We start from the raw sequence: 60,948 nt of genomic DNA on the forward strand, positions 1-60,948 counted from the left end.
ACCGGCGCTTCATTTCGAACTTCTCGAAGATCGCTTTGCCTTTAACAGCTCTAACGCACAAAGGTAAACCGTATATTTGGGGCTCGAAGCAAGAAGAAGCCTTTCTAACGCTCAAGCGTTTGTTGTGTGAAGCTCCTGTTCTTGCGCTACCTGAGGGTAATGATGATTTTGTCGTGTACTGCGATGCCTCCAACCAAGGTCTCGGTTGTGTTCTTATGCAACGAGGCAAGGTTATCGCTTACGCATCAAGGCAACTTAAGGTTCACGAAAAGAATTATACAACTCACGACCTCGAACTTGGTGCAGTTGTTTTTGCCTTGAAGATCTGGAGACACTACCTTTATGGTACTAAGTGTATCCTCTACACTGACCATAAAAGCCTTCAGCATATCTTTGATCAGAAGGAACTTAACATGAGGCAACGCCGATGGAACGAACTCATCAGCGATTACGATTGTGAGATCCGGTATCATCCTGGTAAGGCTAATGTGGTAGCCGATGCGCTCAGCCGAAAACCCTGCCAACTTAACTGTATCTTGCCGCGCACCCAGCTTCACTTCGCGCCGATTCAAAGCAACCTTGAATCGCGTATTCGTGACGCGCAGCGCGCATCCATCAGTAATGGTAACCTTCGCGCCGAGTTAGCGTGTGGCGCGGAAACGCATTTTGTGCCTAATCTGAGTGGAATTCTCTGCTATCTTAATCGCATCTGGATTCCCTGTGATGAGAATCTTCGCGCTGATATCCTGAGTGAAGCGCACAAATCTCGGTATTCCGTTCATCCTGGCGCTGATAAGATGTACAAGGATTTGCGCATTACTTATTGGTGGCCCGGTATGAAAAAGGATATTGCTATGTTCGTAGCTAAATGCCTGACTTGTTCTAAAGTAAAAGCTGAACACCAACGCCCATCTGGTTTGCTCGAACAACCAGAAATTCCTACGTGGAAATGGGAAAGTATAGCGATGGACTTTATTACCAAGTTACCTTTGACAGCTAGCAAACATGATAGCATTTGGGTAATAGTGGATCGTTTGACTAAGTCTGCTCACTTTCTGCCCATTCGTGAAAACTACCGTGTTGAGCAACTCGCGCAGCTTTATGTCAAGGAGATTGTCTGCCGCCATGGTACTCCTTTGAGCATCATATCCGATCGCGATGGCCGTTTTATATCTCGCTTTTGGAAATCTCTCCAATATGCGCTAGGAACTCGCTTGGACATGAGTACGGCATATCATCCTCAGACTGACGGTCAGTCTGAGCGAACTATTCAAACTCTTGAGGATACGCTCCGATCTTGTGTTCTTGATTTTGGAGGTAATTGGGATTCGCACCTGCCTTTGATTGAGTTCTCTTATAATAACAGCTATCATTCCAGTATTGGTATGGCTCCATTTGAAGCACTTTACGGTCGTAAGTGCCGCTCCCCGATCTGTTGGAGCGAAGTGGGTGAAACTCAAATCACAGGACCCGAACTTGTTCAAGAGACAACCGATAAAATCGCCAAGATCCGTGATCATCTGCTGACTGCCAGAAGCCGACAGAAGAGTTACGCAGATCGTAGGCGGAAGCCTCTCGAATTTCAAGTTGGTGATCTTGTTCTCCTCAAAGTGTCGCCCTGGAAGGGTGTTGTCCGCTTTGGGAAGAAAGGTAAGCTTGCTCCTCGTTATGTTGGTCCATTCAAGATTCTCGCGCGTGTAGGAAAAGTTGCCTACAGACTTGACCTGCCGCCCGCGCTCAGTAATGTGCATCCAACGTTCCATGTATCCAATCTCAAGAAGTGTTTAGCTGACGAGAACCTTCACATTCCACTTGAAGAAGTTCAAGTTGATGAAACTATGCATTTCGTTGAGAAGCCTGTTGAGATTATGGATCGCGAGGTTAAGCAAACCAAGCGCAGTCGTATCCCTATCGTGAAAGTTCTCTGGGAGTCCAAGCGCGGAGCCGAGTTTACATAGGAAAGAGAAGATCAAATGAAGATCAAGTACCCGCACCTGTTCTCTGCGCAACCTACTTCGAGATAAATTTCGGGACGAAATTTCTTAAAGTAGGGGAGACTGTGACATCTGCCCCGATCCGACCCGACCCAGGTACCCGTTTCTCTGACCCGATCTCTTTCTTTTATGATTTAATATTTATTTATACTTATACTTTATTTTTAATAATAATAATATATTTTCCTTCCCGCCTCTTTCTCTCTCTTTCTTTCCGCCGTCCCGTCCCTCTCCTTCTCTCTTTCCGCCTTCTTTTCCCTCTTGTCGCTGTCCCGCCCTTACGCCTTGTTTCCCTCTTTTTCTTCTAACTCTTTGCTTGTCCTTTGTTCCTTCCCGCCTAAGGTTGTCTGCGCAGCTCCACGCGCCAGACCCCTTACAAGGAATCCTGCGTGAAGACCACCTGTTACAGCGATACGCGAGATGAACTCTTCTCGCAGCGCGCTAAGAATTGTAATTCTTCTCGCAGCGCGCTAAGAACGGTAGTTCTTCCCGCGACGCGCTAAGGATTTGTAGTTCTTCCCGCGACGCGCTAAGAAATGTGATTCTTCCCGCGGCGCGCTTAGAAATGTAGTTCTTTCCGCGACGCGTTAAGGTTGGTTCTGTCTGCCTTCGCGCTCGCGCTCTCTTGACCTTCTGTGTCTGCCTTCGCGCTCGAGCTTTCTCGCGCTAAACCCTTTGAGTTTTCTTCTGTTTAATCTAGCCGTTTGCTTTTGTGTTGTCTTATCTTTTGTGCTGTTGACCTAATATGCTTTATGTCTGAAAAGCCACTTTTGGCGCAGCATGCGCACCAACCCCATTGGTTGGCAGAAAAAGTGACTGACATTATCTTTGGAGATCTGCTTTTTCCATGCTTTGACCAGTACCTTTATCTGATCCGCCCATGCCTTTTTACTGTTCCCTGTCAGCCTTTTTCTCTTTTTCCCTGCTGCCATATCTTTTGATATCTTTTGCTTTTGGAATCTTTTGCTTTTTGAGATCTTTTCCCCTTTTTGCTAGGGATTGTGTCTCCTAGGGTTTCCCTATAAATAATAGTATTATTTTTCCTAACACTACACACACAAGCACTTAATCTCTCCTGTTCTCCTTGCTCTCTCTGCCGCCTCCCTCTCTGCCTCCGTCTTCCTCCCTGTTCTGTCCTGCTTTTCCGGTAATATATATATTATATATAATAACTTACTTATTAATTATGCTAACTTATAATCAAGACTTAAAACAATAATCTTTAATTATAGGTTAACTTGTGCTTGTTTAAAGTTGGTTCTTGCTTTATCTTTCACCGCATCGTTTATCAAGTGAGTAATCTCGTACCTAATCCCTTTTTATTTTTAACGTTTTGGGATGTTCATGTGTTCGTACAAACTTAGAGTCAAACTTGTTTATGAACTTTAGTCGCGCAGTATCCCATGTGTTGAGGACGTTTACTTGGCTGTTTATTTGTATGTGTGTATCATTAACCGCTTTGTTCGGCCTATTCCGCAGTTTTCATGGATCCATTAGATGAACACGGGAGACCTATCGTTTACGGTTTTCTTTGTTTACACTTGCACAGATGTTTTCTCGTTTTTGTGCTCAATTGGGAGCACGGATTGAACTATGAGCTATGATCTATTTAGGCTTGATCACAATCTGATTGCACCCTTGTTAAACACCAGACATACACGTGTTGCGCGCAGATTTATTGTTATCTATGTATTGTATTAAACTTGATTTCTCACCAACACGCAAGTGTTTGACGTTTATTTTAACACATGTTCAGGTTTGCAGTAGCTGTTTTGGAGCTTGTGGACACGTAGGAAGTTTTTCTTTATTTTGGACCTAGATTAAAATGTATCAAGACAAGTTTTTGCTGTTCGAATATTATGATTTATAATATATTGATTTATGATGATTTATGTTATCTTGTTTACTTTGCGCGTGCGCGAATGAATGTATTTATTAAATATTGACACCCAATAGTGTCACGAGTAATGAAACAATATGTGGCGCCCCGATGTATAATCCGCCTTTGGTCGGGGTGTTACAGCCAGAAGAGCACACTGGCACTCGCCAGCAGTACTCTTGTCATCCTTATCGGAAGTGGACGACGGATTCTCGACGAACACGTCAGACGCCTCGGCAAAAGAAGACATTCTAGAAGGATGAAAGGCAACGATTTCAGAGAATATTCGCCGGAAATCGCTTAGAAGGAGAAGATAGAAGTGAAAGTGTGGATTACAAAGGACCCTCTCCCCCTTTATATACTCATCGCAATAAATGCGATGAATTTAATGCAGAAGAGAGAGAAATCGCAGGTGCAATGAAACTATGACACGTGGCAAAAAGCAAGCTGGCAACAGCTGTTGAAAGGACGTGTGCCATTAATTTCGCGGCCACGCGCCCGAAAAATCGCGCCCACGCGCCTGTAAAAGCGCCTGGAAAAACCATATACTGTCACATTGCCATAACTTCCTGCACGTCCTGACACTGTCAGAAGAAACCGTCGGACGACGTTTCAACAGTTTGGACTGTTCTTATCCTTTCACCAACTCTTCGAATTTCAAAAAGATTCAAAAGTAAGCGGGAAAATACCCCTTACCTTGGCAACCAAGTAACTATAAGACAGGTGCGAGTACGGTGTTAAGGCTAAACCCTTCACATACTTAGCACCTGCAGGGAATTGAAGCCAAGAATACCTCGGCAACCAAGTAACCATAAGACGGGTGCGAGTACAGTGTCAAGGCAAAACCCTTCACATACTTAGCACCCGCAGGGAATTGAAGCCAGAAATACCTTGGAAGTAAAGTAACTATAAGATGAGTGCGGGTACAGTGTCAAGGCGAAACCCTTCACATACCTAGCACTCCGCAGGGAATTGAAACCAAGAAGGATCTTCTGGGCAGTGCTTGCGGAAACGGGAATAACATCCCCGCATAGCGGGAACGTCGAGAACTAGATTGCTTGAACCTCCAAGATGGAATTGGTTATTTAAACATAATTGATCACTATGTTCAAAACTACCAAAACCTCATGGAGAATCTACACAAGTGGAACTCAACGCTCCTGACTTGCGAGGAGGTTACAGACCTACCCGCATCACACCCAAAGATCAAGCAGAAAAGTCGGGAATTTCTGCACGTGACATTAGGACTTCCGCGGGAAGAATCCCCATGGAAAACCTTAAAACTAAAACCTTTTCAAAACCCCTTGTTTAAGTCCAAAAGTTCACCTCACTTATTAACAATTCATGAGAAGAACATTGGACTGGGGGGACTTGAAGAGGTAGGTCCCAGCAGAGCCCAGTTGGACCCGCAAGACTCACCTTGAAAAGGGACGTCTGCGCAGTTGAACCCGCAAGACTCCTTAACGGACGTCTGCGTGGTTGAACCCGCAAGACTTAAGGGACGTCTGCGCAGAGACCAACTGGATCCGCAGGACCCACCATGCTCAGAGACGTGACGTCCTTACGCGCAGTACGCAAGCTGGTCCCGCAGGAAAAGCCTCCCAATGGTGAAGTACTCCGCCTGTTCCCGCAGCTGCGGATACAAGCCATCAGGGAAGGCTACCCGCGCAGCAAGGCTACACGCACAAGGCACTTAACTCTCATAATAATTCAGTAATGTCACCTGAAGAAGGAATGAGCAAAGCCGGGAATCCTCCCGCCCAAATGAGCCAGTCCGTACGATACGGGAGGATCTTTTGTACTGTACCTGACGAGGTATGGACAAAAGATCTGACCAAAGATACGACAGCTCACTGACAACAGTATGACGAGCAGCACGCTCTTGTACTGTATGTCACTATTAGCCGCTGCCTACTCACCAACCTGTCGGAGGACGTGCATAGCCTGCAGTTGGTGGAAACAGGAATAGTACACAGCCGGCCTGGTCAATATCAGCCGCTGCCTACCCACCAACTACCAGCATGGCATGTGCGTAGCCCACAGTTGGCAGAACAGGAACACTATTCAGCCGGCTGTACCTTCTTGGAAACCTACCTTCGGCTATAAATACTCCAACACCTTGGAATGGTATATCATCTTATCTTGTATCTTATCTCATATCTTGATATATTACCTGATATCTGCTCTAGTCATTCTCTTAATATACACCTATATTTAAGAGCAATCTAGTCTGATTCTCACGCCGGAGGGTGGTCACAAGAAGGTACCCCCCCCTTCTCAGTGACGAGCTCACGGTGTCTGTTTTGCAGGTTATCAGAAGAACCATCTTTGCCGGATCTAACCCCTCGTGGGAAACATCTATTTAACCCCCAGATTATCCGTAATCTGCCCGGGGTCGATTAGTGTTTCTTCAGGTATGATAAAGGTTTTTGTAATTAAGTTGGTTTGAAGTTCGATGTCGCGTGTTGAGTTGGTTGTTTAAAGTAAGGACGAGTGTGTTGCACTGGTGATGCTCTAATTAGCCGAAAGTTTGATATGGTTTCTTGAAATTAATTATGTGGATATATAACCAAAGATGTAGTATTGCAAAATGGTGTGGAATTAATTATATTAACAAAATTTTTATTTGTTCGCTATGACAAAATGAAGCCATGGTACTTTATCATATAGTTTAACTTCATCTTGGTAGTCTCGGTTGATTCATTTGACATTAAATAGTTTATCATATGAGGAATTGTGTAGAAAATTTGTGTGAATATAAAAATTAGGTCAACTTGCAAGTGTGTTTAATGAAAGTATACAGTATGCATATTGATGTGCTAAAAGTAGTTATTAATTTATTAACTAAATAAACGCTAATTTAGACATTAAGTAATAATTCTAGACTCTTAAGTTAACTAAAACTACTAACCGACAAGTGAACCGATCGACTCTAGTACAGCTAAGTAAGTCAGGATATCGAACCCACGAGACTCTTTTAATTACGTAAACTAGCTAAATTAGACTCAACTGCATACACGACTATTTATTTATATTATTGGAGGGTTTTACTAAAAACTAATATTAAATTAATCACTAATAAGACTTAAAAACGACTTAAACCTATATTTAATTCAAATGATGACAAGCAACCACCTAGGCTAGAATCCCCTAAGTTTCAGTTATCAATTAACCGGGAGACTATTTAGTTATGGAACTGGGATCGTGAAACAGACGCTTAAGAGAAAACCCGAACAGGACCCCTGACCCTTCTCAAGAGACACCTACGGGTTTCTAATAAGTTTTAACGCACACCAATATTAAAAATCAAGTTTCCTTACGGTCACCTAATTATTTATAAACTAGTTCCTTTATACGAAATCCTACCTTACAGCGCGGAAATCAAAGGCAGTCTAATATATTCAATTGACTCGATAGACAAAGTTAACTAATCAAACATAGACGGACTCCTTACGAAGAACTAAATCTAGTAATCCTGATCAACAAAGACCTACCAATAACCTAGCACCTTACAGTTATTTAGGTTAGTAGCACACTTAGGTTTATTTAATTAAATAATATTATTCCTATGATCTTATTCGAAATCAATCATAAAATAGTCAAAAACACAAAGTAGATGACCTAATAGCAACCTATCATAATGACAAACAATAATCAAGGCAACTATGGAATAATAACAATTAATCAAACAACCTAAATATCCATATGCATCAATTTAATATGATTAAATCTTTTACTAAATCATAAAAACCATAACGATAAATAAATCCCAAATCAAAACGAAGCGTCAAAATAGGTTAATCATAAGCCTAGGCAGTCTATAATGTTTAGCCTAACATCATAAAATCAAACAGAACGATAATAAAGGAAATCATGGCGAAAATAAATAAGAACGAAAGATTAAAGGCGATAAAACTCGTGGTCTTCGTTCTTGAATTATAAGCACGCCACCGTATGATTCCTTGCCTTCAAACCCTCCAAAAGATCACCTCTTGAGCTCCCAAATTCGTCCAAGTTGGTTAGGGTATTCAGGTTATGATTAGGGTTAAGTTTATGGGTGTTTATATAGACTTTTAAGGCCCATAAACTTAAAATTAGTAGAAGATTCTGGAAATCTAAGCCCATAGGCTTAATATTTGTAGAAGATTCTAGAAAACTGGGCCAAAAGAGTTAATATTTGTAGAATATTCTAGAAAACTGAGCCCAAAGTACCGCGTTACGGGCATTCTCTCATTTTGCTTGTTTTTCGCCCTCTTTAACCACGAAAGTCCCGAGACCTACATTATTCAAATACATTAGTAATATACAAATTCTAATAAAAACCGAACGAAAACTAATAAAATATTATATAAAATGTACAAGGGATTTATATATATTTAGCCTTATATCACATATATATCATGGAAAGTTCACACAAGTTTTATTAACCCAGGAATTTCTATTCGGTACATCGTTATTATACCTGCTCACTAATATGTTTAGTGGCGTATTCAGATTTTTGTCGGTGGAGCAAAAAACCAGCAAGTAACTAAAAAAGATTGAGCGGGAATCAGTGGCAAAGCTTGACACCGGGGGGCTGGACATAAAATGTATTAAAAAACTTCATAAACGGGTAAATTTGTACTACATATAAAAATATTCGGTAAAAACAGATAAATTTACATTGATTCGTAAAAAAGCAAGGGGAGCCGGGGCCGCCTCTGGCCCTAATTAAGAATACTTCTCCATTGGTGGGAATCCACTCCATAATCTTATCACTAGACCTACAAACATAACTAATACAAACTTACTATTCGTTGATTCTGGGCACTACACCAACAAACGACTAAAAAGTCTCGGTGAAACTTCAAAATGTTGTCCTCAAACATATATACCATCCTTCGGTAATTACCAACGGATAATGTTACTCGGTAATTATCATCAAAATAAGAGTATTTGTTTCAAATAGCATGTATATTTATTTAAACAACCTCTCTCCTTTTTTTCGTGAAAATTAAGTGTTACTTTTTCAGACACATTTTCTGAAAGTTTGTTTATAAGTTTAAATGTTTAGTGTATGAATTTGTTAAAGATGAGTAAATAATACTAAACTATTAGAGATAAGGATTAGGAAGATTTTATGGGTATGATTAAGCTAGAAAGATAACATGTGATATTAAGAGAATAAGAGTGGTCTATGATCCATCTTATGATTCTTTGATTATTAATATAAAGTGGTCTAGTTGGTGCCACCTTTATGCACGCTTTTGGTCAAACCAATTAACTTTTCACTCTTTTCTTGCTTTCCATTATGTAGAAACCGACTAATATTATTATTTTGAATTTTCAAAAACTTGTGTTTGTAGGCGTAAAATAATACAACTATATATTTGGAAAAACCGATCAATGTATATATAGTGTAATGGTTATATATATTCAAGTTGCAGTTGGCTTTTTGGTCCAATAGTATGAGGGAGATGACTTAAGCGAGATCTTAAGGTCTCAAGTTCGAAACCTGATTCAAGGAGGTTTTCCTTTTGGGTGAGTCATACTAATTGGAACCCCAAAATCAGTATGAACGGTTGGCATCTCATCTTAGGATGACTCGCTCGGGTCTTGGAAGTGGTTTCAAACGCTTTTATTTTTATTTATTTATTTATATATTTTAATTGAAGTTCTAATAGTACAATAATTCTTTTAAGTTCAAACCGTGCTTTATAATTAAAAAGTTAATATAAAACACACACATACGAGTGAATTATTTTTATATCAAAATACTATATGGAGGTTACGAACCTAGCTATAATTGCACATGAAAATATACATGCAAAATTAATCATACGTTGGAGGTGTTTTGACACAAAGTGTCACATATGATTTTAGAAGTAATGTTTGTTAGTATGATTTTTCTGTCTTCAACCAAACAGCCAATAAATCATGAGTTGTTTCCAAATTAAGTTAATTATATCACCCACTACAATGCATCCAAACAAGACCTTAATTAAACGAAAAATGATATTCGGTGCAGTCAGCACCAAAATAACAAGTAGTTGTGTGGTCACTGCCTCCAACAAGCATCCCACGTGTAATGGGTTATGGTCCACTATAAAGATATATATAGGACACACTTAATTTAATTCTTTTATCACCAAGTTATATATCTTTAGAAATTTAATGTACTCTCCAAAATATAAGGGGTGTTAAGATGCCATATATACCGAGATATTATGATGATAAACAAAGTATGACAATGAAACATAATCAAAGTTTGTCTTTTAAGTTTGAAATATGAAACATCTCAACTTAAAGTCGTGTGTCGTCGATCCCATCTATTATCAGTGTCATCGATCACATCTTGTACCGTCGAAGCGTGTACTTTTCTTAAAAAAAAAATTAGATCAAACACAACAAAATTGTTTAAAATATCTAACTATTACATGTCTTTGATTCGGTTACGAGCCTAAAAAAAACACTAGTGTTAGCTATTTAGTCGATCAATAAATAACTACAAGTTTGTTTGATTAGGATATTCAACAAATCACTTTTTCCTGTCAAACAATAAATTAATTGAACCTATTCAACATTGTTGTTATGACAAGAATATCTTAATAAACTTAAGTATTTGATAGTAGTTTGAGGATAATAACACACAATCTCATAATTGACATTGTGATCAAGTGAACTTATATATAACAATGTAATGACTATTTAGTCAACTAAGCAATAAAGTAGTGATTGAATTGATTGATTATACAAAGCATGGATGACTTTAGTTTAGTCAAGCTATAAATAAATGAAGTTATCCAACAACGTTGTCATGATAGAGATATCTCAACAACATCAATAATTTAGGTATCCATATTAGTTCACGAGTGATATATAATATCACCAACAAATATCAACTCAATAACTAAGTGAGTAACCTCAAAGGACTCAAATTTGTCCTCTTCTTTTAGTCAACACCTTAATGAGTAATATTGACTCATATAGTCGCATTTCTATTGCATACTCACAATATAATTTTATTTATATATCTTAATTATTAAGTATAAAACAAATGCATCCTATAGTTAATATTTTATAATGTTTTAATGTTGTACAACTCTCCATGTATTATAGCAACAAATTAGAAGAATATGTATTGTAGAAAAACCGATGTATTTAATTGTTCGGTAGCAAGCTTCATTTATCGGTCTTGTGGAAGTCTAGGGAGATCGATCTTAAGGAGCACTACAAGAAAAATAATTTTTACCTTTATTTCTTCGACTTTCATATCATTTTTGTTGAACAATGATCGAACCATATCAACAACATGACGTTTGTGTGCATACTCATTGCAACCTTTTGTTAAATGAGTGTTAGGCCGCATGATGTTGTCTCCATTGAAGGGAGGATGTAATGAAAGTATATAATAATATCGTTAGTTTTGGTAATGTCTTTTTAATATTATTTACATAGATTGAAAAACAAAAATATAAAAAATAAAAATTTACCCGGATAACAATTTTAACCAACTCAACTTTAAAATGCACTTTAAATTAAAGATTCTATATAAAATATGTGACTTTATTTCATTGACCAACTAAACACATTTTTTTCTTTCTCTCACAATAGTTCATCCAAATTTCACATATGCATGATTCTACATACAAAACACTATCTAAAGCCTAGAGTAGATGCAAAGGATAGTGAAATAAAAGCAAGAGCTTTTGTGTCTCCAATGGGTAAAATGTGTTTGTAGAATGAAGTTGTTAGTTAGTTTATCGAATTAAAAAAGCTCACCATGCTTTAGTGCGTGCTATAGCTATGGCGACGTTCCCTATGTTGTCCCTTCACAAAGAGGGTGTAACTAGACAAAAATACTAGACCTTTTAGCTAGGTCAAACCTAAAAATATCAATCATGAAATTAAATTTCATTAAAAATTATGTTAGCATCGATAAGGAATACCTTTAGTAAAAATATTAAACCATTTATATATTACCTAGGTCAAATCTCAAAAGATCAATCATGAAATTAAATTTTATTAAAGAGTAGTGTTTAAAACTTTACATCGATATAGAAGTAATCAGGCTACAAGCTGGGTTATTAGTCATTTTGGAATAAAAAAACAAAGTCATTTAAAATTAACTTCATAGATCGCGGGGCCATAAATTAAGGCCCTCAGGACACAACTAAGTAGCTTTGCGCTACGAAGCCAAAAGTATCAAAAGTGAAGGGTGTAAACCAATGGCGGATGTAGCATATAACTAGGGGTAGCCTCTGCTACCCCTCAACTTTTCGCCGGCAGTACAAATTTTATATGTTTTGGTTGGTTTTCGTATTTCGCTACCCCTGAAAAAATATAACGTTACCCCTGTTTGTTTAAAGCCCAACCAAATTAAAAACCGAAACCAATTAAAACCCAACCAAATTTAAGCACAAACTAAATAAAACTAATTATTTGTTTTTCCTTTATGCTTAAACGTTTGGTTTAGGTCGGATATCAACATTCAACAAAACAAAGTTTCATTCAATCGTGGCTTCCACCCCACACTGGCCCAACCCTCTGCATGCTGCAGCCGAGTAGCCAACTGCTGGTGCTCCTTTAGTCCCTTACTCCCTCGTCCATAGTTTGAATTATACTTGTTTAATTTAGGTATTCTTCTATTCTACTTAAAATTGTAACTGTTTATTTATTTATAAAAATTGTTAATTTAGAATTATTTTGAGCAATTAAATGATTTTCTTTAACATTAAACTTCTTTTAATAATTGTTGTTATAGGATTTGAACACAACACCTCCTCTCCAAACCCAGGTGTTTTAAAGGCTTTACGTTTACCAATGGAGCACCACCCTATTGGTAGCAATTGAATGACTGATTATGGTTTGTTGGATATTCGGATAATATAAATTGGAAATTGTAATTGATTAGGGATTTACGGTTTATGCGTGTTTTGAAATTGATTATAGATTTATAGTTTAAATTTTATCCCTTTTAAAATTAGGGAACTTGAAAGATGAAGCAACAAAGTTTTATTAGCAATCGTTTTAAACGAAAATTACAAGAAAATGATGATCGGTCCAAAGCAAGTTAAAAAAAAATATTGTATGAAATATCGTAAAAAAAAAAACCGGTTATTGTATGAAATATGGTAAAAAAAAATTATTTTACATTGTATGAAATACGGTAAAAAAAAAATTTTTTGAACGTTACCCCTGAGATTATGGTCTAGATCCGACACTGGTGTAAACACGTGTTGTTCCATGACAAGACATGTTTTCTCGCGTTTGATCACCTTGCATGAAGCAACTTTTAATGCAGGCTGACCCAACTCAAGTCCACAAGAGGAGAAACACCTGTTAGATCTACATGTGTGGTTCGCTGCTATACATCCATTGACTAAAAATGTCAGTTGGTTAGAGCTAGCATTCCATCTAATGAGTCGGTAAAGAAATTCACAGGTGTTTATTTCTTCACAGAAATCACGATGTACCTGAATATGTCAAAGAGCATATATCTAACCAAATCGTATCGGTAATTGAATCTCAGAAGTTCTCAAAAATGTACTGCATGCTCCTCATGGAAGTCTAAACACACTTGTGAAAAACAGAGCATGTCTCATCAACCGGAAATTTAGAAATCACGAGGAGCACACAAATATTAGCTCGTGAAAATATTAATACGTTTTTATTATATTTGTGAAACCGTTACATAAATAGAGCAGTTTGCAGTCGGTTAATTTCTATTTAAAATAAAAACTGAGGAAAAGAAAAAAATAGTGTATTCTTCAAGACCCAACTAGGTATGAGATCGGTACTGTACCCGTACTCGTGCTCATACTTGTACCAGAAAGTACCCGTACAAAAAATCAGTAATTCTGGGTACCCGTACTTGTACCAATTTTATGATACCGATACTTTGGGTACGGTAATCGCTTTGATACCACTTTGTTCTTTTTTAGAAAAAAAAACTCCACTAAACGTAATATCGGTGCTGGTACGGTACCGACAATCAATTATCTATATTACCAAAACCGTAATACCATAACAAAACCATAATATAAAGTCTATTGATAATCCGCTATAACTACGAATGAGATTTTTCTATCGATCTATGTGAAGATTGGAAGATATAAGGCAATTAGGTTTTGAAAAGTCCATTTGAAACCTTGAACCGTCTGATGATAAAAAGCACGTGTAGTTAAGTCATGACTGTTGGAAACCTAATAAAAACCTTACATATTCTAAACGGGTACCGCCAATAATACTCGTACTTGTATCCAAACGTACCGGTACATAAAATCAGTAATCTGGTACGGTACCGACAATCAATTATCTATATATAATACCAAAACCGTAATACCATAACAAAACCATAATATAAGGTCTATTGATAATCCACTAGAACTACGAATGAGATTTTTTATCGATCTATGTGAAGATTGGAAGATATAAGGCAATTAGGTTTTGAAAAGTTCATTTGAAACCTTGAACCTTGAACCGCCTGATGATAAAAAGAACGTGTAGTTAAGTCATGACTGTTGGAAACCTAATAAAAACCCTATATATTCTAAATGGGTACCGCCAATAATACCCGTACTTGTATCTGAACGTACCGGTACATAAAATCAGTAAATCTGGATATCCGTACCCGTACCCGTACCGACCAGACAGATACGGGTACAGGTTGGGTACGAGTATGGATATCGAACGGGTACGGGTATAAATATTCGGGAGAAAAGTCTCATCCGAGGATCCAACCCAACGTGTGGTTAGCTTAAGCTTAAAACTTGTCGGCCACGCCTAAATAGTTAGTGGATCACTTGATGGGTAAAAGCTAGCAACTCTCAACGTGTGATCAGCCCCACCACGACCCAACCCAACGTGTGGTCAACTCCACAGTGACCCAACCCAACATTTGGTCCAATTTCTAACTATTTAAACACACCACTTCCAAATGATTGGTTTGAAGTTCAAACGTGGTCTCTATTAAAATCTGATGAATAACTTTTAGGTAACCTTATTTACTTTTTTTTTAAACGGCCAACTAACTAACGCCAGGTACTCCGTATGCGGCCCCAATGTCTAAAGGTAGCCCAAGCCGGCCACGAGTCCGGACGGACGGAGACCCTAGCGGTCCACCAATTGAGGGATTCCCCAGATAAAACCCGACCCACACGTCCGCCAAACGGCACGACAACGATGAGCCGGTAAAAACGGGTGAGATCAGGACTCGAACTCTGGCAAGCCAGGGTCATCCCTCATATCTTCCATATAAATTAGTGATAGTAAGGTTTGAACCTCCTATGACCTTACCTCTCACTAGTAAAGTGAGTGCTCTACCATTGAGCCACATCCAATTTACTTTTAACCGTCCGTCACTTGAGAATAGATATATTAAATACAATCATAATATAGTTAAAACTTAAAACAAATGACTAGTAGTATTTAAAATAGTTTACCCAAAAAAGAATTGTCTCATCAGGGTTACGCCACGGGGTCCTTCCACTTTCTCTCATTCTCCGATTAATTCCCATTTTCATCGTTTTTGGGGGACGGTGTTCCCGGACACAAATTCCCGCAACTCTTCCCCAATTGCTTCACATTCTTCTTCGGTTTTCTTCATAATCCATTGAACTGCCTGCGCATTTGAATTTCAAAGTTGATAGCTTGGATTGAATTTCATGAGTCTATTTCGAATTTGAATCCAAGATAAGAATTAAAGTTCGAATAATTCGATTCGAGTATTAGAATATCAGAAGCAAACACCCCTAGATAAATAATACATATAATTTATGAAAATACTCTTAGGTATACATATATTACAATTTGCTTTTATGTTCTTTTTTATGAGTTTACTTATAATTGGTGGAACATTAAATCAAGCTTCTAATTTATTATTAAAGAATACATTATAATTGGTGGTATTAAAAAGGCAAAAGAGAACATTAAAGTTCAAGTTTAGTCTTGGACTTAACCAGATTGGGCTCTCTCTTTTTGGTTAGGCTTGTTGATACCAAGTTATATCAAGGCATTTGGGCTAATTCAATAATCCTTTTGGGCTCTAGTCCACTAATATAAGCAATCACCAATCAGGTCTCACTAGCCGAGTGGAACCGAGTGAGGGCTTGCTTGTTGCTTGGCTCGTTTACAAACGAACAGAACGGTTGAAATTCGAACCAGTGAAAATCGAAATGAGCCAAAATCGAATCGCGCCTTTTTCGATCGAACATCGAACGATTTTCGAGCATTACTTATTTCTTTTTCACTCTAGAAGTTTCAATAAGAAACAAATTTGAAGGCTGTAAATAATATATTTTGTAAACAAAGTATTAGTTTATAGACACACGTGTAACAGGTTGTAATTTTTTAAGAGAAAGAAGTTTGAAGTGAGATATAATGAATATGTGAATAAACTTTTAGTATTCTAAAAAAACATAAATTGAACTAATGAAATTATAATGTTGATGGAATACGAAAAATTTAAAATGGTTTAAAAAAATTGTATACTTGTATTTTATGTGTGATGTCTATATATTTATATATTTGTTCATATATAATTATATAAAAATAAATTAAAAATATTCGAGCCGAACCGAGCAGATCTTTGCTCGTTGCTTGGCTCGTTTACAAACCGAACCGAGCAGAGCAGAGCGCCTCGTTTACAATCGAGCAATAAAACGATCCGAACATTTTCCAAGCAATTTCCAAGCAAGCAACGAGTGAATTCAAGTGGTGAGCAGTTTGGACGGCCCTATTCAGGACACACGATTTTATCGGGAGTTGATTATAAGCTGTTCTTAAAATAATTAATTTGATTTTTATTTAAAAACTTTTATCAATTAACATATCTAAATATTCTAAGTACACTATTATGCAAAATATTCTGATGCTAGCATGGTAGATGCATATGAGAACTATGCCAATGGTATATTATCACAACCACCCCTAAAGCCCGTAAGATCTTATGCCCGAGAAAGCGGTCACAACCATTAACTGGCAGGGCGTGATTGGTTTTGACTTATGTCTCGACTCATTTTTAGACAAATCATTATCCGGACCGGTTTGTGGGTCACAGTATCACCCAGAACCATCCCGGAATGTTCTTGCTATGAATCCAACATCCCGATACTTCTTGTATGTGATTGTTCTTCCGTTCCGACATACCGTTCTGTTGCTGTTGCTGTTGCAGTTAGTGTGTTCGAACACGTAACTGGCCTAGCGGATTTAATTTAAAAGCATATATAGTTTTCTTTATATATTTTGAATTCTTTGAGCCCTAGGTAGTGGGGTGGTCATACGCATGGCTACATTGGTCTCCCACTATTTTATATGTTTTAATATATTATTATTAATTTATCATTCAAACGAATGAACCACACCACCACTCGTGAAATGAATAGGTTTATACTTTATAATGACGTCACCCGTACGTAACCATGACGTGTATTTATTTTTTTTCAGTGTCTTAAAAGTCGCTATTCAAGCGGTGGGGGTGGGGTGGGGACTATCGATTAATCGGAATTAGTCGGACCGGATTTTAATGTATAATTTATAGTTTTATTTGTACACACATTTTTAAATGTAATTATCAGTTTTATACATACCCAAACACATTTTGGCCGGAATCTTGCTAGAAACCGCTAATTTTTGCTGAAATCTCGCCGAAAACTGTAAATTTTGGCCAGAACCTTATCAGAAAAAGCCGATTAAGTCCCATCAATCTTGATTTTGGCCGGATATGACCATTGACCGATTAGCCCAAAATTAATCAGTGAAGTGAGGACAAATGATTAATCGGCGCCTAGTCGGGATTTTTGCAACACTGTTTTTTTTCATTTAATCGACCAATTAATTCCAAATATTCCATGCAAATTTTATAAATCCGGATAAGTAATAGGTTGTTTAAGGTAATCGTGCGTATTTAACAAATATCACATACAACATAGAACATATATAGATTCATAAATTAGGGAAACAAACAAAGACTTCAACATATAAGAATCATGCAAACACAACCGATATTCTTTAAGGTTTAGGTTCATAAGTTAGTGAAGCTGCATTTATTTGTTCTTTGCCTCTTAATGCTCACAAAAGAAGAATCATCCACATCATCTGTTTTCTCCATTAGCGCCCTAAGTGTTTCTTCAATGATGTTTAGTGAATGGTTCGCCATTTGTTTATTATCAATATTCGAACTCAAATCACAATCTTCGTTTGTTACAAACAAAACATTTTTGACTCGTCTTCCAAGTGTTGTGATCTCGGCTTTTAGGGTTCTTAGTCGGAGCACTTTCAATGTTTTTACCAAGTCTTGCAAGAGGTCTGGCCTATCCTCGCAACATAATGATGCTTTGATCATGATCCTACCCTTTTCATCAAATGTATTGTCTATGATCAACTCGTCTGTCTCACTGGGTAACGAACTTTGTTCGTCCATCATGGAGGTTTGGCGCTTTAGCTCCTTTACGTGTTGGATCACTTCAGCAAGTAAGGATGCTTTGTCTGTCTAAAGCAGTTCGTTATTACTTTCGGTAAAAATAAAAAGTCAAATTAGATTTTAATAATCTAAACTGTTTTCATCGACCGATAATAATTCATACTGGCAATTTAACCTCCGTAACTCTTTAACTTTAGTAGCCAAGATCAATTCCACTCATAATAATCATAGGCTTACACTCCTTTTACAATCAATTTCACTTTCAAGTAAATTGTATGTTTGTCAGTTTAGCTCATAATCATTCCAATAACTGAAATCGAGTGGAAATCAAGTGTAATCAGTACTTTTAATAAGTGAAAGCAAGTGAAATTCAAGTGTAATTAATACTTTTTTTTAGTGAGTGGGATTGTCTTGGCAAAGAAAGTGAATCTTCTAAGAGTAATTAGTTAAACTAACCATATGAATTATTATCGACCAATAACTTATAGTTTAGATTATCATAATACAACTTGTAAAATAAAGACTTACTTTGGTGGTGTTAGGAAGTAAGCTACGAAGCTTTGTAAGATGGTTATTGATCCGTTCTCTACGCCTTCTTTCTGCTTCGCTATGGCTTTTTGAGGCGGCTAGGGTTTTAGCATCCACCATCTCTTGAGAAGCCGTCTTACTCGTTTTAGCTTCAATACTAGACGGGTCTGGTCCATGGTTAGCCACTTCGAACCTTAACGGGTGGTTATAATCTCCGGTAGTATGGTTGTGGAATGGTTGAGGTAAAGTTGTCCACGAAGACGGGTGCTGCTGATGGTGAATGGCTAGAGGGATTTGGGATGATGGTGATGGTTGGAACATAGACGAATAATCATAAAGATTCATGGTTTGGTGAATGTGTATTGCATGTGTTGATTAAGAAACTAGAAAGGGTAAAATGGAATGAGTTTTAACTTTTGTTTTGCGGAAATAGCGAGGGGAGTGGTGCCTTTTTATAGTTAGAATGATCAATAAATGGCTTAAATGTGGAGAATTTCAGTATTAAATTTAGAAAAAAATTTCAAAAACATTATTTGTATTTAAATCAATTTCTAAATATCATTTATATCCCTTGTTAATAATTTTCCATTTAAAATCCGTAGGTTTTCGAACTCATAGCATGCGTGTAACTCTCTGAGTTGTGTTGAGAGCACTCTTATTTTGACATTTTTCGTTGATACTCACAAAATTCAATTGGATAGCTCAAAAGGAGAAACAAGAACGAATTGAATATGTAAGTTATGTTCTGAAAAACGTTTATTGAGATCAGGTCAAAAGATCTTCATACTAGGGAAGGTCCAACACAACGATTCTATTGAAACGTTGCAACTTTTTCGTAAAAGAGTAGAACTATTGACGATTATAAGTGTTAGACAATTAGAAACATTAGCATATATAAACTCTTTCAGCAATGACTTAGTTATTGTTGAGAAAGTTTGCAACTATCGATCTTAGTTACAATAGTGGACACTAGTTACCACTAATCCAAGTTACTAGTTAGGATTACTAGTTAGGAGTAGTATACCATGTGATGGGTATCAACTTATAAGTGTTGACAGTAGTATACCATGTGATGGGTATCAACTTATAAGTGTTGACAAGTTAGCATTGGTAGTCATACTTGTCATTGATGGGCCAAATTACTGTTTACTAATTACCGTTGATGAGTAATAGGCTAATAGCAACTTATTCAGCTCTTGAACCTTGTCTAGGCATTGCCCATGAACCGCCACCAATGGGATGTATGTTGGTTCCTAGAATTACAATAATCTCGAACAAATATGTATTCCGCTCTAGCTAATTGGTATTGATGTACATTATAACTTTACATTGGTCTTAAATAATATAATTATACCAAAATGATTTTGATGTCACTAAAATCATAAATTTAGAACAGTTTTACTCTTTCTTTTTTTATTTTTTTATAAGGTCTCAGATAATCTTAATTTGAGTTGATAGTATGTATTTAATCACCATCTGAATTCATACATGTAATTTTGATTGATGTGCATATATTCTATTGAATAACCATCACAATTCATACATTTGTGTATTTTTCCGTGAATTTGAAGTGTTAATTTGTTTTAAGTTACAATAAATGAGCCATTTTTTCTTAGACGGTATGTTATGGGACTTCAACAGGGGTGTTATTGCTTGCCTCGTAGCCATGTCACTCGCAGTGGCGGAGCTTCGATAAGAATGTTGGGCCGGGGAGGGGGGGATTCAAAATTTTGGCCGAAGACGGGTAAATTTACACTACCTATAAAAATTTTCGGGCGAAAAACGAATAAATTTACACTACTGCGCTATCGATGAGGCTTCAGCTGGTCACGGGCGCTAATGAGCAACGATAGGAAATAGAGTAAATGCTTTAACTGGCGTTATTGGCTCACCCACCACAACAGGGTCAAGTGATTTCAACCTATGCAGTTAATGCGGTAAAAAATCGAATAGTGGTAAAGGGCCGCTATTTGTGATATAGGTTATTGTGGCGGGATAGCAATGAGAAAGCGGTAATTTTAATATCATGCACCATATATATATTAATAGTAATATCAAAAGAGAAAAACACAAAAGTATCAATAACTGAAACATGATTCAATTATAAGCAATGAAATCTTTCTCCGAGTCCACATCAACCAAGGAATCGTTGGTAGGCGAAAGAGCGAGAACATGACTTTTCTAGGGCTTGGATAAAATGATTGGTTATAAGTAAATAAAAGATCAAATTTGAAGTTTGAGCAATTATGGTATTTTCTTAATTTAGCCCAAATATACCAACCTTGAAAATCAGTGCTATGACCGCTATCTAGGAATAAAAAAATCGGTCAAATAGCAGCTAATAGCGCAGCTAATCGCGGTTCCGCTATTGGCACTGCTATTTGGTGAAAGTTCGCTAATCACTGTCCCACTATTATCCCACTGCTATTGATTGCATAGATTTCAACAGGAATTTTATTCAGTGCCCAGTTAGCACCGGCCCAATATAATAGAGTGAATCTTTGTGATGGCTTGAGCCACACCAGATAACACGTAGCCTTACATCAACTATATGAGGCCCACATGTTTAACAAAATGAATAATGGTATGTGTGATACAAAACTTTCTGAATGTTTTGATGGAATTCAGAACTTTCAAACTTTAGTGGCAAGAGAATAACCAATGATTTGTCTCATATGGATTAACAATATTCATTGTTGTTTTATATTCTAGTTTTTTATTCTCTGTAATGAACTGTTCTGAAATTGTCGGCACAGAACCCGTAGTTAAAAACTGACAAATATTGCAAAAAAAAGGGATGAAAATTGGGTAATTAATGCAGTTGGAAATAACAGTAAATAAAAAACACTGCTAGAAATTATTATCACATATAAATCACAGAAAAAAGCTGTTAAAAACAGTGTCAATCAAAAACATTGTTGAAAATCCTAGTAATTTCTGGAGTTATTATTATTATTTTTTTTTAAAACAATAATTGCCGTATTAATTGTTTATTGGATTACATCGAAACAGAAGGCAAGCGGGCAACAAGATGCGCCGCTACCCCTTTTTGAATCGCAAAACCCAATATTTTAAAAACTATATTTGCTGATCTTGGAGTCATAACATTACTATGCATGACCCGCTGAACACGGGTAAGTAGCTCCACAGCTTCAGCTTCTAGAGTTAATTTTTTTTTTCAAAAAAGCAACAAAAAATAATCTGATATTAAATTTGTGTGAGAGTTAAGGGTATTGATGTGGTGTAAAATATACATATTATTATATAAATATTCTCTACTTTTAGATACTTTTGAACCAAATTTTTATTGAATATTATTAATATTTATTTCACATATGAGTTTAATGGTTTCGAGAGAATATAAGCTAAAATGGAACACTTCTACTAGAATTGAGACCGACGAATGACGAGTCGAGCATATACTATATATTACTAATTATTATTATAATGTATTATCTATTATATATAGTATTTAAATTGAAAAATTAATAAAAAGAAAAAAAAAGATTACGTAATTGAGAAAAAGAAGAAACGGTACTCCATTAATTGGAGTTAAAAGAAAAAAAAAGGTTTTTATTTTGTCATGTGACATAAATTAAGGAAAAGATTGTCTTAACATTATTATTATTATTATTATTATTATTTTTTTGAAGCCTTGGGGGTCACGTTTTTACGGGAGACAGATTAGACAGCCGCCACTAGGGCATCATTATTCTATTACTTCTGTTTTGAGTGGCTGATTGAAATCTAGAAGTCTAACAAAGAGCCTCCATTAGATATTATTGTTATTACTCTTGTTGTTGCTTCGGGAATCAGATAAGAAGACAGAGGAAAAGGCAGCCGTGAGTAGGGAGAGCCGGACAGGAGGAAGCAGCAACCGTAAGAAGGTTAATTCATTATTTGAGTTGAGGCATTTGGGTTCACACTTGTTCATTCAAACATCATAATCTTTGGTTTGAATTTATTATCTTTATTATGAATTCAATGTTTGAACTTATATATTTTATGTTCTTAAGCATGGTTGTTGGCTAAAACCTTTTCAGTTGCCTAGGCTTTGAATGAATATTTGTTGAACTTTGGTTTGCTTGTCGGTATTGGTTATTGGTGTTGGACTAATATTAATTTGAAGAGATGAATATGCATGCTTATTTTTAATTTACTTTTATTCAATTGTTCCATATGTGTCTTTGTAAAAGTTTTTCATGTGTAGACGCATATTAGGTTACCTACTGTGTGTTCGTAACTAGTTTATGGTTTATAGTCGACATAATCCATAGGAGCTATTGTTTGAGGGTTTAGAGATTTTGAGTGTTCTACCTATCTTGAGACTGAGAGGTAATAGATAGTTGGGGTTGTCTTAGTCATTAGGTGGTTTTGGTATAGATTACACGAGAGTGGATTTTCCCCTTATTGTCTTTTGATTTTTGCTATCCTAAGTCTTTTTGAGCATTTTTAGGTTACTCTTTACGTCCCTTACACTCCCGGATGTATTGTGATTAGTGATACTGAGAGGTGATCTAGTCATTAGAGTACTTTAATATTGTTGGAGAGACTGAGAGGTAATCCAACCAACCGGTTTGCGTCATACGTCTCTTAGGTAATCCTTTTAGGTGACACCCAAAGAATGATCAGGGATCCACTATGATGTCTAGGGCGTCATATCTTTAGATCCCGGTTCCATCACAGTTTCCATAGCCGATAAGCATCCAAGATTCACAAATAGGATTTCGAGCCTAGGTAACGCCTTTCTCATTATTGTTTTCGTCTAAGTCTTAGAATTTTAAGTTTAATTTAGTTTAAATAACAATTAGTTAATAAATAAAAATACACAAAAAAAAAACAATTAAATCTATTTATTGAAGTTATTAGTCAAAGTCTAGTTTGGGTGTCGCTAGTGCCCTTTGGGTTCGATATCCGGACTTCATTAGTTTTTACTACAGTCGATAGGTACACTTGCCTGTCTAGTAGTCTAGCATTAGGATAGTCTAGATTTATAAATATAAAATTAAAGTGCCTAGATTAGGTTAAGTTTTTATAGACCGCTTTTAGCACATCAGATATCTTAAATGGACTCAAGATTAGGGATGAGCAAATTCGTTGCCGGTACCGATTTGGTATCGTCGGTACCTAATTGGTACCAAAGTTTTGAGTTTCGGGATCGGTAATACTGTGCCGAACAGAATATTTCGGTATCGATACCAGTACCAAGAATTTGTAAATTTCGGAATCGGTATTTTCGGTACCGGTACGGTACCGAGCTCATCCATACTCAAGATTCCTAAATGGGCTCAAAAGTGTTTGGATTGGTTATGTAGATCCATTATTCGTAACTAAATAAAAATCGGTAATGAATGTAAGGGTGAAAGTGAGAATTGACGACTTCTATTAACTTTCCTTTTACGGCGAAGGATTTAAGCTAGGTATTGAGATGTTGTCAGTTTGAACCCCGAGTCCATGTACCCAGTTTTCGTCCCACCGTGTGTTATGCCAGAGAGCTCTGCTATTATGACGACACAATGACTGTCAAGTGGCAGCTGGCGGTATGGTTTCCCGGGGGAAAGCCCGAGCCAAACTCTGAAGCCAGCGTGGGCCAATTAAGACAACATAGGGTTTGGCCAGAGTAAGCCAACGGACTTTCCAATTTGAGGAGTACGGCGACCTATAAAACACAAGAAAGTCGCAATTCTAAAAATAAAAAAACTTAACTTTCTTTTTATTACTAAATACTAGTTTAACCAATCTTTTTACACACAAATAAAATTAATATCCTTCATTAAACATAACTATTTCATAAAATCAAGAATTTTTTATTACTAAATTCAAAGTTCGTTTATCATCTTCATGGTGCGACACGTCATATGCCAAGAATATCGTCTTTACTGATTCGTTTGTTATCGTCTTTACGGTCTGTACTCATCTTATTCTTTGTTATAGCTTTAGATCTTGTATTATTAAAGTTCTAGAGTACGTTGCTTTAGTCTCGATTGTGTTGATCAAATATTTGTATTGTTTCCGTATATTTTTCTGTGTCTTGTTGATGTTGAGTCTCTATCAGATTCTGTTTAGGGTCGATAATAAAATTTATGGGTTGGGCATTTTAATGTTCTTGTGTTAATTTCATGATTGTTGACAATAGCGCTGTTAGGTTTGCCCGAAACATGTGTAAACGGATGCAAATACCCTTATCCATAAATACCACATGTCGTACACGTTACATACGTAGATGAGTATATATGTATATATGCTCCATATATGTATTATATGAGATGAAAAGTTTGGCAATCGTTATTTTCAGGCGTTCAATCAAGAGAGTGTTATGAGAACCTTGTCCCACAGGGGTGATATATATGTATATAAGAACAGTAATAATGCTTGCTAGTTAAAGGTGGCTTTGAATGAGATTTAATAACCGTCCACTGCACTTAGCTCTCCTATAGCTCTCTGTCTACAAACTTAATGCCCTCTTTAAACATGCATGTTATCATAGCCACATGTATATATGAATGGCCTAATTGATGCGACTTTATGTTTAAATCTTACAGATGTATTATTAATTGTTCAGGGCCCCCTTTTAATGCAAACTAAAATAACTTTTTTTTGAATGGCCAACGAATAAAGCTCAGTTATCCAGGTAACCCAATAGCAAAACTGCAAAAGGGGATCCCATACGCCCGTGATTGCAGAATGTGTTGGATAGCCAAGCTCACGATCTATTGTTTCGTGGAAAACCTGTCATCCGGTAAGGATTGCATCTGAACTTGAGACCTTGCGGTCTTCGACCCAAATCTTCATTTTCTCTCTAGTACGAGCTGAGCTAAGCTCATTGGCAACTCTATAAAATAATAGAACGACAAAAGAGTAACATACATCCTGTATTATTAACTGTATTATTTTTTAACTGCACGTTTTAAGAATACAAATACATGTGGTATTTTCCTTTGAAATTCGAGGGTTCAAATCCTACGATAAACTAAGTAGGCAAGTTAGATATTAAGAAATACAATATTAGCAGCTAAAAGAACACAATCACCAAAACTTTTTTTTTTCTTTAAATTTAGTATAACTTCATAAATACATTATACTAAGTTAATAAAATAAACTTTTTTTTATCAAAATATCTATATCATGCCATAAAGACCTACCTTTTGCCTTAAATTCAAGCCATGTCTCTATTTCCCTTACTATAATTATATGTTTTCTTCAAGAAACATCAAAATTTGTTGCATCAAGTTAACAATTCATGGATACCACAGCCCATGACCACCATGTCTCCACCAATGGGTACACAACCACCACCACAACCAACACCATCAAAACCACAAAAACCACCAAAACTAAGCCTTTGTCTTCTAAACTGAAGTGTATAAAGAAGAAAAAAAGTGGTGGTAAGAAAGAAAAACAAAGCAAAATTCACACAGCTCAAGGCCTTAGAGACAGGAGGATGAGGCTATCGGTTCATACCGCTCGCAAATTCTTCGATCTTAACGATATGTTGGGATTCGACAAAGCGAGCAAAACCATCGAGTGGCTCTTTTCCAAGTCCGAAAAAGCGATCCATGAAGTTACCGAAACCCTTCAATCACAAGCTGCTGCTCGAACAATTAGCCTAGAAAATAATATTAATGATTTAAAGCTCCAAGGTGATCATCATACTGAGGATGAGAGTTCAAGAATCATGGTCAAGAATAATATTCCTAGAGATGATTTCCATCCATCACAATTCGGGTTTCCAGAAATCAATCCTGATGATGATGATGATGATGATGATGATGATGATGATGATGATGATAACATGAAAGATCAGTCATTATGTTATCCTCTTGAGTATTCAAACACTTATCACTTCCTGAAACACTTGCACTTGGATAATATTAATGTTACTTCCATACCAATACCATCAACAAATTATGATCACTCTATATTTGATTACACCAAAAGTATTGCTGATCAGCCTCCTGCTTGTTGGTTAAGTTCAAGAAATCCATTAAATAATAATAATAATAATAATAATAATAATAATATGTCTTCCAGTTTCATAAATTTCCATTCTGAAAACCAGTAAGCCAGTGTAAGAACTGTTGTTTAATTTACCATCATAATATTATTTTCTTTCTTGTTGAAGTATTGAATAAATGATGCTAGCTAGGCACCATGTATCAGTTATATTATCTTTTTTGTGAATTTCATTCAGTAGAAAAATATATATTTTGATGTCTTTTTTCTAGAGTGTTGTACTGCAATTCATCTGCTTACTAAAGAAACAAACTAGACTAATGATTGATTTTCCCTTTTCTTTGAATGAAAAACTGATCATAAGATTATGAGGATGAAGTAGGCTTGGCCGCTTGGGCATAAAACCTGTTTCCAGACGGGACCCAGAATCAGACCCTCACTACTCGACTCGACTGCGGGTATGAACCGGGTTCCAGTTCCTCAGAGAAACCGTGCCCGCACCTAGAAGTGAACCAAAACCAGTTTGACATCTACCTGGTCAAAACCTGGGCGTGATCCGGCGAAAAACCGCTAAAAACCCAGCCAAACCGGTCAAACTCGACCATATCCGGGCCTGGTTTCTACCTGGCTCCATTCTTGACTTTGCTGACCAAACCTGGAACCGTTTTTCTTAAAAAGAAAAAAAAAACCCAATTTATGCACATCTGGTTGAAGGAATGCAATGAACTTGGACCTAGCCCAGATTAAAAGTCATTATAATGCCATATTATTTTGTGTGATCAAACAATACAACGGAACCCTTGAAAAGCCAACTAACAAGCCTAAAAACATGGACACAATCAAATACAAATACAAACCCAATTATATCTCAAATATAATTCTCCATAAATATATTCTCTAATACAGATAAGATCCATGTAGCACAGCCCAATCCAGCGGCCCAAAAAGGTGAACGGCACAAAAAGAATGGTTAGAAGATATACAAGCAAGGAAGAGAATAAATAGGGCATGAAAATTGTTAGAAATTGCCATCTCCTTTTACGTTATTTGTTTTGATATATTATTGTAATCGTTCTACTGAGTCAATCTAATCGTAGTACGTACTTGCTTCATAATTAATTATCTCTTCGTCATGTCAATTTGATTACACAACAAGGAATAAACGTTTGGGTATAAAAGAAGTGTAAAAATCGATATTGACAACTGTAACTTAGATCCATTGTTTCATTCTTTTAGATATTTTCTTAAAGACGTTTCTTTTTTTAGATGAATAGGCCCTCACTCTAGCATACAAAATTACAAGTATTAGCCCACCCCTGGATATAGACTGATACACGCAGAATTAATAGTGAGAATTAGAAAGAGAAGCTAAGAAAAAATGTTCATTCAACTCGATACCTTTTATTAACGACTCAACTGATTAAGTACAGATGACTAATCTTTGCATTTGACCCCTATATTATTACTAATGACAACTCTAGTCCTTACATTATTATGACCATAACATAGACCAACTCTTGAATTAAAATATATATTAGAGGGAACCAAAAGTCCGGCTCAAAGAATCCTATAGCATGGGCTCTATGTATAATAAAATAATGAAATCTCAGTTCACTATAATCCATTTAAGCTCGCATTTAAGCTCGCATAAGGCGCACTTGGATTTGTTTTGTTTTGTTTTTTTTTTCTTTTTGAATGGCTAATACATTTTTTTCTTACTCCTATGAACTCCATAGTCCATATATGTCTCAAGTGATACTCCCACTAGACCAAGCTAGTGGTTCGCACTTGGACATACTAAACAATGCCATTGCTCCAGCCATTTGGGTACATAGTTGCACAATTGAGATCGAAGTCTGGCATATACAATAAACCTATCGGTATAAACACAATGAAAATTATTACAATCGGTAACAAAAATCACAAAGCAATCTTCCCAATCATGACTTTGAATCCTCCTCACAATTTGTACTGTAGATACATATGTAAACTAAGAAAGATGTCTTCCAGACTATATATAGTTATATACACTTTCTTTCATGTTTACTCAAAAGGACATTGTGTTAATGTGTTTAGCAATTTCTAATCCAAAATACTAGGGGGTGTTTGGCCTAGCTTTTATTTTTTGACTTATGCTTTTATTTTGAAGGAGCTTATAGCTTATTTTCTATTGTTTGATAAGCTCCCTTTAAGTGTTTGGATTAGCTTATATTCTACGAGTTGATAATAAGCTTTTAATCCACTATTCTTTAATTTGTTAGTAATAAGTTGCTTCAATATTTATAAATCCATCACCATTTGAGGGCAAATGAATAACTTACACCCTTACACAAATAAGCTTCTTAAAATAAGTTAAAAACCCATCTTCAAATAAGCTTCTTCAAATTAGCTTATATAAGCTTATAAAAAAGCTAAACCAAACACCAAACTAAACTTATTTTGTAAAAAAAAAAGCTAGAAAAGCTATAAGCATGGTTAAATAAGCTAGGCCAAATACCCCCTGCTAGATAACTTATTTGAATTTTGGTGAGGGCCGCCTGAAGATAAACTAAAAGATGAATTTGAAGGTTTCCTTTATTTTCATTTAACAAAGAATTAAGATATGAATCGTCCCTAACTCATGCAATTTATTAGTTGTAGCATACTAGCATGGAATTTCCTAATGGCGGCATTAAATTTTTAATGGTCAATTTTATGACCAATATAGTTGAAGTCTCCTCTAAAAGCAACATATATGCATAAAAACGACAGCTATTGTAACACTGAAAATTCATCAAGTAATATTATACTCTCTCTCAAAGTGTGTAGTCTTTTTGTATGTGTTTTCTCATATTTGGGTTTTATCTAACTCTTGGTTAGAACGCGCATATAACATTCTTTTCCACTTACACCATGTGTGATATGCGACATGCGATACATTTTTGGTGTTGCAAGGCAGCAAATGTATTTCTTGCTTTTCTAATTTGATAGCTAGAGAATATAGATAAATTTGTAAAAATTGGTGTGAGAAAATGTGAACGGAATTGGTTTGTCTATAGGGTTAATATATCGAAAAAAATTAACTAAGAGTCGTGAGACCGTTTAATCAACAGTGACATGCTCAACATCTCTTTCACTAGGATACACGATATATTTTTCAATTCAAGGAACAAAAAAAACTTTGTTACCGACTGCGATGATGTACCTCATCCCCATCCCGTCCACACTTATAATTTTGCATGTTGTAGAATAGAACTGCCGGTAATTCAAGGGGGTTTAAAGCTCAAACCTATTAAAACCCATTAACCATTTTCAAAAATAATACTCGCTGTTTGGAAATTGGAAACTAGCCAGACATCAAATGTACAGTGTTGCACCAGACACCACCACTCGACACCATTTTGAGGTTAAAGTTTTTAATATGGTTTTGGGTATGCAAATTCAAGAACATGAAAATAGATTCAGTGAGGTCTCAACAGGTTTGTTAGAAAATTATGTATGGTTTAAATCCTTGCAATTCATTTTCTAAGTTTGATATATTTAAGATATTGTCATTTTATGAGATGCGTCCGAATGATTTTAGTAATGAAGAAAGATGGTGTATTTCGGTCTTACGATCTTTATCACACTTTAAGGAAGATGATAAATTTGCAAAAAATAGGTGTAATGTGTGACTTTGCTCGTGTAATGATGGAAACGTAAAAGCACACCACTTTTACCGCTTTATCGAATAATGAAGAAAGATGGTGTGTTTCGGCTTGAATTTTTATTTTTTTAATTATATATTTATATATATATATATTTAAAAAATATGTATTTATAATGTTTATTACTCAACTAATTTGAGGGCCCATTTTTTTTCTCCTTCGGCCTAAAAAAATTTCATAATTCTCGGAGACGCCCCTGGTTTACATTGTGTGACATACGGTAAAAAAAATTTTTTGAACGTTATCTCTGAAATTGATGTCTAGATCCGCCACTGCGAAACCCAATTTTAGAAACCAAATGATGAAGCTGATAGGTTGGCGGCGCTCTTGCCGAGAAGCCGAATAACCCGACTCCATTTCCCGATTGACGCCCCAAACGTCCTTAGACTTCCATTTAGATAACAACAATCATATCATAGAGAAGTACATAACACACCCATTAAGTTTTTAAGGAAGTGATCGATCAACTCACAGAGTACAATCTACTATAGAGGTTTTCCACTAAAACAAGAGGTAAAATAAATTACCTTTTCATCTTCTGGTCATTTATCACTCTTACTCCATTCTTCTTTCTTCCTTTATTATTATTATTTGTTTTAGAGCCCGTGTCAGACACGAGATGATCGAAATTATAAAATTACAAGTAAAACAAATAATTGTATAATGTATATGAAAAAATGTATTATATCTATCCTTATATCTATACTATGTGTACATATAAATTAATTTTATTTATATTACAAAATGATTTTTTAAATGAACTTAATAAAAAAAAGCACGTGCCGAAATGTACCCGAGAACGCTCTTTCTATTGAAAATTTCATTCTCATATATGTATAATTAAACGAATTTTGGTTATTAACCAATTTCAAAAATAAGACTTTTCATATAATAGTAGTTCTAACCACTTAGCTTAAATATAGAATAATGTTACTACTTACCTTTATTGATATATTTATCAATTTACCACCCATCGAAGGAAAGGAGAACATTAAATTGTAATGACGGATGCTCTTCAAGAACTATGTTTTTCTAAGCTAAACCATGAAAAAGATTTTGATAAGTTTCATGGGGCTTCTCGACTTTGTCATAATGAAAGCATAAAAAATAACATGTTGACCCATTCAATTTTGTGAATATTTTGCATTATTTGAGCATAATTTTTGCATGACACGTTTTCCATACAACGTTCTGATAATCATTGAAGAAAAAGTTAATTCTTACACAAATATTTCAAATTCGATCAAAGTTAGAAGCATTGATAGGTCTGGGGGTGGTATGTTGAAAGTGTTTGAAATTTTTTCTTAAATTTTAATAGTTGAGGGGAAAATAGTTAATTTGTCAAATCCCGAACAATTTGATTATTTCCAAAAATGCCCTTAAAAATAATTTTGAAACCCGAATCATGTTTATAATTCTAACTTTCATCCGTTTGACATTTTCAAGCCAAAACGTTGAACTCGTAACAAATTTGATGATAAATCTATTCGCATTCTCAAACTTTTAAAAATACTCAGATTTCTCATTTTTAACCCGTAACAAATTTTGATCTAAATGTAGTTAACTTGTACAAACAACCTATTTACCAACTTTTAACCCATAAAAATCAAATTTAAGTTCCACAAAAAACCCGAAGAAATTCTTGATAAAAAAACTAAGAAATTAAATATGATAAACTTTGGTATGTCTAAAAGTGATTGGTATATACTATTACTACATTTTAACACACACACACACACATATATATAGTTTACTAATTAATTAACCAAAAAATAAATGGATAGATTTAAAGCAAGTATTTGTAATTTATTAATTTATATGACAATTAACAACAACAACAACAATAATAATAGATGAATTGATTGATTTTAAAAAAATGGATCGACTTTTAAGCATATATTTATAATTTAATGATTAAAAAAATTACTTTGTAAAATGAAAGAATGTTCGAGTTTTGTTTTTCTTTACAATCTTCGGTAATATAAATAGTAAAATATGCTAATGATAACATTTGAATTTATATTCTTTTCAATCTTTAACAAATATGTTTTTTGTTGATTTTTGGATATACCAAGTATTTTCAATATATAGTAAAATAATTTATAATATATATAAACGAAAACCCTAAAATCCTACATGTCATGATTTGGTCGCTCCTCCATTTTATGGAAGCCACCAGATTGTTTGATTTTTAAATGGAGGTCTCTTATTGATTTAACCCAAATTTTTGGGTATGGGTCTTACCAAAACCAGATAGCTCTTAAACGGGTTATAACATCTCATTAAATTAAAAATTAATCTTACAAATTATTTGATATGAAAATCCTATAAAATAGGGATATACTAAAATTTAATATCTAATTTAAAAAGAAAAAGATATTATTTATAATTAATAAACAATTTTATAGTAAAAAACATAAGCGGGTCATGGGTCACCAAATCCAGATAGCTTTTAAACGGGTTATAACATATCATTTATTTATGAAACTCTTTCATCATCAAACCCTAAGTATATTATTAACTTTCTTACAATAAAGAAAATTAAAATCCAAAAAATAAATATTAAAAAACGAAAAATTGTAAAACAACCATTCTCTCAAGCTATCGATTACTTTATTTGTAAATGAAGGCTTTTCACGCATTAGACCCGAATTCATGAGAAACCCATATAGCTCTTAAACGGGTTATAACATCTTATTATATTAAAAAATAATCTCATCAAATATTTGATATGAAAATCCTATAAATAGGGATATACTAAAAATTAATATCCTATTTTATCTAAAAAATATCATTTATAATTAACAAATAATTTTATAATAAAGAAAATAAACGGATAATGGGTATCACCAAACCCAGATAGCTTTTAAACCGGATTATAACATATCATTTATTTTTGAAATTATTTCATCATCAAACCTCAAGTATAATAATTATTAACTTTTTACAATAAATAAAATTAAAATCCAAATATACATATATAAATATTAAAAACGAATAATGTAAAACAACCCCTGTAATACGAGGGACAAAATCTAGATTTTATCCCCCGTATTACGGGGTTGTTTTACATTATTCGTTATTAATATTTATATATGTATATTTGGATTTTAATTGCCATGGGTCACCAAATCCAGATAGCTTTTAAACGGGTTATAACATATCATTTATTTGTGAAAAACTTTCATCATCAAATCCTAAGTATATTATTAACTTTCTTACAATAAAGAAAATTAAAATCCAAAAAATAAATATTAAAAAACGAAAAATGTAAAACAACTATTCTCTGGATTTGGTGACCCATGACCCGTTTATGTTTTTTACTATAAAATTGTTTATTCATTATAAATAATACCAGATTGCTTGATTTTTAAATGAAGGTCTCTCATTGATTTAACCCAAATTCATGGGTATGAGTCTTACCAAACCAGATAGCTCTTAAATGGGTTATAACATCTCATTAAATTAAAAATTAATCTTACCAATTATTTGATATGAAAATCCTATAAAATAGGGATATGCTAAAATTTAATATCCAATATGAAAAGAAAAATATATTATTGGATAACATATCATTTATTTATGAAACTCTTTCATCATCAAATCCTAAGTATATTATTAACTTTCTTACAATAAAGAAAATTAAAATCCAAAAAATAAATATTAAAAAACGAAAAATGTAAGACAAACATTCTCTCAAGCGATCAGATTACTTTATTTGTAAATGAAGGCTTCTCATGCATTTGACTCGAATTCACGGGTAAAGGTCTCATCAAACTCAGATAGCTCTTAAACGGGTTATAACATCTCATTATATTAAAAATTAATCTCATCAAATATTTGATATGAAAATCCTATAAAATAGGGATATACTAAAAATAATATCCTATTTTATTTAAAAAAAGATATTATTTATAATTAAGAAACAGTTTTATAATAAAGAAAATAAACGGGTAATGGATATTACCAAACCCAGATAGCTTTTAAACCGGATTATAACATATCATTTATTTGTGAAGCCATTTTATCATCAAACTTCAAGTATATTAATTATTAACTTTCTTAAATAAATAAAATTAAAATCCAAATATATATATATATAAATGTAAAAAACGAATAATGTAAAACAACCCCCGTAATACGGAGGGTAAAATCTAGTATGTTAATATTTGTTATTGTAAAAATGTATAGATATAATATAAATAAAGTATAAAAGTAAAGTAAATAATTATTGATCTATTACATAGATATAATATAAATAGAGCATAAAAGGAAAGTAAATAATTATTGTTTTATTACAGATATTATGGTCAATTAAAATATTAGTTTTGGAGGGAAAAGAATTGTAAGAATTAACCAAAAGATGACAAGTGTCCACTATTATTTTACTTTATTAGAATATAGGTAGATTATTATTATTATTATTTTATTTTTTTATGTGTGTTTTCTGTTTCGGTTTTATATTTCAACTAGTTTTTTACCCAGCACGTTGCGTCGGAGCAGATTGCTAAAACCTTGGCAGTTGTAAAATCTAAGTGTTGTCGGTCCCGGGTGTTGAGATCGTAAGTCAATGTGAATTCTATTTTTGCGTCGTTATGGTACAGGAACTAAAAGAATATATATACATATATGTGTGTGTAAGTTGAGGTGGACTTATGGGGTAGTGTCGGTCGGTAAAACTTAGGGGTTGGTAAAACCCGAGCGCTGTCGATTCCGGGCTTTGAGGTGATTAGTCTAGGCAAATTTGGTCGGTCCCCGTTAAGCTTGCTACGGTACTGGAACTAAAACAAAAAAAAGCAAAAACAAATGCAAATTTGTCATTCGGTCGGTTTTCGTTGCATTCGTTATGTTACCATAACTAAAGCAAAATGTGGTGAGTCTACGCGAATTCGGTTGGTTTCCGTTACGTTTTTTACGGTACCGAAACTAAAACAAAAACCAAAAAAATTAGCATTCCGTCAGTTTACATGTTATGTTCATAACGGTACCGAAACTAAAAAAAAAGAGAGAAAAAAAATGTCTTTAAATACTAAGGTGCCGCCAAGTAACCCAATAAAGGCATTTACGACGCCAAGTGACCCAATAAAGGCATTTACGGCACCAAAGTTCTAATTTATATATATAGTAATAGTAATATTGTCATACAGTATTTAAGAAAACCAATAATATTATTTTTCTAATGTTGGCGTGCATCAATCCTTATAAAAGAACAGCATATATTATATAAACGTAATATTTTTTTCACACTTGTATTTTTTAGTTGTAAATAGAGGTACACAAATAGGTTTTCGAGTCAAAACCAACTCCGATTTCTCAAACGCGATCAAAAATCTGATTTGGATTGAAACTGATTTATAAGGGGAAAATGATTGGTTTGGTATGAAACCAATTTAGATGATTATAAACCATTCGATACGGGTTCTAAGTTCTCAAATCAATTTCAACTCTACTGTTGGGCTCGGGTCCAAACAGGTTTCTCTCATATTGGTTTTAGAATTGGTTTAAGGTTTGGATTCAAAAAAGTTCGGTTCTCAAGCCCGTTTTTGTACATCTCTAGTTATAAGTTTATAATTTTTTAAAATTAGTATAAGCATAGAATAAAAGTTTGGAATAAACGAGACATGCTCGTATCAACCTACAAAACTCATGTTTTGTTCGAGCTCAGATGTCTCGGATTTTGAGCTCGGTTCAACCCCAACCCAACCCACGATGAGAATCATTTAACACTATTCTATACATCTTTTAAAAGAATTCTTCCAACGCACACCAAAGCATTTAAAGTAGAGACATGGGCATCTATCAGAGAAGTAATTGATAAAGGCTTAATATTTTTTAGACAGAATTACAAATTTTGTCCTTTAAAAAAAGCCAAAAACCGGTTCGTGTCCTTTTCTAAGTTTCCTTGCAGGCGGTGTCCTTTAAACTTTTTTTTTCTACACGTTATGTCCTTTACGCTAACTGGGTTAGAAAAACTCAGTTAAATGCCCTCACGTGAGACGCATGTGAGGGCATTTTTGTCTTTTCACCACCTGCAACTTCTTCTTCCTCTTTCTTCTTCATTTTTCTTCTTTATTATTATTTTTCTTCATTTTTCTTCTTCATTTTTCTTCTTTATTCATCCACTCCCACAATAACCACCACCAAACGCCGATTCACATCTCTTCCGACTCCCACATACTCCCAAACACCAATTCCCACCATGGATTCCGGTCTTCCCGCCGCCGTAGACGCCAGATCCGGCGGTAAAATATCAAAACGGAAACCAATTTCCGCCAGAACCACTCCGTACGACCGACCGGAACCCTCCAATTGGCGTAACGGCCTTCTTTTTCCGGCCAAAATCGTCGCCGGCGGTGCAAGTAAACTTATTTCGTCGATTTGGAGCCCTAAAACTTGGGGCTCAAATGGGTTGTCTTCAGAAACTGATTCCGATTCAGGTTTGTGTTCAAATTTGGGGCATTTTTGTGTTCAAACCCTCCACGTCATCCTTCCCAATAACCCACACCAAACCCTTAATCACCAACCGCCACCCAACCCCTAATTCATGAACGGCTCTGATTCAATACACGCACATCCACCAACGGCTCCATAGATTGATATATAAAAATTAGGGCTTGCAACTACAATGCAGATAATTGAGAATCAATAAGGGATTTGGGTTTGCAAACAGTGAAATGATTTAGGGTTTGGGTTTGGATCTTTAGTGGCCTCCCAAATCTCTATTCAATTTCAACCTTCTGCTGCCGGTGGAAATTAGTGGTCGCAACAGCAGGTGATGGGTGGTGATGGCGGTGGTGGCATGTGGTGGCTGGTTGGTGATGGTGGTAGTTCTGAATCTTATGAATGTTATAGAGAGAGAGAGAGAGTGAGTGAAGAAGATGAATGTTATAAGAGTGTGTTGGTAGGATGAAAGAAGAAAAATGAAGAAGAAAGAGGAAGAAGAAGTTGCAGGTGGTGAAAAGACAAAAATGCCCTCACATGCGTATCACGTGAGGGCATTTAACTGAGTTTTTCTAACCCAGTTAGCGTAAAGGACATAACGTGTAGAAAAAAAAAGTTTAAAGGACACCGCCTGCAAGGAAACTTAGAAAAGAACACGAACCGGTTTTTGGCTTTTTTTAAAGGACAAAATTTGTAATTCTGTCTATTTTTTAAATCTTTATTCCCACATAACAAAACCAAAACAATCAATGCTTGTAATAAATACCACTACACTTATTCAAGTTATTTGATTGAAAATCTTGTTTTCTACTATATTTAATTCTATAAATATTTAATCTGTAAATGGTTTTTTTCTATTCTTTAAACTCTGAAAGAAATATATCATTACTAATAGATTAACCAATGTGACATTTGGTAACATTTTTTACTTTATAGTCTCCATGGATATAACTCAATTCTTTACAAACATTTTATTTTATATGCTATTAAATAAACTATATAAAACTATTGAACACTAAATATTTGAAATAAACGTTCTTCGTCTTTAACGCTGTCACTTCACTCGTGCTCACACCCAGTGGCGCACCTCCCCCCCCCCCCCCCCCCCTCTTGGCGCTGAATTTGTTAATATAGCTATTAGTGTTTGGACTTTGTACACATTGGCGTAGCTTAGTTGGGGCCAGGGGTGGCCCCGCCCCCTCCGTTTTTTTCACGATGGTGTAAATTTATCCTTTTTTGGTCAAAAATTTTTACACATGGTGTACATTTACTCGTTTTGGTCAAAATCTCGAGCCCGGCTCCCCTCTCGTTTATGAGATTTTTTTTACATATTGATTCAGCCTCTTCGACGCATATGTCCAAGCTTCACCACTGTTTGTATACAACTTCATCAACAAAAGTAAAAAAAACCACAACAAATTTGCTTCATGTTGGATCCCTCTAAATAACTCCTATCCTCTCATTTTAGATTATTTTGTGTTACTGTTTTCTAGTGTAGAAACATGTCATAAAGGTTGTGTTTGCACTGTTGTCGTCGGACCCATCCTAGGATAAATCATGATTAAGTCTATAAATTTAAGACAAAATTAATAATTTAAAACAAAAAGGGTGAAAAGGGAATAAATAATTAAAAAAGAGGCTTTGGCTCTTTTCTCTTGTATAGTAAAAATTGTGTTAATTAGTTATGGTCTTTGTGATTAATGATGTGGTTTATTAGAATAATAATGTGAATTAGAATGTAATCTTTTGTAAGTTAAGTGCCTTAGTCAATGATCAATAGGCACCTATGATATCATGGACAAATTAAGAATTTAAAAGTGTCCATTGAAAAACTTTCTATATACATTAACAAGAAAATAATAGAATAATCAATAAATAGTTTGTTCAAGGCCATATCAATTATCTAGTATGATAGATGTTAAGATTAAAGAATGCATCACGTAATTTAAAAAAAAAAAAACTTTATAATTTAAGAACATTTGTCCACTATTAACAATCATGTTGTGACAGATCGATAATATCAGGTAATATAAAGGGTTATATGTTACAAATGATACTAGACTCCCTAATATTATGTTTAAGATGATGATGCTAGCCTTACCGGGACAATAAGTTCCTAAAAGGGTAGGTTGTGACATGCAAGGAAAATGCCAGTAATGTTCACGGTTTTCAGGGCCGGCTTTGAGAAAACAAAAAAAAAATTGGGCTGAATGTGAAAATTTTTTAGACCTTAAGTAAAAGGAGTATTTTGTTAAGTTTAAATAATTTAATTTTGTTATGGGCTTACTTAGCTATAATTTTAGTTGTGTAAAAAACTTTTTGTATAAAAATAGGATTAAGTATGTCTCAGATGAGACTATAATTCATAACTTTTTGTTTGAGAGTAATACCCCTTTGTCACTAGGACAAGCTAACGGTTATGCACTTAAGTTTAAACACTAAATATACACATTATTTTTAAAAAAGTACATATAATTTTTGTTTTTTTCTTTTTTAAATCGAGCCTACTGGGGTTTGGGCTTGTGGTCATTGACCACCCAGCCCCCCTTAGGGCCGGCCTTGACGGTTTCAACTCGGATGAGTGGGCGAAATCGGATCAAATGTGGGCCAAGTCAAACTAGGACCAAATTTAAGAAAAGCCCGAGATCAAAGACGTAATGATTAACGGTTTGTCGGCTTCGAACAATCGGTTCAAAAGGATTATGCTCTAAGTCAGCTTGCATAAACTAGGTTGATCTTAAAAAAAAAAAACACCAATTACGTTAACTCAATTATAGATTCAAGAACGCACCTATAACCATTATCAACACCACTACACAAGATAACATATTAGTGGTAGTCTCTAACAAAACATATCACGACAAACAACCCTAAAGCAATGAAAACTTTAATTTTTATATTTAAAAGAAAACCCACTAACAACATATTTTAGGCATGAACTTTGACACTCCATAAGCCTCCACAAAAATATCTATGTACAATCTTCAATCTCTCTGGTCTAGTCATGGGATTATGTGTCTTATTCAAAATCCATGGAAATACAATTGTTAACACCTCTCCCACACATACGTATAAACCAACGAACCGAAAAAACGATTCTTTGGTTTTTTTTTTACTTAATGCTATTCGAGCTGTGTGATTCCTTTACCTTGAACCTCACTTTGATACCATTAAATGGGATCAAAAACACAACATCAAGAGCGACACGCATCCATATAAATGTAAACAGAATCACAAGTGGGCACTCGATGATTTGCTGGTTTGTTCCTCAAGCCTAATCCACTACTTAAAAGCTCAATAAAAAGTTTTTCAACATACATAAAGTAATACTTAAAATCTTAACATTTCAACATTTTCTCCTTATGCTTTCCCATGCCATGATTTTCCTTAATTTTCCCAAGATAAACACAACCCCTTAGAACATCAAAGTTTCTAAATACTCATAAAAAAATTCTAAATATTTAACTAAATTAATAAAAAAATATATATCCATAAAAGAACCTTTAAGAAACCATACCAGTCATGATACTCAACTCAATCCAACATCAATACCAACTTATTAAAGTCGAAGTGGATCTTTTAAAGTAAAAACTAAGATCATCCGTAGTGGAAATTATGGGAGGTGTTTTGAGTGCCAAAATACCATGTACATCGTCCCTCTGTAGTTTTAGTAGACATTTTGGGTATCAAAACTTTGGGAGAGAAAGAGAGAGAGTAATGATTGTAGGAGAGTTGTGATCATTTTATCAATACACATGTTCTTTGTGAAACTTTGAAATATTGACTGAATGCCACGTGACGCAAAACCAATGTTGTTGAGACTGGACCGGCCGGTCGGACCAGGATTCGGTTCACTGACCGGTCCGGTTCTGTATAGGTCACTCGGCTTCTAGAGAACCGGTTCAACCTGTTTACTATGAAAAAATGTTTTTTTTTGAAATATTTTTTCCAGCCATACCCGTCATTTTTTTTACCAAAGTTGTTTTCCAGCCATAAATATTGATCAACTGGTTGAACCGGTGAATCGGTTGCCCATTCGGTTCGGTGTCCAATCCAATTATTAAAACATTACGTAAAACATTTCAGGATGTAGGGTTTTGAGTACACATGGTCTAAAATCATCATACATGTAAAGTCATAAACTTTTTCTAGAAATTTAAAGAAAAGAGAATATTGTTAACATTATCCGAATATATTCACTATTATTAACCATTAAATATTAAATTAGAAAAACTAATCAACGGTGTGTTTGTTTACACAGAGTTAAAACATACAGACGACAAATACAACATGTTACGTCGCTATTAAATCGTCTTTGGCTTCGTCATTCTCTTTATCTAATAAAACCTGTCCCTCTTCTCTCTCTTTCTCTCTCTATACGTACACGTTCTTTATATCTATATATACCCTCCTCAAGCATTAACCAAGAAAATCTTTTTATTACACCAAACACCAAGATTTCATCATCCAACTCTTATTGTTTACAGAGATCAGACGGCTCTTGATCAATCTTGCAGCTAAGGCTTATTAATCAATATTTATGTATGTATGTATGTAATAACAATCAACAAATCTCTCTTTCTCTCTCTTCTGATAATAATCTGTTTCTGTTGCACATGTACATGTATGTCCGTGTGTACTTTCAATAACTATCTATGTGTATTGTGTACCTTTTTTTTTCATTTTTTGTATTTTTTAATTTTTTTAATCAATTTTTATGTTTTTTGTGTGATTTCTGATGTGGGTTTGCAATCTTGGATTGAAATTTGGTGTCAAGTTTGTGTTTTTATTATTTTTTTAATCAATTTTTTATGTGATTTCTGATATGGGTTTTGAATATTGGGTTGAAATTTGTCATAAAGTTTGTGTTTTTATTGATGGGTTTGAGAATTAATGAGAATCAAGATTTGGGTTCTTGAATTATGGTGTTCTTGATTGGTGTTTAATGGGAATCTTTTGGAATTAAGGATCAAAGTGTTTTATTTTTTAAAAAGATTGAGTTGCTGGTTTTAAGAAGTTGTTGGTACTTTTTATTTAATTGTTTTCTTGGTTGTAGGTCCTACATTCAATTCCCAAAGATTAAAAGGCATTTAAACCCGTGACTATCACAAGCTGTTTTTTTTTTAAATTTTAAAAAATTAAATCTATTATTTCAAGATTTATTTTGAAAGAATTTGATCATTAATGGGTTGGTTACATGATGCATATTCTATGATTTCTATCTTGTTTGTTTATAGTCTTTATCTTGTGTTTGAGCTGAATTCGCGCTAAATGATCGGTTTTTGGTATATAATTTTGGTGTTTTATTGTTGTTTTACTAGTGAACAGTATAAGATGGATGCTAATAGTCATAGAAGAGGAAGGAGACAAGGCAATGGTGGTCAATATAATGGTGAAGTGAGCACATTGACCACTGTGGATGAATTTGACCCGTGGACAGCTTGGGCTTACAAGCCCCGTACGATTACATTATTGTTCATCGGTGCATGTTTTCTTATGTAAGTTTCTTGTATCACATCAATAGTTTTGGTCCTTTAATTGATTGTTACTTACCATTTCATTTTTCAAATTGCTTATTAAAAGTGCTTATCTATGTATAATAAGTTAATAACCAACTTGAAATAAGCAAATACTATCTAAACCACAATAGGTTTTGTTATTATGCATTTTTATTTTCATATATTAAAACGTTTGACTAATAGTCCATACCGGACGCATTCTTTTATAACCATTTTTATTTTAAGAACTGCAAGAACCTCATAAACTTGTACGCTGTGCATTAATGATTTAATGAGTTAGTGGTTTGGCGGTTATGTATCCATCTTTTGTATAACACTTAAAGCAAGAGGTACAAATGCATTATGCGCTTCTCGCAATTCTCGACGTTAGGAAGAATTTGTTTGGTGATCTTTAATGGAACTAAGTTATATAAAATGGGATTTGTTTGATTACTATTTTATTTATTTATATGTGCTTTTGGGATGAGATTTCAGTTGGGCAAGTGGAGCTCTTGATCCTGAAGGTAGTTCGTCGGCTGATATTGTAACATCAGTCAAAAGGTTAGATTTTGTGGCATCTCTTTTGCATAAGGTTATTATCCTTGAAAACATTCATAATGCTTATTTGTTTTTAAAGGGGCATATGGGCAATGATTGCGGTTTTCCTGACTTATTGTTTGTTGCAAGCGCCATCTACGTAAGTTCTCATACCGTTATATACTTATATTTTAAATAGCTTTGTATATCCAATATTCTCGATTTAATTCATCATTCATGTTGTTTGCCAAAGTTTATCTAAGTTTAGTGGTACAAGTTACTTTGCATGGGTATTTTGGGCATATTATTATTTGCATGCATGACATGATCTTCCAATATTATGATCTTGCAGGTTACTAATAAGGCCGCATCCTGCAATTTGGCGGCTAGTTCATGGGATGGCTGTTATCTACCTTGTTGCTTTAACATTTTTGCTATTTCAGGTTCTTTTTAATATGTTTTATATTGTTTTGTCAAATTTTTCTGGGCAAACTTGTAACTTACGCTGTGTTGGGAGTGTATGATTACTAACGTTTGTTTCATTTGCTATCTTTTGACAGACTCGTGACAATGCTAGGCAGTTTATGAAGTATCTTCACCCTGATCTTGGTGTTGGTAACATATTTTTTTGATTATATATGTTTTAAACCGTTTTATATGTAACTTAGTTTATTTGGTGGCTTGACTTTATATTTATTATTTTCTCAGAACTTCCCGAGAGATCTTATGGCGTGGATTGTCGGCTTTATGTACCTGAAAATCCTACTAGCAGGTTTATAAATGTTTATGTATGATTTCTTCTTTCACAATCTTTTCATTTCTTTAATTCCCTTTTTGTATTTGACTTTTGTGTATCCAAGAGTCTCATTTTCATGTTTAAGTTTTGTATAGATATGTGTTGATTATGAAATGAAAATGATTATTTTACGCTAAGCCATTTCACCTTGATCTTTATTGGATATTCTTTGACTTTGAATGCCAGAGTCATATTTAACAAAGTTATGATATTTAGTTATTCTTTGAAACTTAAAGAAGGTTATAATGATATACGAAAGAGTCATAATAAAGGTTTTGAAACTAAAAAAGAAAATCCGTCCATATCGATCTTGTAATGAAAGTACCAAACGCATATTACCAAAGTCAAAATTGGACCTTTTTGACTAAAAGAGCTTTACAGACTACTAATTGGTTTTGGATTTTGCAGGAAACACTTTTTGATGAATTTGTTCCGGCTCATATTTTCGGGTGGTGGGGAAAAGCGATAATGATCCGTAATCAACCTCTTTTGTGGGTATTATCAATTGGGTTTGAATTAATGGAGGTTAGACAGTGAAGATAAACTTTCTGTTTAATGCGAGTCAAAGCGGGCCAGTTTGGGTTGTGTTGACCATTAAAACACTTTTTTTGTCCATTTAGATAACTAGTGTGTTTATTATGATTACAATAAACACACTATTAGAGTAATAATGTAATCCTTTTGAAGTTTGAATAAAACAACATAGGTGGTTGTATAGTCAACTTTTAACCCGTTTGACCCGTTCGCCTGTTACCTATTTTTTTTTTAATTTGACATTTTTTTAGGAAACCCAACTCAAATATGCTTATGCACTGTGATGGGTCTTCTAAAAAGATCACAGTTTCATTTTCTTTTATTTTTGTTTTTTAATTTATTTTAAAGGATGATCGATGCATTGTTTTTATGTTTCAGCTAACTTTTCGCCATATGTTGCCAAATTTCAATGAGTGCTGGTGGGACAGCATTGTTCTTGATATATTAATCTGCAATTGGTTTGGTAAGTAATCACAAACCCTAATCTATTAGGCATAATTATAAGTTTATTACATGTAGTGTGACAAATGGACGAAAAAGCCTTTACCTTTTGCTTAAATAATCCAAACTAATTACTAGTTTTTGCATTCTTGGCTTCAAAATATTCAAACCATACATCGTTTACATGCCCGAATAACCATATTAAGTCCTTGGAACCAAGAAAAAGTCCATCTTTGTTTTTGTTGACTTTTACATCGGTAATGCTAATCTTGTTCGTATTACAGGTATCTGGGCAGGAATGCACACCGTCCGCTATTTTGATGGTAAAACATACGAGTGGGTCGGAATAAGCCGCCAACCGAATATTTTGGGAAAAGTAAGCTCTTCTTTTCGTACATTTGGTTAAAAAGTTTAGTCAAAAAGGTCAAACTTTGACTTCTTTTTTGGTTAAAGTAGTAGTATGTCATAATTGGTCTTTTAGTTAGTGTGCAATTCTTTGTCATTACATTACATATAGAAATGCATTGGGTTAAAAAGTTATGGAAAAAAAGTCTTTCGACTCCTTTTTTTTAAAAGTGGTAATCTTTTATCATTGGTCTTTATTATAGCGTGCAATTCTTTGTCATCATATTAAATTACATATACAAAATATATTTACCATATTAATATTTAATGATCTGGACATCATCTTTTTGGCAGGTAAAACGAACATTGAGTCAATTTACGCCTGCACATTGGGATAAGGATGAGTGGAACCCACTTCTTGGCCCATGGCGGTTCATCCAAGTATTTAGCCTTTGCATTGTGTTCTTAACCGTTGAACTCAATACCTTTTTCCTCAAGTTTTGCCTGTGGGTCCCACCTCAAAACCCGATCATTGTTTATAGATTGGTCCTTTGGTGGCTCATTGCAATCCCTACAATCCGAGAGTACAATTCCTACCTACAAGACCGGTAATCATCTCTTTCTTGCAAGGGGTTGCTTAATCATTTTTTGTTCGTTTCTTAATAAGTGACTATGCCTTACGTACAATCACAAACAATATTTTTACAAGATCTTTGAATAAAATGAATTTGGCCCGTTTATAAATAGTATACGAGTCACAATTGTGCCACCTATGCATATGTTTGACTCTTAACTTTTGTGATATATTTGTTTAGAAAACCGGTGAAAAAGGTTGGAGCTTTTTGTTGGCTTTCTCTTGCAATCTGCATCATTGAACTCTTCATCTGTATCAAGTTTGGACATGGTGAGTTTTAACTTATTTGACCAAAAAAGTCAACATTGATGAAAGATTCAAAATTTAACCAGTTTGACCAAAAAAGTCAACATTGACTATTTGTATCTTGCTGAATGATGGTTTTATTTTTTAGGTTTATTTCCAACTCCAATGCCAAGATGGCTGGTGATTATGTGGACATCTGCTGGTGTGATCTTTTTCATGTTTTTAATGTTGTGGACGTGGCAATCTCATAGAACACGAAGACGAAAGCGGGAGTGAAGTTTTATAAATATTTACGGTTTTCAGCATTCTTTGATTCATTGGTGTTAGATTTTGTAAATGCTTTTTCCTTGAAATTGTAAATGCTTATAATTGAAGGATCAAGAAGGATGAATTATCCTTTGACTGTTTCTTGGTGAAAATTAGACCAAATTTGACCAGAAAGGTCAAAGGGCAGAATTGCAATTTTCCAATAATATTGCTGATTGAAAAGTTGATATGATATTTGAACATCATTTCTTGAAAAGTTGAAATGATATTTGTGATCAAGATTTATCTTCATGCCATGAAAGAAATGATATTTGAACATCATTTCTTAAAAAGTTTGAAATGATATTTGTGATCAGGATTTATCTAGATGTCAGGTAATGATGGTGTTTTCAGTACACCGGAACATGTAGCATTATTGATATGTGATTTGAAAGGGTTGCGCGCTAAGCAAACTTTTATACACGTGTTTAATACGACTTAATCATGATGTAACTAACAATAGTGATCTTTATTATTAATATTGTTGATCATTATTGTTAAGTGAATCATATAAACCACAAATTTAGATTTTTTATTTGATTGCAAATACCTTTCATAATTATATTTTATGCATTAGTCTAATTAGTAATTAAGATTAATTAAATAGTTGGTGAACTTGGTTTAAAATGATTAGACGACGTAAGTAGCCAAATGTGAAAGTTATAACACACCTTTTATGGCACCCCAAGTCACGTTGCGTTGATTTCTTATTGTTTTCGCTGAGAATACATGTGTGACGCAACACTTTTATCTTTTGTTTCTCTCACATTTGACCAAATACTGACATATAATTAAGAACGATTCTAATTTGGGTTAATTGTTGGTAGAACACATGTCCTGCAAAAACTGCATTGAAATAAATGGAACTTATTCAGGTCATATTTATTTTCGGTATTTTTGAAGTTCAAAGTTAGGGTCACAAATAAAGATTAAGCAGTCAGAGCATGCCTAACACGATTGTTATGTACTATCTAACATATAGCGTGAATGTTAAAATAGAGAAATGACTTGTAAATACCAACTTAGGCTCTTCAAACATTAAACACCAAAACACACATGGTCAAAACAAACCATGCACTATCTTACCCAAACATGATCTCTGGGTCATGTGTAGATAAGTTACAACATCCGCCTTCAAGACAAGAAAATGTACTTGATGCACTAGTGCAGTCGAAAATTCAAATACAACTAAATCATAAAAAAAAGATTGATTTAAACATCAAATTCCATAACTTCAAGATTGATCATTATATTCAACCAAAAACTCCTGCAATACGAGAAGAGAAATTAATTATCGATATAAGATTATGTATCACAAATGCGAGACAATCTAATGAAATAGTTCTAAGACAAACCTTCATATCCAGCTCTACATGACTTTGATTACCAACAATAGCTTCTTTAGCTTTCTGCATTCTGAATACTAATAAACTATCCAAAACCTACACACACCAAAATAATATATAATAGATGAGGTAGGTAAGATCTTCAAAGGTAAATCTAAGAAGTTTGTACAACCATAGAATGAATTTAATTATTTGATTTAAGCAAAAAAAAATAGAGGTGGAAAACCAGCAGGCATGATAAGAGGTTGACGCACATTTACAAAAAGAAAACCTTTTGAAGAGATTCTTACTAATTGAGATTAAAGCTCATAAGGTTGATTTACCCAGCTTAAACTTTGAGAGAAAAAAAATATTCACAAAAGTTTGAAGATACTTTGATTTAGAATTTCAGAATTTTAGTAAGTACAGAATGTTGTTTAATTGTGTGATAAACTATTAACTCATTCCAAAATTTTAATCCAATCATCTTTTAACTATTGTAAAAGTTCAAGTTACCCTAAATGTAAGTAACAGGTAGGCCTACCTTTTGAGTTTCAAATCTTCAACTAGTCAAAATCTTTTCAAAAATTCTTCCTTTTGTAAATATACATCAACCTCAAGATTTTTTCAACTTCATCCGAAAGAGCTTTAAGTGTTTGTTTACATGCATACATAGCTAAAATCAAACTGGTCAAACATGTTGAATGGTTCACTAAGTGTATTTTAACACATAAATCATCCTAAATCGCTTAATTTAAAAATTCAGATTGTTATTTCGAGAGTGAGTACCTGACAATAAAAAGATGGAGATCAACATCAAGTATAGGTGCCACATCACATTCCTACAAGCATAAAAAAGTGAACGCATTAGTCAATTCTCTATGAAACTATAAAAACTTTTAACAAACATCACATACCTTGAGAACCAGGTGTTTGACCACCACGACCAGTACGTCCACCACGAGCTCTCCCACGCAGAACCCGTCCACGACCCCTGGTGACAGGTGGCAAAGGTTGTTGTCCCTGTCCCGCCAGTCTCTGCAGAGACCTCTGCCTCGCTCTCTCATTCAAATTAATCGTGGTGGACCCTGTATCAACAACTGGCTCTTCCTGTGTGGGCCCTGTTGACGTAACCACACTATCCTGATTTCCGACACTCTGTGACGGTTCAGCAATAACAGATGCATTTAAAGGTTTCTCATTTACCGGAGGAACTGTAACAGCAGTTATTACGGTTACAGGAACAGAAACGGGAACAGGATCAATGGTAGCCTCTTCAGCAGTGGACCCCGCTTCATCATTCCCGTCATTAATTACCTGCTTATCTGTTGAACTTTCGGGAGTCGTTTCTTCTGGTTCTATTTCACCTTCTTCATTTTTGTCTTCATTATCCTCCATTGGTAACAATGGAGAACTCACCTCCAAATCACCTAGGGTTTCTTCAATCATGTCCTCTTCAACTGGCATAGTTGAAGGTGAAGGTGACCTAATCGGATCCGTTTCTTGACCAATAACAGTAACAGCATCAGTAACCATTTCACCCTCTTCAGGCTCACTTCCTCCTTCTGTTACAGGCTGCAATTGTGTGTGCTCCGCCTCACTAACCTTAACTTGGTCTTCACTTTCAGTTTTGTTCACATTCTCTTCACCGAAAACATCACTTTCCTCAACCGCCTGATCTTCGCCACCTGCCTCAACCTCCTCGTCTTTTCCAGTATTATCATCCTCTTCAGTTATAGTTTCAGGAGGCTCACCACCCTCCTGTGGTTGTTCTGAGCCTTTAGATTTCTTAACTTGAGGCGGTGCCACGTCAGCAGTGCTGATGTCACTCACGTGTGATCCCTCTGAAGTAGAGGGACGTTTGCGTGCAGATGATGTGGCATTAACATCAACCACACCAACCGCTTCTGACATATCCACATCAAGCTTCGATTGCTCGGGTTTTACAATACGAGGCCGGACCAACCTTCGTGCGACTTTACGCGGTTCGACTTTCTGTTTTGATGTGACCGGTGGCTTTACACTTTCTCCTACCACTGGCATAGTAGTAGTAACCGCCGGCAGCTTCACACTCTCTCCTACCACTGGCATAGTAATAGTAACCGCCTCGCTTGTGATGGTTACTGGCGGTGTGTCTGTAGCAGTTACAACTCCAAATTCAGTGGTTAAATTATGTGCTACCTGTTCAATGTTTTCCACAGCAGCAAGACAGGCGGCTGCCACGTCATCAAACATATCACCATCAGCTTTCAGCTTTTCAACTTCGTCTAATAAGTTTTTCAACGTTTGTTTATGTTTCTCCAACTCGTCGCCCAGCTTTGACCGTTCCTCATTGATACCCTTTTCAGTTTTTTGGTTCTTCGACTTTTCAACACGAACTTCATCTTTTCCCTTTTTAACCTCGTCTCTTAACCGATCGACTGTTTTCTCCAACATTTGTATCCTTGTATCTTTTTCTTCTTTTTCTCTAGACTCGTCTCTTAACTTCTCAACTGTTTTTTCAAGCATTTGAATTCTTGCATCTTTTTCTGCTTGTTCACCCGAACTGTCTACATTGGTTCTCTTCACTTGGTTAGAATCAACTAACTCTTTAGAAAGTTCTTGATTCTTCTTAGATGTTTCCTCTTTCTCTTTCGCCAAATTATCACACCTTCGTTTTAACGATAAAATAATCCTCTTCTGTTTCTCAACTTCTGATTTTAACAAACTCTCGGTTTGCACAACATTGTTTATTTTCAGCTCTCGTTCGTCTATTTCCACTTTGCTTCTCGCAAGATCAGTCTCCAACCGTACGATTGCATCTTGTTTTTCAGAAACAAGTTTCTTAACCTCCTCTAACTGTCCATCTTTATCTGATAACTTCACGTTAATCTGTTGATAATCGGTTCGGATTCGAACGTAATCTTCAAGATCCACATCTTTAAATCTTTCAAGCAGCTCGGTTACTCTTGTTTCTAGATCTTTCTTGTCTTTCTTTAGCATTTCTATCTCTCTCTTACATGCTTCCATCTCATTTTGCCTTTCAACAACCAAAACGTTTGAATTCTCAACTTCAGTTTTAGCATTATTGTTTTCTTGACGAAGCTTTTGACACTCTTCAAAATTATGGCGGTTTTCTTCTCGAAGCTGTACTTTACTTTCTCTCAGCAAATTCTTTTCTCTAACTTGAACCTGTAACACTTTAAACTCGTCCTCTGTAAAATGAACCGCTCGAGAACTTTCTCGCTCAGTGCGAAGTAACGCTTGAGCTTCTGATTCGGATTTCGTTGTGCTTTCAAGCTGCGACTGTAACCGTAGCTTTTCCTGCTTTAACAAAGAGATCTCAGTTTCTGCTATCTCTTTTGACCGCCTTAGATACTTGACCACGTTTTGTAATCCACCATCATCTGAAGACTGTTCACCCGAACCAGAACCGTGACTCTTTTCTGCCAGCTTAATGTGTAACGCCTCGAGTTGATCGAGCAAGATTTTGTTCTGTTCATTAATTTCATTAAACTTTTTCTCTGCTTTATCTTTGGAATCCTCCAGAACCATTTTTTCAGTCTCCCAGTTGCTCTTTAGCTCATCGTTTTCAGTTTTAAGAATGTCAGATACACATTGGAGTTCGGTTGCTTTCTCCTTAACTGATGCTAATTCTTGCGATGTTTTGGTCAACTCTTGAATCGTTTCAGACTGCAAAATAACCTGTCTTTCATAATTATCTTGAGCAGCACGCCATTTTTTATGCTCACTTTCCAAATCATCTTTCATGGCAGTTAATTGTGACTCTAAAGCCTCGATACGCAATGTTTTTGCAGTTAATTCTTCTTTTAACTTGGAAATTTCAGACCATGAAGAAGCTAGAGCTTGTTCTTGTGATACAGCAGCAGAAGCTGCTTCTTGTGCCCTCGAGTTATAACCGTCTTAAAGCTGACTAATCTGCTCTTTCAATGAAACAATTTCAACTTCCAATGATTTCTTCATGTTTTCGGCCCCGGTTTTAAATTGTTCGTGCCGAGTTTCCATTTCCTTCAACGCAGCTTCGTTCACCTGTGCCAATCGCTTATACTGCAACATGTGTTCTTTATCAGATTGCGACTCTGATCTCAATCTGTTCCTTCAACAAGGAGATTTCATCAGTAGTTGACAATACAAGGGCATTCTCGTCATTTACCACAGCACCTTTCATTTTCTCTAACTTGGATAAACGCTCTTCAGCAGCAGAAGCGCGGGCATTAGCATCAGAAACTGAGCGTAAAGCGTCAACTAATTCTTTTCCCATTTCTTCAATTCTTTGCATGGATGCTCGCATAGCTGATTCATGCTCCAGTGTGAGCTGGCGAATATTATCACGTTCTTGTTGAAGCTCCTTTTTAGCTTCAGCCCAATCCCGTTCAGTTCTTTTCACATAATCTTCTTGGCTCATACGGTGAGCACTTCTAGATTCTTCTTTCACTTCTTCAGCGCTCTGAATTGTATTCAAAGTAGCCTGCAACTGATGAACACGTTCCGACATAACACGCACCTCCTCAAACGCTCTTTTTTCAGAATTCACTAATATCTCCTTCTCACGTTTCAAAACTGATACCTCCATGTTTAACTTGCGTGACAGGTCTTCTGCAATATGCAAAGATTCAGAAGCTTCGCGAATCTTTCTTTGATAGTCAACCACCAATTGTGAAAACTCAACATTTCTTGCAATAACACCGTTCATTTCCTCCCGTTGACGATCAAAATCTTTCATAAATCTTTCAAGTTTCTCATGAGCAAAAGTCGCCTCTAAAGCTGACTTGTCACGTTGTGACTTTGATGTAATGATCTCGCTTTTTAACCCCGTTGTCTCTTCTTCTAAAAGCTTTATACGTTCATAAGCTTGTTCTAATGCTCGCTTTGAAGAAGCATCAAAAGAGCTTACAATGAGTGCAATATTGTTTCGTATGTCAGCCGGTTCGGGATCTGAAGATTGAATTTGAGGAACATGGCGTTTATGTTCTTCATATAATCTTTTGTACATTGCAACAGATGCATGAAGTGATTCAATCATTTGTGCTTGTTCTTCTGCTCTAGCCAAAACTGCATCAACTTTAGAAGCGGTTTCTTTAGAATGTTTATGAAACTCCTTTTCAAAATTCTCCTTTAATTCGGTTTCTTTAGTTTCAATCTGCTCGGTAAGAAGACGAACTAGACAACGAAGCTGTACGTTTTGCTCGACTAATCCGTTAATATCCTTAAAAGTCAACATTCGGTCAGAGAAAACATCATCAGAGTCCAAACCAACATCCATCTGGTCGTCAACAGAATCATAATTACCAGATCCACCATGAAGTTGTATGTCCCGACATTCTTTTAATAAAACCGTAACCTGTTTTGGTAAATCAATGTTTTCCTTTTGAGCTATATTGTAGTCGCGCTCGTGTTTTTTTAACTCAGCTTTTAACTCCTGAATAGTTCTCTCAAGAACGGTTTGTTCAGAGAGTGAATGCTGCAGTTTCTCATTTAGTGTATCATATGCTTCAACCATTCTTCCGTGTTCCGCTCTTTCATCTAATATAACCTCGGCTTTCTCTTCGATTTCATGCAAAACACGTTCCAGAATCGATTGTGAGTGTTTTCTTCCCAACTGCTCGTGTCTCAAAGCATCAACCGCTTCTTGGTATTTTTCATACATTTTAACTAAACTCCAACCATCACGAAGAAGAGAAGCAGCTAATGCTGTCCCTGAAATACCTGATGGAACACTCGGAACAAGCATTAAATTATTGTTATTATCATTATCATCTTCGTTAATACGGTCTCCATATGCTTTTGTGCTGTAACTGCCCACCTGCAAAAGATTAAGCTGGTCTGAATTTCTGTAATTTTCCAATTCTGCTTCACACTTTTCAAGTTTTTCTTTTAATTGTGAAACTTCGTATTCGAATTGAATCCTAGCAGATGTTTCTTTATCGAGTTTTTCTTTATAATCGTTTTCAACTTGACTCGCGTGTGTCTCAAGAGCCTTAATAACACCTTCAAGCTCGTTAGCCTTCTTGGACAACTCATCTGAATTCTCTTTGTAGAGTTCAACGAGTTTGTTTACAGTTGACAGCTCAGCAGACAGCTGTTCTTCAGTCGCCGCAGCCATATCTTTAGATGAACAGAGCTCATTCTGTAAAGCTTCAATCTTTGACTCAAGTTCCTTGATTTTATCATCTTTCCACTTTAATGTGTTACAAGTGTCGTCGTGTTTTCTTCCAAGGTCCTCAAGCTTGGATGACATATCTGCCTCTAGTTCATTATGTGTCTTTCTTAGCTCCAAAAGACTGTTGACTTTGGTGGTCAACTCGTCATTAAGCCAAAGATTGTGTCTATCGACCAATTCTTTCTCTTGAGTCAACCGAGCCAAAGAAGCATGGATGCGCGAGTGCTCGGTCTCCAGCTCACTAATCCGTGATTTCTTAGATGAAGCAGTGTCAGTCAAAGCAACAATCTTGTCAAGATAACCCTTGATGCTAGAATTCTTCTAGTTAATCTCCAAATCTTTATGCTCAATCAGCTGCAGCAGTTGACTTTTTGACTTTTGAAGCTCGGAAACTTCCAGCGACAGACGCTCAATATCCCCATCTCTGCCAATCTAACAAAAAATAACCCAATTAAATAGAATATTTATCATAGAAACTGAACAATTTACTAATTTATTTTGCCAGCTGTACCATTTACCCCTATATCTACATCTAGAAAACATGAAACCATGAATAACACGTTACTTAATTTGAACAACAATTTACTAATTTATTTTGCAAGCTGTACCATTTATCCCTATATCTACATCTAGAAAACATGAAACTTTTGAGTGCCCATAATCACATAAGACAGAAATCTAATAGAAAAGGTGAACTTCTTAGTAAAGCTAGTTAAATGAATGCAACTGAAACATCATCTAACATGGAAACATAATGAGCAAATCCCATCTATCCCTAAATTTACATCTAGAAAACAGAACTTTCTGAGTGTTCATGATCACATAATAGTACAAGCAGCCATCAAAAAAAGTGAACTCAGTAACCAATTACAATTGAAACATCATTTAGTAGGAAAACATGATGAACAAATCGATAATGCAATTGTGCCATCTATCCCTAAAGTTATATTTAGTAAGCAAAACCTTTTTCCCACTAAAACCAATTATTTTGGTTGCAATTAAAACATCATCTAGCAGGTCAACATAATAAAGTGAACTTCTCAGTAACCAGTTACAATTGAAACATCATTTAGCCGGAAAACATGATGTGCAAATCGATAATGCAATTGTACCATCTATCCCTAAAGTTATATTTAGTAAACAAAACCTTTTTCCCACTAAAACCAATTAAAATGGTTGCAATTAAAACGTCATCTAGCAGGTCAACATAATAAAGAAATAAAAACACACAAATAAATAAAATATTACATCTAGAATAATGCAATTGTACCATATATCCCTAGGTTTTTACATCTTGTTCATGATCACATAAACAAGTAGCCAAATTCAAATAGATAAGGTGAACTTATCCGCATATCAATTAGAACTGTTACAACGAATGCATCATCTAGCAGGAAAACATCATGAATCAATAAAAAAATGCAACTGCACCATCTATCCCTAGAGTTACCAGTAAAAAAATACAAAAACTTACAACGTTCCAAGACTTCAAGATCACATAACACTACAAGCAGCTAAATCAATTAGAATGGTTGCAATTATAACATCATGTAGCAGGGAAACAAGATGAATCGATCAATAATGCAACTGCACCATCTATCCTTAGAGTTGCATCTAAAAACAAAAACTTATAGTGTTCAAGAGCACATAACACTATAAGCAGCCAAATTCAGCAAAATCAATTAAAATGGTTGCATTTGAAACATCATCTAGCAAGTAAACATGACACGCAAATAAAAACACAAATAAACAAAAGAAATATTGCATCTAGAATAATGCAATTGTACCATCTATCCCTAAACTTACATCTAGAAAACAGACTTTTTTTTCCTCACTAAAAAACAATTACAACGGTTACAATCAGAGCACCATCCAGTAACGAAAACAAGATGACCAAATCAATAATGCAATTGTACCATCTATCCCTACATTCACATCCAAAAACAAAAAACAAAACTTATTTATCAGTAAAACCAATTACAATGGTTACAAGTGAAGCATCATCAAGCAAGAAAACAAGATGAACAAATCAATAATGCAATTGCATCGTCCATCCCTAGGTTTGCATCTAGAAATAATTTACTTTGTTCATGATCACATTAGCAAGCAACGAAATTCACATATGAACGGTGAATTCTCAGCAAAACAAATTAGAATGGTTGCAATTAAAGCATCATCTGGCAAAAAAAACATAATCAGCAAATCACGAATGCAATTGTACCAACTATCCCTAGATTTACATCAATATATTCTGAGTGTTCATCATCAAATGACAGTACAAGCAGTCAAATTCAAATATAAACAGTAAACTTGTCAGCAAAATCAATTAGAACTACTACAATTAAAACATCATCTAGCAGAAGAACATGAAGAACAAATAAACAATGCCAATAGATAATAAGAATATTACAGATTGAAGATGAATCTGGTGCTTTTCCGCTTGAATCTGAGCGACTTTCGATACACGTTTTTCTAGATTAAAATGTGTATGTATGTGTAAATTAGTTATAAAAATGTGTGTGCACTGCAATTACATATAGAAATGTGCATATATATAAATTATATATAAAAATGTGTATGTATATGTAGGGGAAGGTTCATGTACAATATAATCTTAACCTGAGAACGTAGAAAACAATACCAACTACAATACCAATCTGCATAAAGATTGTTTTATAATAACAAAGATAAAAAACCTAATAATAACAACAAAAGAATCAAAATCAGCAACAAAATAATAAAAGCAAATACTTATAACAGCATAAGAAAAAAACCTAATAATAACAACAAAATGTAAATCAACAAATACTTTTAACGTCTCATAATCGGAAATCAGCAAATACAAATAAAAAATAACAGCAAACAATTATAAAAACAAACCTAATAATAACAACAACTTGGTTCTCAATGTTTTCATGTTAAGAATACAATGTATTTGATCCAGAAACTGTCTATGTATATGTATATAAAATTGAAAACCATATACAAATTCCAATCCAACTAATCCCGACTAACTGCAGCCCTACCAGCGACTTCTACAACACTGCCTAAAGCTACATCTGATAAACAAAACATTCTTCTCAATGAAACCAATTAAAACAGTTGCAGTTAATACATCATATAGCAAGTAAACACAATAAGCAAATAATAAACAAAGAAACATTACAGATTGAAGATGAATCTGGTGCTTTTCGGCTTGAATCTGAGCAACTTCCGAAACACGTTGTTCAAAATCAGCACTAAGTCTCGAGTTTTCCGATTGAAGCGTAACGAATTCCGACTTAAGCGAAACATACTTCTGTTCGAGAAGCGAACAGGTTTGTTCGGCGGTGATTGACGCGGCGTCGTATTGAGCCTTTTGAGTCTCGATTTGATTGTAGAGGTTTTGGATGTAGGCGTCGGCTTTCTGAGAGATTAGTAATGGATCGCCGGAGCACCGGGCGTATTCTTCGTCGGAGAGAAACAACGGCATGGTTTCCGGTGGAGTGAAACCCTAACCCTAGAAATGGATGTTATTATTATTATTTGGGGATTTTGGAGGGAGAGAAAGAAAGGCTTGGAAGGTTATGAGAGCATTCTCAACCCATGCCTATAATTTTGTGTTTGTGTGGGAAATTTGTAAATGATAACGAGGATTCAACATTGTTGTGAATGTAAATTATAGGGTGAAGATTTTTTGTAAATTTGGGGAAAAGGTAGTGATTTTTTGTAAATTATATGGTGAAAAGAGAAAATTGTAATGATAATAATATAAAAAAATATTATTTAATTAAACTGTACAGAGAGATATGGTGTTATATAGTGTAATTATGGAGATGAGGATGAGGGACGGGCTGGGAATGCTCTGAGATGTGGAAACTATTTTAAGACGGTTTGTGTTTAAGAGACTCGAATCATCGATTTCATTAGGATGATGATGCATAGATCTCGGAATCGGACCTAATTTGTACCCGGTAATACTTGAAAACTAGAGCGGTTCCATACCTATAATTGGGTTTTTCCAATACACGGAATTACCTGAAAAAAAACCCCGAAAATAGGGCATTCAAATGCTCGGTTCTATATCCGAACCCGGTACATATACCTGGACCCCAAACCCGACCCGGCTATTACCAGTTTCCGATTTTCCAATACCTGGTCATACCCGAACCATACCCGAAACCGGGTATTAAAAAACCCGATTTTGTGCACCTCTGCATAAATGTGGTTTTGTATCGAAGTAAATCCTACGGTTACGTTTGATTCACTATTTGATGTTTTATATGGGGTGTTGGTTGCATGACATATAAAAAAATATCACATTGGTTGTTTGATAAATGAAAAATGACATAGAAGTTAGAAAATTTTACACATTATTTTGTTATCAGATAGTCTGACCTATATACCCATAATATGTAACTGATTTGTCCACGCCACCCACACCCTCTTTGCTACTCGACCCACAACCTACCATCGGCAGCCTATTGTGAGTGTTGCCTAACTCGCAGCCCGCTTTGCAACTAATAATCAGGCACGTCTGTAACACAATAACTGCCCACCAACTGCTTTATATCGAGATTCTGTACGTCAGTCATTTGAGTGACCATGTGTAGTTGTTGCAAGATGGTTATTTGGTAGTGTTTATAATAAATCACAAATCTCCTTATCAAATGTTGAAACAGCTACAATTGTGTATGTCCTTCGATTCAAACGATTTTCTAGTCTTCGTCCATTTGCACGTTCCCTCTTATATTACTCGATTTTGTTCTATTTTCGTTTGATTTGTAATTGACTCATAAAATGTATTAAAATGTTTGTTTGTAAGGGAAAGTCAGAGAAGTTGGGTTAACGGGGTTCTCAAGAACATGTCTTTAGGGCATGTAATGTCCCCTTACTTTTTCTACGTATTTAAAGTTTTTTGAGTTGGCTAGTAAGTCATGATAAGACAAAGTCGGGTTATATTATTATACAAAATTTCACAATACGGTTTTGTTATAAATGTTTGTGTATGGTGATGGTGTTAGATGGAGCACATATGAAGCCATTCCAGCATCACCAAACCCAACAAGTCGGTCTTGAAATTGAATCTTGGATTAAAAAGTGTTCAGGATAGCATTGAATTTGAAGTTTTTTGAATCAATGAATCCATGTTTGATGCAAAATGTGTTATATGGCACATGTGAATCACTAAGCATGCTAATAATGGCGTTTTTAAGTTAAGACACTCAACGCTAATACATATGATAAGTAACCCAAGCGTATCTTAATCAATAAATCATAATATAGACACTAAAATGTCGGGTCGCATATCATGTATTCATAACATGAGCCAATTACACAATGCCATGTCACAACTTTTATAATTTTTTATTAAAAACTCTTTTCACTCTAATCCTTGCTAATAACATTATTAGAGTTTTGAAATTCATTTGTTTTCTTTTTTAACTTTACTAATCCCTGAACTTTGCTAGTAACATGTTTAGCCCCTCTACTTTAATAATGTTCTCAAATTCCTTTGTTGTCTTTATAACTTTACTAATACACATGCATGTTTAGTCCCTCTACTTCATTGAAGCTTAATCAATACAAGTTTTGTGCCTAATACAAGTTTTGTGCCGAACTGTACTAAAGAGCATGTTTAGCCCCCTTACAGTTTACTCTAATAAAGTTTTTAAGTTCCTTAGTTAACTTTACTAATATACACGTTAACCTTTTGTTCTACGTTTTGATGTTAATTTTTGTAACGTCACATTTAAACCTACCGGTTTTCACGTGTACGACGATTAGATTTGAATGTTCTTTTCCCCATGGTTTCGTGTTATCTTTTTCGGTTGGTATACCGAGCGCCAGCACTGTGTTGATAATCAAATTCTAATTAAGAGAGCATAGTTGTATATTGATATATATACCATGTAAAAGAAGCTCAAGTTGGCCAAAGAAAGTCTATTTTTTAATGCATAACTGCATGTTCCCGTGATGACAATCTCTACTCGGGCACGATCCATTTACTTACATCTGATCAATCTTGTGACCAAGGGCTTCTACCTTCGCAGTCATCTTAATAAGTACATTTTTTTATCACGATTTGATATTTATGCACTGCTCACCGGTTCATCTTAATAAAGTACATTTTTTTATCATGATTTGATATTTATGCTCAATTATGCATTGTGGTGTCTATTTATTGTTACTTGATTAAACACTAAAAACACTTTACTCCAACTTTTTACCATATATTGTTGTTATACTTAATGTTAATCATAATAAACACTAAACACCATTACACGGATATTTAAAATGATTTTAGTTATGATATGTGACATTTGTCAATTTCGGGTTATTTTATACTTGTATTCTTAATGTAAACCCGACCCGTTTTGTATCCCGAACCTTTCGATATTATCAAAATGATGAATTGTATGTTAAATATTTGTTTTATAGTTGTTGGGTTAAAAAAAACACCCTTTTCGGTTCTTAAAATTCCCCGAAAACGCTCAAAACGAACTCCGGGGACTAAAACTACCAAAATGGAGACTTGAAGGACCCATTTGTAGTTTGTGCTTTCTTGGGTCTATAACCAACCCATTTTCATGAAACACCCTTTATGAAAGACCCATTCAACTTACCCTATATATACACACCCATCTTCTTCATTTGTGCTTGCTCATTTCTTCATTTCTCTCTCAAATTCTTGAATTCTAAGGTTGTTCTTCATAAGCTAATATTTCATTTTAACTAACTTCTCAATACTTAAAGCTTGATGTTACAACATATATATAATATACACTCCTTGTTTACCTTCGGTCTTTCATTTCTCCGGTCTCGGCCGGTTGAAATGTCGGACTAGTAAGGCAAGGTTACATGGAGGACTTTGTAGTCCTTGTTTATATATTTAACAAATCTAACCATATAACTTGTTATACTTGCTTAAATTCTACATATTTTAGTTTATTTTTCATATTTGTCAAGTTCCATGGTATTGGGTATGTGGTGACTAGCCTCGGTTTCATCCCGAGTTGAGAACCGAACCAAAAACCGAACTTTTGTTTAAAAGCATTATTGTTAACTTTTTGAATGTAAAACTTGAGTATTATTATTTATAAGTTATTTTACAAGTTCCATGGTAATTGGGTATGTGGTAACCATCCTCGGTCTTATTCCGAGTCAATGACCGAACCAAAAACCGAACTTTTGTTTAAAAGCTTTATTGTTAACTTTTTGAATGTAAAACTTGAGTATTATTATTTATAAGTTATTTTACAAGT

At 35.0% G+C, this 60,948-nt stretch overlaps 2 protein-coding genes and 2 pseudogenes across 4 annotated transcripts; 2 read left to right on the forward strand and 2 right to left on the reverse strand.

Annotated features, from left to right (window-relative positions):
- Positions 1-16,906: 16,906 nt before the first annotated feature.
- On the reverse strand, positions 16,907-19,147 carry LOC143579799 (transcription factor bHLH30 pseudogene; annotated as a pseudogene). The gene is made up of 3 exons (XR_013143527.1): positions 18,803-19,147; positions 17,898-18,343; positions 16,907-17,033 (listed from the first exon to the last, which is right to left on the reverse strand). The product of XR_013143527.1 is annotated as a transcription factor bHLH30 pseudogene (transcript).
- A 6,895-nt stretch (positions 19,148-26,042) lies between these two features.
- LOC143579794 (uncharacterized) lies at positions 26,043-26,864 on the forward strand. Its single transcript, XM_077062994.1, has one exon. The coding sequence runs from the start codon at positions 26,043-26,045 to the stop codon at positions 26,862-26,864; it is 822 nt and encodes a 273-aa protein (XP_076919109.1).
- Positions 26,865-42,121: 15,257 nt separating this feature from the next.
- On the forward strand, positions 42,122-46,234 carry LOC143579801 (CDP-diacylglycerol--serine O-phosphatidyltransferase 1-like). The gene is made up of 12 exons (XM_077063000.1): positions 42,122-42,380; positions 42,876-42,941; positions 43,018-43,077; positions 43,270-43,360; positions 43,478-43,532; positions 43,626-43,705; positions 44,122-44,238; positions 44,626-44,710; positions 44,973-45,064; positions 45,388-45,641; positions 45,849-45,937; positions 46,062-46,234. The coding sequence occupies exons 1-12, from the start codon at positions 42,154-42,156 to the stop codon at positions 46,187-46,189; spliced, it is 1,344 nt and encodes a 447-aa protein (XP_076919115.1). The 5' UTR covers positions 42,122-42,153; the 3' UTR covers positions 46,190-46,234.
- A 2,219-nt stretch (positions 46,235-48,453) lies between these two features.
- On the reverse strand, positions 48,454-57,245 carry LOC143579797 (nuclear-pore anchor-like; annotated as a pseudogene). The gene is made up of 2 exons (XR_013143526.1): positions 56,871-57,245; positions 48,454-54,136 (listed from the first exon to the last, which is right to left on the reverse strand). The product of XR_013143526.1 is annotated as a nuclear-pore anchor-like (transcript).
- Between the last annotated feature and the right edge of the window lie 3,703 nt (positions 57,246-60,948).

Source organism: Bidens hawaiensis, unplaced genomic scaffold (genome assembly GCF_021521415.1).
Source record: "Bidens hawaiensis isolate Kalapana, Puna unplaced genomic scaffold, B.hawaiensis_p1.1 tig00029978_1, whole genome shotgun sequence".
Taxonomy (NCBI): Eukaryota; Viridiplantae; Streptophyta; class Magnoliopsida; order Asterales; family Asteraceae; genus Bidens; species Bidens hawaiensis.

Coding starts and splice junctions, on each gene's coding strand:
- LOC143579794 (XM_077062994.1), top strand. CDS start 26,043: ATGGATACCACAGCCCATGACCACCATGTCTCCACCAATGGGTACACA.
- LOC143579801 (XM_077063000.1), top strand. CDS start 42,154: ATGATCGGTTTTTGGTATATAATTTTGGTGTTTTATTGTTGTTTTACT. Junction 43,361..43,477: donor TAACATTTTTGCTATTTCAG/GTTCTTTTTAAT, acceptor ATCTTTTGACAG/ACTCGTGACAATGCTAGGCA. Junction 45,642..45,848: donor AATTCCTACCTACAAGACCG/GTAATCATCTCT, acceptor ATATTTGTTTAG/AAAACCGGTGAAAAAGGTTG.